Source organism: Moschus berezovskii, chromosome 1 (assembly GCF_049115385.1).
Source record: "Moschus berezovskii isolate FMDL1 chromosome 1, NW_MosBer_1.0, whole genome shotgun sequence".
NCBI classification, from domain to species: Eukaryota; Metazoa; Chordata; class Mammalia; order Artiodactyla; family Moschidae; genus Moschus; species Moschus berezovskii.
Window position 1 is genome coordinate 704338 of NC_142460.1, and position 57443 is coordinate 761780.

Sequence of the window (57443 nt, forward strand, 5' to 3'; positions counted from 1 at the left end):
TGTTATTTCCTTTATAATGGAGTCCTTTTCACAGCGAGGCTGTGTGTACAAGATCTGACGCGACACCGATGGCGTATCAGACTCTCCCCTAAGCGGCAGACCCGCATCTGGGAGGGGCTCCCTTGCTCGGGTCCTCCTGGTGCAGCCTCCTTGACTCTGCACCCAAAGGGGGTACTCTAGCCCTAGTGTCCCAGGTCCCTCCCCTGCTCTGCCCTGACGCTCTCACTGCCTTCAAAGGGACACAGTGATTTGCCTGCGCCCTGGGCTTGTTGTTTATCGATCCTCTCCCAGCCCTCCAGCACAGCAGAAGGTCCATGACACACAGGGCTTCACCTACTTGGTGTGCTCAGGTGGACCCAGCACCTGGGGTGCCTTATTCAATAAATATCCGTTGGAGAGTGAGTGAATGAATACAGGAGATACGTTTCCTCTTCACTGAAAGATTAGGCTCTGGGGAAAGAGTGAGGCCTTGGAGAGAGACTGATTTTTCTTGGGTGACCTGGTAAGTTTTCCCTGGTGGTCCCTCTGGAAGGGGAGTAGAGTCAGAACAAGGGCAGCCACGTTCTGAGTCAGGCTCACCCCCAGCCCAACCCCCTGGCTCCGGCTGCCAATCCCAAGACAGGGTCTCCAGGAGAGGCTCAATGTGCAGGATTCACGGATGCCTGTTACTCATTCCTTGTGCGTGTATGACTTTGACCTCCCATGTAGGTGGTATGGCTGGCAGAGCCCGTGTCACTCTCAGGCCATCTCAGACTTGCAGCAGTGACTCCAACACTTCTGGAAGACAAGACTAATATAAGATCGCAGAATCATAGGATAATTTATGGTTCTATTTTTTTTTATGACCACTTGTTGAAGAAGACAATAAACTGAATTGAGTGTTGGTCTGCTAAGGGCTTGTGTCATCTTATATAAATCGTTTAAGTCCTCTTGGGTTTCACTTTTCTTACGGGAAAATAAAGTGGATGGACCCCGAGGGAGCTGGACCCTGATCTAACCTGCCATCCTCTCGTGCTAGGGTTCTGGGCTGGAGGATGCCCCTGGTTTTACATGCCCAGCAGACTTTCTTGCTTTTGGGATAAAGTTATCCATCTCCGGGCCCCCTCCCTCATCCCCACTGCCCGTGGAGTGACTTGGCCTGACTTGTCCCATCCCCTCACCCCGTCTCCCCTATCCCAGAGCCACAATGGTTCTGCTCAGGGTCAGTGTCTGAGTTGGGAGAGCTGGGTGTCCTCTGTCAGTCCATCCCATCAGCTCTCTGAGCCCCTGGGGGTTGGCGCTGCATTGGCTGTGTCCTGCCCTCATGCTCTCTGGCTTCTGGCCACTGTGGTGGAGCCAACAGGACATAGGTCCTTGGGAGGAAGTCAGCAGAGTTATCCTGGATGGGTCATGATCCCAGGTCCACCTACAGCCCCAGTGGGCAGTATTCTCCACACAGTGGTCTTCTCCAGCCCCCCAAAACCAATCCCTCTCCTCATTCCTCTGGCAGAGGGGTTCACAAGCCCCAAAGAGAGGTCAGGACTGTCCATCTAATTTTTCTTCAATCTCCTTTATTGGGAGTGACAGGCTGGCTGGTTGATAGAGAAATTGCTACCAACAGTGACCCTCTTTCTTAACAGATCCTGAAACTGAGACCCAAGTTTGGCTCCCCTGGCAGGTCTCCGGGCACAGGTCACAAACCCATCAAAGGTGGTGTGGAGTGAAGGTAAGGCAGGGGACCTGAGGAGGGAAGGCAGGGGAGGGTGAGTAGGGGGGCATCTCGTTTCTCTGGTAACAGTCAAGTGGTAAAGATGGGGGTCAGTTGGCTTCTTCCAAGAGCTACACAACGTTCAAGAAGGAAAGAAGAAATGGAGGGCTGAGAGCGTCCTCCTGGGAATGGGACGGTGGAAAGGCTTTCCTGGCTAACCCCCCAGAGTGCCAGGGCAGTGAGGGTGGGGCTCAGGTCCAGCCCAGGTCCTGGGTTTGCAGCACCATTTAGATATCCATCATTTCCTGCTTCCTTACACCAAAGCCTTGACACTGGAGAGCAAAGAGTTAAACTCTAAACATGAGATTGGGATGCTTGGGCAGAAAGATGAGAATGACAATTTGGGGTCCTGAGCAAACGCCCTGACCCTTTCCCCCAGCAGAGGTGTTCCTTCTACCCCCATCTGAGACTGAGCATCTTTCCTCTCCATAAACACTTCCGCTGACCATTGCCCAGTCCCACCCCCGCCCCGCCCCAGCTCACAAGGGATGCAGCCACAGGATGAGATCATCTCTACATCTCAGCATCACTTCCAGGTGCATGAGGTTCTGATGCCTCATAGCCCAGTCAGAGGCACAGCCTGTGTCCAAGAGAGTTGCAGAGTGGCATCAGCGGGACTCTGGAAGGACAGCGTGTGGGGTGTTGGGCCAGAGAGGATGAGGTGCCATGCTCAGAGGACTGGCATCATAACACTCCCCAGGATTTGGGAGAGATGTGCTGATCAAGCACACGAGAGGCTGTGACCATCCTCAGTTCAATTCAGTTGCTCAGTTGTGTCCAACTCTTTGCAATCCCATGGACTGTAGCAGGCCAGCCTTCCCTGTCCATCACCAACTCCTGGAGTTCACTCAAACTCATGTCCATAGAGTTGGTGATGTCATCCAACCATCTCATCCGCTGTCATCCCCTTCTCCTCCTGTCTTCAGTCTTTCCCAGCACCAGGGTCTTTTCCAATAAGTCAGTTCTTCACATCAGGTGGCCAAAGTATTGGAGTTTCAACCTCAACATCAGTCCTTCCAATGAGAATTCAGGACTGATTTCCTTTAGAATTGACTGGTTGGATCTTCCTGCTGTCCAAGGAACTCTCAAAAGTCTTCTTCAGCACCACAATTGGAAAGTATCAATTCTTCAGTGCTCAGCTTTCTTTATAATCCAACTCTCACATCCATACATGACTACTGGAAAACCCATAGCTTTGACTAGACAGACCTTTGTCAGCAAAGTAATATCTCTCTTCCTTAATATGCCATTTAGGTTGGTCATAACTTTTCTTCCAAGGAGAAAGTGTCTTTTAATTTCATGGCTGCAATCACCATCTGCAGCGATTTTGGAGCCCAAGAAAATAAGATCTCTCACTGTTTCCATTGTTTCCCCATCTATTTGCCATGAAATGATGGGACTGGATTCCATGATCCTCATTTTTTGAAGGTTGAGTTTTAAGCCAACTTTTTTACTTTCATCAAGAAGCTCTTTAGTTCCTCTTCACTTTCTGCCATAAGGGTGGTGTTATCTGCATATCTGAGGTTTCTGATATTTCTCCCGGAAGTATTGGTTCCAGCTTGTGCTTCCTCCAGCCCGGCGTTTCCCATGATGTGCTCTGCGTATTAGTCAAACAAGCAGGGTGACAACATACAGCCTTGATGTAGTCCTTTCCGAATTTGGAACCAGTCTGTGACCATCCTGCTACTGGGTAACCAAGTCCTGGGTCAAAAGTGGCCAAGGACTCATGCAGCAGAAATACTGGAGTCCCAGCTTCCACCCCCCAAAGAGGACAACCTTGCTACTCAAGGTGGTCTTGGGTTAGCAGAATCCCACCCTGGGATCTCAGCAGACATGCTCCCTCCCTGGCTTCATGAAGTCAAATCTGCATTCTAGAAAGTTCCAGGCACTGCACAGGCACATTAGCTGTGGGAAGATCAGTGATGAAGCAGGTGCAGAAGTCCCAGGCTCAGGGAGGTTTCACTATTGGATGGACCTATGGTCTGAACCTTTCTCAACCACCCTGGGGTCCAACATCCCTCAACTCCACCCTCAACCATCCTCCCCAGGCTCTTGCTGATGCAGTACTGCAATCTTTTGAGTACACCTCTCACTCAGGTGTTCATAATTGCCCTGAGGGGACACCAGCATCCTTCACAAGACCCATGGCTCCTTGAGCCTTTGTAGTCTAGAGTTGATGTGGGATCAGAGTCTCTCAATAAGAATGAAGGCCAGGTCCCCTTGAAGAAGAGCCTCACAGTAAGGCCACAGATGCAAGTGCTGAGCCTTCCCCAGAGTGATCTGAGCCTTCCACAAGGGCTCGTTTGATAGAGATAAATTATGTCCCCTCAAAAGATGCTGCAGTCCTAACCCCTAGTACCCAAAAATGTGACAGTATTTGGAACTGATTTGCAGATAATCAAGTTGGGATGAATTCATTAGACGGAGTATTAAAAAGCAGAGGCATCACTTTGCCAGCATAGGTCTGTATAGTCAAAGCCATGGTTTTTCCAGTAGTCATGTACAGATATGAGAGATGGACCATAAAGAAGGCCAAAGGAGAAGAACTGACACTTTTGAGCTGTGGTGCTGGAGAAGACTCTTGAGAGCTCCTTGAACAGCAAGGAGATAAAATGAGTCAGTCCTACAGGAAATTAACCCTGAATATTCATTGGAAGGACTGATACTGAAGCTGAAGTTCTAGTACTTCGGCCATCTGATGGGAAGAGCTGACTCATCCGAAAAGACCCTGATGCTGTGAAAGATGGAGGGCAGGAGGAGAAGGGGACGACAGAGGATGAGATGGTTGGATGGCATCACTGACTCAATGGACATGAGTTTGAGCGAACTCGGGAGACAGCAAAGGACAAGGAAGCCTGACAGGCTGCAGTCCATGGGGTTGCAAGGAGTCAGACATGACTGAGTGACTGAACAACAGCATAATCCATTATGACTGTGTTCTTATAAAAAGAGAACATTTAGACACAGATGTAGGCAGAGGGAAGGTGATGCAAAACATAGTTAATACCATTTATGGCCAAGGAAATGCCTGAGGTTGACAGAAGCTGGGGGAAAACCAGGAACAACAATCACCCTCAAAAAGGAGCCAACCCCAGTGACACCTTCATCTCAGACTTCTAGCCTCTAGAACCAAGAGACAACAAGCTTCTGTTGTAAATTCAGTTTGTGGTACTTTATTACAGCAGTCTCAGCAACTAATACAACCAGAGTGACTATGTACTGAAGAAGGAAAAATAAGACTTTCTGAAGGTCATTAAATATTAGGTCTGAGCTCACAACAATCCTCAGAGCCCAAACATCACATGGTTCACCAAAGATGGAGCCAGTGGATTTCAGGTGCCGGTTGAGGTCTTGGCCCAAATCTGTCTCACTGTGGGTCCAGCAAGATGACACAGGCATCCTTGGGGATCTCCTCAGGCCCAGAATTGATACATTTAGTAGGTACCTTGCTTCTCTGATTTTTGGAGAGGGATATTATAGCAGAAGTCTCTCTCACCAAGACAGGGAATCAAAACCACTATCACAGTCCAGGAAATAATTATAGAAATCAATGCTATTATCAAGGAACTGAAAAGTTCAGGAGTGGTCACTGCACATGCTCTTTGAGCTCATGTGTTTCGCCAGTGCTCAAGCCAGGTGAGTTATGGAGAATGACTACAGAGCACACACTCTTTATAAAGGGCCAGCCAATGAATATTTGAGGCTTGAAAGTGAAAGTTGCTCAGTCGTGTACAACTTTTAGCGACCCCATGGTCTACACAGTCCATGGAATTCTCCAGGCCAGAATACTGTAGTGGGTTGCCTTTTCCTTCTCCAGGGGATCTTCCCAACCCAGGGATCAAACCCAGGTCTCCTTCATTGTAGGCAGAATTTTTACCAGATGAGCCACAAGGGAAGTTCTATTTGAGGCTTCAATTCAGTTCAGTCGCTCAGTCATGTCCGACTCTTTGAGACCCCATGAATCACAGCACGCCAGGCCTCCCTGTCCATCACCAACTCCCGGAGTTCACTCAAACTCATATCCATCGAGTCGGTGATGCCATCCAGCCATCTCATTCTCAGTCGTCCCCTTCTCCTCCCGCCCCCAATCCTTCCCAGCATCAGAGTCCTTTCCAATGAGTCAACTCTTCGCATGAGGTGGCCAAAGTATTGGAGTTTCAGCTTCAGCATCAGACCTTCCAATGAACACCCAGGACTGATCTCCTTTAGAATGGACTGGTGGGCCACATTTGGTCTCTGTCACAGGTTCTTTCTTTAAATTAATTTTTACTGGCGTATAGTTGCTCATATGTTCTTTGTTTTATTTTCATTACCCTTAAAACATATAGAAACCATTCTCAGTTTGCAAGTTGTATAAAAACAGGCCGTAGGCAGAGTTTGACCTACAGAGTGACGTTTATCAAGTGCCCTTTGTATAGCGTATCATAAACTTAACCAAGTGTGACAATTTGCTGTTGAGGTTCTAGACATGATGTTGTTCCTGGAGCAAATGCCCTGGTATTTGACATGCAGCTACTGACCTAGAAAATGTTTGATTTTCACCCATTTCTTCAGAAAAGATAATCAGAAGTACATTGCCTTTGCATGGTGGGAGCAGCAATATACTTCTACTGTGTGAGCTTGAATTGTGCCAAGTCCCCTACTCTCTGATATAACTAACACATTCAGAGGGAACTTGAACATTATGCTAAACATCCTGCTGGCCCATTACACTGAAGATTACATTAATGACATGATGCTATGTTAATTGGATTTGGAAAATGGGAAGTTAGAGGCCTTGTTAAAACACACTTGCAGCAGAGATAGGAACTGGAAAGGTTCAGGGACTATGAGTGAGGTGTTTAGGAGATCTGGGGCAATTCTCTTAAAAGCAAAAGATAAATTTCTGCACTTTGTACCACTCACTCCCTCAAAATACTCATGGGGTTTTCAGGTAATATACATGATATTGGAAATATTGTTCTGGCTTATTTTCCAGGTCACCAATAATTTTTCAGTTCTCAGTGGAGTTCAGAGTCATAGAGAGTTCTGCAGCAGTTGGTCCAGGCTGTAATTCAGGATGCCTTGCCACCAGGTCCAGAAGTTTCAACGGCTTGTGAAATATTCATGGCAGGCACAGATATTCTACTTAGATTAGATATTCTCTTAGATTTCTACTAAGAGAAATGGGCTTCCCTGGTGGCCCAGTGGTAAAGAATCTGCCTGCAATGCAGGAGACACAGGAGACTTGGGTTCAGTCCCTGCGTCAGTAAGATTCCCCTGGAGAAGGGCATCACAACCCACTCCAATATTCTTGCCTGGAGAATCCCATGTAGAGAGGCCTGGCGGGCTTCAGTTCATGGGGGTCACAAAGAGGCAGACACAATAGAAGTGACTGAACACAAACGCACGCACCAGGGAAATAACCACATCTAGCTGGAGTGACAGCAGGTGGTAACAGGACATGAAATGGGAAGGAAGTTAGGACAACCCACTTTGACTTCTTGACCAGCAAGCAAAGCAGGTACTGTAGCAGCTATGTTTCATGAAAATGACAGAAAATGATAGTAAATACTCAACACATTTCTGGAAAGTTTAGGGGTTTCTAAGCCTTATAACAATAAGAGAAATGATCTAAATGTATAGAAAAACGTAGGTAGAGAGCAAATTTGACTCTGCAAAATGTCTTGAACTTTGGGTATAAAACATTTTTAAATGTAAAATGTTTACAGTGTATATGATAGGCAAAGGTTTAGAAACTTAAGAGACAAAACTCTTACACAAAACAATGTTTAAATCCTGGAATCCTCCCACAGTTAAAGAAGCAAAGAATATTAACACAAAATTCTTAGAAGACAATAATGCAAATGCCCAAAAATTACAGGAAAAGTGAGAAATTATTAACAATCACAGAAATAATTTGAAGCAACAATAACAATATTCAAACCAATCAAATGGTCAGATTTTGTTTCTTTAATCAGAAAATTAAATGCTGGTGAATGACGTTCAGGTGGAATGAACACTTATATCCATAATAAGTGGAAATACAGCATCACCTCTATGGAAATCAACATGGTGCTTTGTACTGAGAATCTGAGAAAGCACACACTCTCTGACTCAATAAATCTACTCTGGGGATGCTCTGAAAAAAGAATTCTAAGCATACAAAAATCGATTTTTCCCCCAAGAAAAATCATTTTGCATGAAGATGTTCATCAAAGGAAAGCTTAGTAATCATTAAAAATTATAAACAACCCAAATTACCAGCAATAGAGAAATCACTAACATTTGTTGGTTACAGCTGCATGGTAAAATATCATGCAACCATCACTATGGGGTGTGATCAGTCGTGTCCGACTCTTTGTGAACCCATGGACTGTAGCACGCCAGGCTCCTGTTTCTTCTACTATCTCCTGGAGTTTGCTTAAATTCACATCCATTGAGTCGATAATGTCATTCAACCATCTCATCCTCTGTCACCCCCTTCTCCTTTTGCCCTCAATCTTTCCTAGCATCGGGGTCTTTTCTGATGAGTCAGCTCTTCCCAACAAGTGGCCAAAGTATTGGAGCTTCATCTTCAGCATCAGTCCTTCCAATGAATATTCAGGGTTGATTTTCTGAATTTGGAAATTAGTAATCATGGAACTTGTAATCATATACATAATTTTCATCCCGCAGTGTTAAATCAGAAAGAATGAGATCACAAAGCTTTACAACAGCTCAGAAGAAAAAAAGAGAAAAAAGAAGCTGAACCAGTGGGAGTCAGTGTGAAAGGATGAGTTCCATTGCTTTCCTTGGATTCTACCTTCCTGGTCATTGAACTGTTTCTGCAATGAGTATAATTAACTTTTATGATTGAAAAATACTATATTGAAAAATAAAGTGTAATGATTTTGCTCCCCCCCAAAAGGAGAGAAAGAAGGGAGTTTCCATGCCTCCCCCAATCATCAGTGAATCCGTGAGTCAGTCTAGGAGCAGGTATTTGACGCTGGGGATGCTACCCACAGTCCATGCACCACTGACCTGCTGGCCCCCACAATCCCTAAAGTTAAACACAACTCTGGGGTTGGCGTGAACTGCCTGTAATCGCTTAGATTTCAGCAGTCCTGCTACGCAAAGCTGCCCATGCCTGGCCCCGGAGTCCTAGACCCACCAGGCAAACCCCAGAGGCCTCTACACAATCCCCCTCCCCTCCCTGCCCCCTTCCCCCTGCCCGGGTCTTCCCCCACAGCCTCTGAGCCCAGCAATAGCCCTCGCCACCTTTCCTGTTCAGGGAGGTGGTCCCAAGACACAGCAATCTCTTTCAATGACCAAGGCTCCAAAAACCAACGATGTCCAACCATGGCCTCTAAGTCATGGAGCCCAGTACCTAATTCCTCCCAAGCCACCCTTCCCAGCCTCCCTGACTCTGCCAAGCAGCAGCTAAATCTTCCACACTCATCTCGGCACCAGCCGGGTCTGTGCCTCCCAGCAAGTGCATCCGGATTCATCTGCCTCTTCCTCAACTTGGTTCCAGGGAGCCTAGGCTAAGTGCAGGCACAGTAAATTCACCCCCTGATCTGCACCTTAGTCCCCACAGTGAACACTGGGCCAACCCCTCTGAGTGATGCTGATTCTGTTTGTTTCTCCTGCCAGCAGGCCCTGGCTGGAGTCTCGCCTCCTTGGGCCTCGGTTTTGCTCCTCTCCTGACCAAGAGCGCTGACTGGTCCAGCCCAATGACTCCTGCTCCTGTGGTCCACCCTGTTCCCTCCTGCATCCCATCCCGCAGACTTCCAGATGGAGCCCTTTGATATGATCCTTTGGTTTATTTCAATCCCTCTCTACCCAAGACAAAGGTGTGTGGTTCCTATTTCAGGCATGAGGACTTGCCATCTGGCTGGGACTGGTGAAGAACTGTCTTCTCTTCAGCAAACCTAGCAGCATATTAAAAAGCAGAGACACACTTTGCCAAAAAAAGATCCGTATAGTCAAACTATGTTTTTTCCAGTAGTCATGTATGGATGTGAGAACTGGACAATATAAAAGACTGAGCACCAAAGAATTGATACCTTCGAACTGTGGTGCTGGAGAAGACTCTTGAGAGTCCCTTGGAGAGCAAGGAGATCAAACCAGTCAATCCTAAAGGAAATCAGTCCTGAATATTCTTTGAAAGGACTGATGCTGAAGCTAAAGCTCCAATACTTTGGCCACCTGATGTGAAGAGCCAACTGATTGGAAAAGACCCTGATGCTGGGAAAGATTGAAGGCAGGAGGAGAAGGGGATGACAGAGGATGAGATGGTTGGATGGCATCACTGACTCAGTGGACATGAGTCTGAGCAGACTCCGGGAGATGGTGGAGGACAGGGAGGCCTGATGTGCTGCTGTCCATGGAGTTGCAAAGAGTCGCCGGACATGACTGAGTGACTGAACAGCAACAGCAGCAGCAAAGAAAAGGACACGGAGAACTACATGTGAATTACCCTTAAGAGGAGCTGCCCAAGGGCGGCAGTTACTGCCCCTGAAGCTGCTTCTGCAGCACAATTTCACAAGCTCAGGATCATCCCGTGGTTTCGTGATCAGTCACGATTGACCAGCGGGGAGAGGTTCATTTACTAGACCAAGGTTCTAGATTTGACCATCTCTAAAGCGGTTCTAGTGGTAAAGAACCCACCTGTCAATGCAGGATACATAAGAGGCGCAGGTTCGATCCCTGGATTGGGAAGATGCTCCTGAAGGAGGAAATGGCAACCCACTCCAGTATTCTTGCCTAGGAAATCCCACGGACAAAGGAGCCTGGCGGGCTACAGTCCATGAGTCCACAAAGAGTCAGACACGACCAGATGGTTAACACACATGGGAGACCACATGTCTAAATAATTCACAGGTTAAAATTAAGTTTCAAAAGAAATGTAAAAGTACATAGAGCTGAGTGAAAGTGAACACAATATATCAAAATTTACATGTGTGTGTTCAGTCACTCAGTTGTGTCCAACTCTTTGCGACCACATGGACTATATCCCACCAGGCTCTTCTGTTCATGGAATTTCCTAGGCAAGAAAACTGGAGTGGATTGTCATTTCCTTCTCCAGGAGATCTTCCTGATCCAGGGTTTGAACCCGTGTCTCTTATGTCTCCTGCATTGGCAGGCAGGTTCTTTACCACTAGTGCCACCTGCTAAAGCAGTGCTGAGAGGGAAATTCATTGCATAGACTTATTAATACACTAGAAATGAGAAAAGTTTTTAAATCAAAAAATTTTCTTTTTTTAACATATTACAAAAATTTTTTTGAGCTTGCAGCTTGTAGGATCTTATTTCCCCAACCAGGTATGCAACTTGTGCCCCCTGCAGTGTTGTACAGAGTCCTAACCACTGACCTGCCGGGGAATTTCCAAAAAACTAAGTTTCTATCTCAAAAAATTAGAAAAATATGAGAGCCAAATAAATCCAAAGCAATGAGAAGGAAGAAAACAAGAAAGACAAGAGAAGAAATCAAAGAAATTGAAAAATAGGAAAACAATAGGAAAAAAACAAGATCAGAAGCTAGTTCTTCGGAAAAATAAGTAAAATTGACAAATCTATAACAAAACTGACAAAAATTAAAAGCAGGAAGCCACAAGTAACATCAGAAATGAAACAAGGGTTATCACAACAGACTCTGCAGACATCTAAAGGATAATAAGGGAATTCTGTGAAGAATTTTACACTTATAAATTTGACAACATGGAAGAAATGGATTAATTCCTCAAAAACTATGAACAAACAAAATTCAGTGAAGATGGACTAGAAAATCTGTAAAGAAAGAAAGTGAAGTTGCTCAGTCGTGTCCGACTCTTTGCGACCCCATGGACTGTAGCCCACCAGGCTCCTCTGTCCATGGAATTTTCCAGGCAAGAGCACTGGAGAGGGTTGCCATTTCCTTCTCCAGGGGATCTTCCTGACCCAGGGGTCGAACCCAGGTCTCCCTCATTGCAGGCAGATTCTTTACCGTCTGAGCCACCTGGGAAGCCACTAGAAAATCTGAACATCCTTATAAACATCAAAGAATTGTAATTTATAATGTAAAATATCTGAAAAAGCTTCCACCCAGTTTTAAAAGAATAATTAACAACAATTTTACATAATCTCTTCCAGAAAATAGAAAAAGGATAAACATTTCCCGCTCATTTTATGAGGCCAGTATCACCCTGATACCAAAAGCAGACAATGACAACACATACACGAAAGGAAACTAGAAACCAACATCTCCTTTGGGTTTAGATGCAAAATTCCCAGACAAAATATTAGCAAACTTAATTCAACAATATAGAAAAGAGAATTATTTACTGTGGCCAAATAGGGTTTATTCCAGATATTTAGGGCTGGTTCAACATCAGGAAATAATCAATGTCAAGGTAAAGAAGAAAAACCATGTAATCATATCAACTAACATGGAAAAAAAATTGACAAAGTCCAACAGTCATTCATAACAAAACCTTTCAGCAAGTTCAAAATAGTGAGGTATTACCTCAGCTTGGAAAATGAAATCTACACCTCGAGCTGAAGTCAAACTTGAAAAGGACTGATGCTTTCCCCCTAAAGCAAGGCTATCTGCTCTCATCACTACTATTTAATATGTCCTAGATCTTCTAGCCACTGAAATAAGGGAAGAAAAAGAAATAAAAAGAACACAGATGAGAAGAGAAGAAATAAAACCATTTGTAGATGGCATGATTATATGTATAAAATCCCAAGGAAACTAAAAACAAACTCTTAGAAATAATAAAAAAAAGTTCAATGAAGTCATAGGATTCAGGATCAGCACGCAAAGATCAAAAGTATTTCTATATCTCTCAGTTGTTCAATCACTAAACAGTGTCCAACTCTTTGAAAACCCCATGGACTGCAGCACGCCAGGTTTCCCTGTCCTCCACCATCGCCTGGAGCTTGCTCAAACTCACGTCCATCGAGCCAGTGATGACATCCAACCACTTCATCCTGTGTCATCCCCTTCTGCTCCTGCCCTCAATCTTCCCTGCCTTCAAAGTCTTTTCCAATGAGTCGGCTTTTTGCATCAGGTGGCCAAATTATTGGAGCTTCAGCATCAGTCCTTCCAATGAAGATTAAGGGTTGATTTCTTTCAGGATTGACTGGTCTGATCTCCTTGCAGTCCAAGATACTCTCAAGAGTCTTCTCCAGCACCACTATTAGAAAGCGTCAGTTCTTCAGCTTTCAGCCTTCTTTGTGATCTAACTCTCAGTTAACATGCACAAACTAAAATCAATGTGATACTATTATAACCACTTAAAAAAAGGAACACTTAGGTACATGCTTAACAAAACACATTGAAGAACTGAATGCTAGAAATGACAACATCCTGATGAAATAAATCAAAGAAAATCTAATATGTTGAAAGACTCAACATAGTCAAGATGTCAGTTCTCTCCAAATTAACCTATAGGTTTATGCAATTCCTATCAAAATCCCAGAAAGGTATTACAGACATAGAGAAACTCACTTTAAAGTTTACATGGAAAGGCACAAGCCCTTGAATAGCTGAAACAATCTTGAAAAAGAACACAGTGAGATGAATCATTCTAGCTGATAATATGGCTTTCTCTCTAGTGGCTGTAATGGAAACAGAGGGATAGATGAATAGAACAGGACAGGGGACCCAGAAATAGACCCACACAAATATGCCCAGATGACTTTTGACAAGGGAGTTAAAGCAATTCAGCGAAGGAAAGACACCTTGTCAACAAACGATGCTGGGCAAATGGACACCCACGGGGAAAAAAGTGAGCTATGACTTAAATCCACATCTTACACAAAAAATTTACTCAAAATACCGCACAGAATCGAATGCAAAACGTAAACCTAGAAATCTTTTGGAAGAAAATAAGTGAAAATCTTTGGGACCAAGAACTAGGCAAGAAGCTGTTTAACTTCGTACCATGAACCAGACACATAAAAATTGTGATAAATGGGCGGTGTAACCCATTCCCCAAATTTAAAACTTTTGCTCTCTGGATGTTTGTGAGAGGAGAATGAAAAGACAAGCTACAGACCGAGGAGAAATACTTGCAAGCTACACGCCAAACAAAGGCCTTGTATCTAGAAGGTATAAAGAACTCGCAAGACTCAGCAGTGGGGAAACAATCCAATTAGAAAACAGGCAAACGGGAACAGACGTTCCACCAAGAGGATGCGCAGATGGCAAATGATCACCTGAAAAGGTGTTGAACATCAGCCCTCTGGGCAACGCAAGCTAACTCCACAGTGAAACACTGCCACACACCTATTGGAACGGCTCCAATAAAACTCAGGCACAACAGCAAATGCAGATGAGGATTCAGAAAACCAGAACTCCTGTGCACTTCTAGGCTTGTCAAATGCTGGAGTTGCTCTGAGAAAGAGGGCAGCGGTTTTCTAAAAATCTAGTTATGTGACAGGGATTCCCCCAGCAAGTGCCCTTCTGGGCATCTATCTGCAAGAAATGGAAACTGTCTGCTTCCTTTATGGGACATCTGGAAATGACTGTATTTTAGAAACGAAGAACAGATTAGTGGTTGCCAGAGATTAGAGAATTGGAGAAGGCAATGGCAACCCACACCAGTACTCTTGCCTGAAAAATCCTATGGATGGAGGAGCCTGGTGGGCTTCAGTCCATGAGGTCGTGAAGAGTTGGACACGACTAAGCGAATTCACTTTCATTTTTCACTTTTATGCATTGGAGAAGGAAATGGCAACCCACTCCAGTGTTCTTGCCTGGAGAATCCCAGGGACGGGGGAGCCTGGTGGGCTGCCATCTATGGGGTCACACAGAGTCGGACACGACTGAAGCAACTTAGCAGTAGAGATTAGAGAATAGGTCTGGGGTCGGGGGTGAGGGTGGTAGATTCGTGAGGGAATTATTAATAGATGGGGTTTTAAAAGGGCAGAGGGGGGATCCTCGCAGGCTTGTAACTGTTCAGTGTCTGCACTGTGGTGTTGGGTACACAGACCCACACGGGTTCTACAAGGTGAACAGAGCTGAGTACACACAGCACACAGACACGCAGATACACACCACAGACACAGACACGTCCTGCATACACACACCACCAAACACACATACTCACTTCACATATACACACATGCACATAAAAACACATAGACATACCACACATACAAACCACAAATACACACACACACACATACATACACACATAGACACACCACACACACATACACAAACCACAAATACACACACACACACATACACAAACCACAAATACACACACACACAAACACATACATACACACATAGACACACCGCACACACATACACAAACCACAAATACGTACACACATAAGCAGACACAACACATGCACACACACATATGTTGTGGCAATTTGAGCATGGGTTGGAAAAGAACTTCTAGACACAGAGGGAGTGAGTTTATTAAGAGCAAAGAGCAGAGATACTGAGGGCGCTGCAAGCACAGCAGGTCGAGCGCCTGCTAGACCAGGCAGAGCCAACCCCTTTTGTGGATTAGTAGCCAATTTTTATAGCCTCAAGACAAAGAAAATTCCTGCTAGAAGGGTGGCATTAGGTGACCAGTTAGGGTGTTATGGGGTGATTACCAGGGTGGACAGTTTTGCCTAATTTGAGGTCAGAAAGCTGGTTGTTAAGGATCTGAGGGTGTAGGCAGTGGTTACAATGGGGTTGTCAGTTCCAGAGACGACCTTGGTCATCTCTGTGGCTTTGGGATAGGGTTTCATATTATACATACCACATATACACAGAGACACACAAAACACATACCACGTACAAACACACACACAGGAGTATAAGTAGGACTGGACACATCCAAATACGGTCAATGCACTTTGCCACTGTCCACATCCTGCCTGAGACAGAGTCCTATAGGTTTGTAAAAGGTCATCATGAGGGAAAATGGGGCCACGTTCCCAAGGGTCCCCTCTCTGCCTTACTCCTCATGCCTGCACGTGATGCTGCAATGATCTCAATGAAGATTTCAGTTAGAAAATATTAGCCTGATAAGAATAGTTCTGGGAAGGACTGCCCTGGAGCTCCAGTGATTAAGATTCCGTTTTCCAATGCAAGGGGGTGCCAACTCCATCCCTGGCTGGAGAGCTAAGCTCCCACGTGCCTCTCGGACAAAAAAATCAAAACCCAAAACAGAAGCAACATTGTAACAAATTCAATAAAAACTTAAAATGGTCCGCATTTTAAAAAAGGGCTTCCCTGGTGGCTCAGCTGGTAAAGAATCTGCCTGCACTGCGGGAGACCTGGGTTCGATCTCTGGATTGGGAAGATCCCCTGGAGAAGGGAAAGGCTACCCACTCCAGTATTCTGGAGAATTCTATGGACTGTATAGCCCATAGGATTGCAGAGTCGGAAATGACTGAGCAACTTTCACCACATTAAAAAAAAAAACCCTTTAAAAAGAATATTTCAGAAATCATGGTTCTGCAGCTTCATTAAACAAAACTAAAAAATCATTGTCACAGTTATTTTTGTCAACAACCCTCTGTGTGGTTGGCCAGAGGAAAGTAAACGGAAATACCAGCGCTCCACCCAGCCCCACGCATATGACTACACCGGTAGATAAGGCCCCCCAGCACCCCCAACAAAGGCCCACGAGGGAACTCTTCCCTCAGCCTCAGGGAAGCTGGGGGCTGTGGGGTTTCCTCACAGTTTCATGGCCAAAGGCCTGACTCAAGCCCTGGTTGAAGTGGGTTGCAGACCCTGGAGTCCCCCCTGGGCTCTGCCATCTTCCAGCATCCCTCCTGGCTGGCTCTGACTGACAGGGGGCACCCCAGGGGTGGGGGCAGGAAGCAGCTCTGGCCTGGTCGCCTTCTCACAAGCCAGGAGGAAGGTGAGATGTGGCTCCATGGTCACAGACCCAGCAGGCTCCTCTCTGGGGTATGGGAGAGTCTGGAATTTTCTAGTGATCAGGAGGAGTGGAAGAGAGTGGCCGCACTTCCCAGAGCCCCACCTGGCGGCCAGGCCTGGGAAGCGCCCAGGTTTCCTTTACAGGAGGCGCTCTGAGGGCGGGTGTGATAAACCAGCAGTGTGTGGACCCCAGGACAGTGCCCTGCTCTGTCCCTGCCCTTTCCTGGTGTTGTCGTCTGGAGCTTCAGGAAATGAGCACTAAGTTCAGATACTGCATTGGGAACCAGTGACGTTACACATTATATATAATGTACCAGCCTGGGGGCCTCCCGCCTGGGCCACCCCCCGGGCCTATCGTGCAGAGGTGGGTCTGCAGCCACTCCCGAGGGAGGGGGGTCAGTAGAGGGCAACGCACATGGCGGGTGGGGAACACAGCAGACCCCAGCTCTTCCTGCAGTCCTCCTCCGCTGCTCTGACCCCAGCAAAGACGCCATGGCCAGTGGGCACTTCCAGTTTGCACCTAAGATAAAAAGGAAAGAGGAAAAATGGTGAAAAGCTCCTGATAGAAAAATAAAATCTCAAGTCCATTTCTCCAACTTTGAAAACACAACATCAGTGCTTAGTGGATGGATTTTAAAGAACACCACTGTTGTTTCTTTTCATTCTTAGAATAAACCCTCTATTTTGCCAGTTCTCACTGCTTGATAGTTTTTCTGTGAACTCGACCTGGAGTCATAATTTTTTATAGAATTATGATCATGCTACGGCACACCAGGATATGGCATAGACATGTATCAGGACTCAGTCCTCACACAACGAGTAGTTATCGTGTACCTTTAAGGGGAGAGATATGGATGGTTTTCTAAAGAGTCATAGTTTTTCATTATGAATGTAATTATTAGGTTGATTTTCACCTACTTGCATATATATATGTCCTGGTTTATCACACAGTGGCATTCAGGCAGAGTCCGTAGAGGTGGTACGTTTATTTCATGGTCATCACTCAGTCCTCCACTGGTGTCCTTGAGCAGCTTTGGGTCCTGGGTTGGACGCTGAGATGTGCAGATGAAGAAAACATAGGCTGAACTCAGGAGCTTCAGCCTAGATGAGAGGCAGGCTCAGAAACAAATGAGCTTGTTGCTGTATAAATATGCTTCCATCTATGTGTGCCTGCATGCACACACAGACACACACACACAGTGCTACAGGACCCCTGAAGAATAACCTCTCTACGGGTCCATGAGCTTTGGGGAAAATTCAGACCATTTAGGAACCCAGAAGAGGCACATGAACCAGAAGGCAGCGAGTCTCCAGAAGCTGCTCCCAGGCAGACAGACAGCCCCATGGTTCTAGGTGTGGGGCTGGGCCAGGCACAGAGGACCTTGTGTCCCACCTCACCGAGGCGCAGCGGGCCAGCCAGGCTTTCTCACCCACAATGAGGGGGAAACACAGCCAGATGAGTCAATTTGTATTAATTAAATGATTGGAAGCCAATGCTGCTTAAGATTTCGCAGCAGAAACTTGATCCTTCTTGGTCATCACCGGCACATCTGTTTGCTGGAGGCTGGGCAGTTGGAAAATGCATCTGCCATTAAGTCAGAGCTTGGCTGCTACACACGTGCCCCAGTCCCACTGTCGTGCTTTGGCGACATTCTTGCTGAGGAGCCTTTGGACCCTGAGACCAGTACAGCTGCACCTACATCTTGAGCTTCTTCCACCAGCAGTGGCTCCTGGGCTGGGCTGTGGGACAGGGTGACAGCTTGGGGAAAGCACAGCTAGACCTTCCTGGAAGCTTCTTGCACAATCCAGGTGGTCTCTCCAGAAGAGGAGAGGAAATCAGCTCCAGCAGTTTTCTCGGTTCCTGGCAGAAGCCCTCCTATTTAGGAAAGGGAGGCAACTGACAGTTTCTGTGGCCAACTAGAGTATTCACGCTGTTGACCACTTTTGTAATACTGTTTGCAAGCTTTCTATAATATTGTTAGGTTGTCTGCAATTCTCAAGTGTGCTCTCAAGTCACTCAGTTGTGTCTGACTCTGCAACCCCATGGATGGTAGCCCGCCAGGCTCCTCTGTCCATGGGATTCTCCAGGCAAGAACACTGGAGAGGGTTGTCATTTCCTCCTCTAGGGGATCTTCCCGACCCAGGGATGGAGCCTGTGTCTCTTGCACCACCTGCACTGGAGGTGGATTCTTTACCACTCGTGCCGCCATAGCCATGTTAAATACTGAGGTGATAAAAGAGAGGGAGAAAGAAAGAGAGACAGAGGGAGGGGCCGTCTCTGGGGCACCGTCCTGGACATTTGGGGTCAGGTGGCTCCCTCATCCACTCAGGACCCGAATGTCCCACAGCTGCTTCTTCAGATCTGAGTCACCGGGGAAGACATCCCACCCCATCTATGAAGTATTCCTCGGGCTGTGGTCGGGCTGCAGGTTAGGAGAGCTCCAGCCTTCTCTCCCGGCTCCTGCGCTGGCTGGCTGTCAGACATGAGGTGAGTGCTAAGCTCTTTCCATGGGGAAAAAGAACAAGATGGCAAACAGCTCCACCCATAAACCTCAAGCCAGCAAATATCTCCACTGGGACTAAACATTTCTAGGTGACAGAGAAGTTGGTTATGATTTTGAATCACTATTACGTCTCAGCTGAAGCTGAAAACCCAATACTTTGGCCACCTGATACGAAGAACTGACTCATTGGAAAAGACCCTGATCCTGGGAAAGATTGAAGGCAGGAGGAGAAGGGGACAACAGAGGATGAGATGGTTGGATGACATCACTGACTCGACAGACATGAGTTTGGGCGAGCTCTGAGATTTGGCGATGGATAGGTGTGCTGCAGTCCATGGGGTCACAAAGAGTCAGACACGACTGAGCGACTGAACTGAACTGAACTGAACTGAATTATGTCTCAAATGGGCTCAAACTGGTGGTGCAAAGTCCCTTTGGACTCAGATGCCAAAGCATGCTTTACTTCCTGCTAGTGTAATGTTCATTACCGGCCCCCTGAGTGGTCCTGGGAAAATGTTGTCTGTTTCACAGCTTGGTTTCCTCACCTGCAGAATGGGACTGTGAGCACCCCTGCGTCATAGGGTTGGTGTAACCATGAAAGAAGTCAGCACATGAAACAGGCTTAGACCTGTCCTTAGACAGGCCAGGACCCAGGACATGCCAAGGAGCTGCCTGCCCTTAGGGTTACCCAAGACCTTTTGAAAGATGTAAGCCAGCAAATCTTTCCCAACAAAATAGCAGAAAGAAACCACAACAGGCTTGAAGTACATTTCTGGTGACCCCAAAGTCAGGTTTTCACAAGCGAGATGATCACATATGAAATCTTTCATCTTTTCACAACTTGGATCTTCAATACTTGAGTTACCACTACTCTTTTTTATTATTTTTTTTATTGGAGTACTACTTCATTTCTAGCAGGGTGATTTTAATGACACTGAGTTTCCCAGGTGGCACTCGTGGTAGCAGAGGATGAGAGAGTTGGATGGCATCACCAACTCAATGGACACGAACCTGAGCAAACTCCAGGAGACAGTGAAGGACAGGGAAGCCTGACATGCTGCCGTCTGTGGGGTCGCAAAGAGCCAGATATGGCTTAGCAACTGAACAGCAACAACAAATTTTAATGGAGATTCATGGGTTTAGACCAAGAAATGATCAAGTGCCATGATGCCATTATCGACTGAAATATGAAGAACTTCAATGACTTCTTTCTTTTTTCCTATAGAACGTTGTTTTTTATTGAAGTACAGTGGATGGACAATATTATGCTAGTTTCAGGGGTACAACATAGTGACTCAGCGTCCAAACACATTATTAAGTCACACAGTCACGGGCAGGTCTAGTTACCGTCTGTCCCCACACCAACGTATTACTGTATTTTTGACTATATATATGTGCAGTGTGTTACATCCCTGTGGCTTATTTATTTTGTAACTGAAGTTTGTCCCCCTTAACCTCCTTCCCCCGTTCCACCCAACCCTCAAGCCCATCCCCTCCGCCAGCCTCCCACGTGTTGTTCTGTGCCTGAGAGTCTTTTTCTGTTTGTTCATTTGCTTTGCTTTCTAGATTTCACATGTAAGTGAAATATTTCCATTATTGTTTTGTATTTGTCTTTGTCTAATTTATTTCATTTAGCATGATATTCTTAAGATCCATCCACCTTGTCACAAATGGCAAGATTCCGGGGTTTTTTATGGCTGAAAAATGTTCCACTGAATATGTTTGCCCCATCTTCTTTATCCATCTGTCTGCTGACGGACACTTCTGTACCTTGGCTGTTATAAACAAGGTCGCTGTGAACACTGGGTTGCATGCATCTTTTCTAAATACTGTTTTTGTTTTTTCTTTTCAGACATATATCCAGAAGTGGAAATGCTAGATCAAATAGTAGCTCTATTTTTAGTTTTTTGAGGAAACTCCAGACTGTTTTTCATAGTGGCCGCACCAACATACATTCCTACCAATAGTGCACAAGGATTCCACATTCTCCCTGACATTTGCTATTTGTGTTCTTTTTGATAATAGCCCTTCTGACAAGAGTGAGGTGATAACTCATTGTAGTTTTGATTTGCATTTTCCTGGTGATTATTGATGTTGAACATCTTTTCATGTGTTTGTCAACCATCGGTACGTCTTCTTTGGAAAAAATGTCTATTTAGATCCTCTGCCCATTTTTAAAATTGGATTGTTTACATTTTTTTGCTATTGAGTTGTATGAGTTCTTTGTATATTTTGCATATTAAACCTCTACTGATTATATCATTTGCAAAAACCTTCTCCCATTCAGTAGGCAGCCTTTTCATTTTATTGATGCTTTCCTTAGCTGTGCAAAACGCTTTTTAGTAAGATTTATTTTTGCTTTTCTGAGGAGACAGGTTAAAAAAAAATACTAATACTAATTTCAAAGAATTCCCTGCCCATGTTTTCTTCTACAAATTTTGTAGTTTCAGGTTACATTTATGTCTTTAAGCCCATTGAGCTTGTTTTTGTGTATGGTGTAAAAGTAGGCCACTTTCATTCTTTTGCATTAGCTGAAGAAATTGTCCACTCCCCCATTGTATATTCTTGCCTCCTTTTTGTAGATTAATTGCCCATATAAATGAGGGTTTACTTCAGGGCTATCTATTCTGTTCCATTGATGTATATGTTTTCATGCCAGCACCATACTGTTTTGAGGACTGAAACTTTGTATTTGATATCAGGAGAGTGATACCTCCAGTTTTGTTGATCTTTCTCAAGATGCTTTTGTGAGCTACCATTGCTTTCAAAGAGAGCTGGGCAGAAACATTCAAAATGAAAATGGTCTTGTCACTTTCTGACATGTAGAGAGACCTGTGCAGGAACTCTGCTACAGTGAAGGGCATCCTAGTAGCTTGCCCTGAGCTCCCCCCCATGTCTTCCTCCACCCACCTCTAGCACATGGCCCAGGAGGCTTCCGGAGCCGGCCCTTCCCCAGGTTCCTGGGCCCAGCCCTTCCCCAGGCACCCGGAGCCGGCCCTTCCCCAGACACCAGGGCCCCTCTCTCATCTCCTTGGAACTCACCCATATTTCCCCCTGTTGCCTCAGGGCAAAGCAACAGATTCATATTCTAACAAAGTCACTTGTGATAAAGCACCACTGGACAGTGATTACTTACCAAGGAATCTTGCTCTGTTATGCTTGTGTTATGGGGACTTCAGAGGATGGGTGGGTACCAGGAGGGGCCTCTAACCTGCAGCTGTGCAGGAGATTTAACAGGCCCATATGGAGAGGTAGAGAAGCCCTAGTGTCTTAATGACATGAGACTGTCTAGTTGGCCTTCGGTAACATTGTGTGGGAGTTAGGTGGTCCTGACTTATTCCTTTCTTTTCTTACTCTGCTTCTGACTACTCTGATGTAATAGGAGATGATTCTGATCTCCAAATATATCTGTTCCAACAGATCAAAGGAATTAAGCCTCTTGAATCAAGCTTACATGAGCAATCAAGATTCATTCAATAAACTCCGAGTGATGAACTTTCTAAGAAAGTCTATGTCCTTCGGAAGCAAGAGACAATGATACATCAAGGACCAAAGACTACAAAATTATAATCACCTATAAGCTCCCCCGTGTAAAGGAGATCCTAGTACAAAATATCGGTTTGGTTCTGACCTGGATAAAATGTGTGGACAGCTGTGTCTACACTGACTGCATACCTATAGGTCCTGGCTACATGTCTTTGCTGAGGGGCTTTGCAAGGGAGGAAACCAGATGGAAAAGTGGGAAAAGGTAGCGCTTTGGAGGTGTTCCTGCTTCTGTTCCTAGGAAGATCAGAAAGGAGGTTCAGGATCATTTTATTCTGATGCCCCTCTGGCTTGTCAGAGATGATAGAAGAAAATTGTTCTCGATGTGGAGGAATGAAAAAATGCTCCTTCATTTGGCTCTGCTGTTAGAATCCATGGAAGGATGGGAATGTCTCCATCTTGCAGGAACTCATGGTGGTAACTTGCCTCTAACTTGTCAAGTTTTCAGGTCCCTCTAAAAATGAAAACGTACATATTACCATTTTCATCATGTCAAGTCATCTCTCCAATATTAAGATAAAGCATGAGGTGAATGCTTGCCCAGTCGTGTCTGACTCTTTATGACCCCATGGACTGTGACCTGCCAGGGTCCATGGGATTTCCCAGGCAAAAATACCACAGTGGGTTACCATTTCCTCCTCCAGGGGATCTTCCCCACCCATGGGTTGAACACACATTTCCTTGTGTCTCCTGCATTGCAGAGGATTCTTTACTGCTTGAGCCACTGGGGAAGCCCAAGATCAAGTGAGTACCAGCATTTTGCCCTGAGGAGGGCATCAGCGGTTCACAATTACTGGGGATAAAGTTGGTCTCTGTTCCATGGGGACCCCAGGTAAGTGTGAAATAGCTTCCCTGCCCTGTGCACCTCCAACCAGCCACATCCCGCCTTCTCCATCTCCAACCTGAGACTTGTCCAGTTTCCAGCTTTTAGCATCAGTGTCCTGCTCTGAGTTGTAACAATGATTCGAGCTCCCAGTAGGGAGAGAAAACTACTGGATGAAAAATGATGCAGTAACCTTTAGCATCAGAGAAAAAAAATGGGCTGATTCCCCTCGAGGTGTGTGAGCTACTGGAAGGCCCTCCCGTAGTTGTTAAAAAGAAACAACTAAAATAGCAGGCCTGCTGGAAACCTCTCGTGGAGGGAAGCCTCTTCTGGGTTGTCCCCTGAGATGTTTCAGGGAATGTGACTCACAGAGGCCTTCAGGGGCCGGGGCAGCCCTGGTTGATATGCTCCCCAGGCTTCAGGGGAACCATCCACCTGCCCAGAAGAGCCTGCTCCTCCAGCTTTGGGAGGAAGGGGCGCCCTTTCTAACCATTCCACTTCCCCCAGCGTGCCCTGGAACCTCCTGCATCTGAACCGCCAGACGCCTGAAAAGAACCTCTGGAACAGGTCCTGGGACCCTCAGTGTTAGAAAGCAGCTGAGGGAGGCACTCTGCACCCCAGGTTGGAACTCGCCACCATGCTGTGCAGCGGGTGTGGGGCTGGGCTCTCGGAGGTGGTCAGACTCAGACTCTGCCCCTCATTACCTGGATGGGGGCTTACGAGGGTCCCATCACCTCTAATATGAGGATGGTCCCAGGACCCAACAGCCAGGGCAGTGCTGGGGGACACAGGCTAAGATATGACGGTACCTCCCTTCAGAAGCTCCCATAGTGATTTTGGAACCCTGCACCTGAACTGCACTCTGCCCAGCTCAGGACTGAGCCAGGCTTCTTCAACCTGCCGCTGCGACAAGCCTCGTCACACAGACCCTCTGACCCTGGGAGCATCCTCATGGGGTTGCACCTCTGAGCCTCCCTGGGTGAGCGGGAAGAGTCCTCCACCCCACCCTTGTCCACATGGCTCTCAGCCCACATGACCCTCCCCCTCCCTCCCACAGGCCCCTCCTCCCCCATCCCCCACATGGCTCTCAACCCCTTGGTTCACAGGCTGTCTGCAGCCACTACAGTGAGGAGGCTGCGCTTTCAAATGTCTGTTTTCTGAGGGAGTGATGGGTTTAGGCTGAGTTTTGTGCTGAAGAGCACTGCATGGCCCTCAGCCCTGGGCCAGGTGGCCAGCTAACAGCCAAAGTGCCCCAGCAGGTTCCCCCGCAGCCTGTCTGCTGCCTGCCCTGCAGTGGGCTGAGAGCACACAGCTACACAACAGCAGGGCTGGAATTCTAACCAGGCCCAGGCCCAGGCTTCAGCCCTGCCCTCCTGATTTAAGGCAAATATTCAAGGAAGAAGGAGTGGAAATTGACATCAAGGCACTTGAGCAGTTTGGTGCCCATCTTAGCCAGCTGCTTTAAATGAAAAGAGAGTGAAAGTCACTTAGTCATGTCTGACTGTTTGAGATCTCATGGACTGTATAGTCAGGATTCTCCAGGTCAGAATCCTGGAGTGGGTAGCCTTTCCCTTCTCCAGGGGATCTTCCCAACCCAGGAATTGAACCGGGGTCTCCTGCATTGCAGGAGGATTCTTTACCAACTGAGGTCTCAGGGAGCATTTTAAAAGGTCTTGATCCCCCAGGACAGAAAGTAGATTACTGGCCGCCAGAGGATGGGATCCTGGCAACACAAAGTGACTGCTTCATGGAGTCTCATTTCCAGGAAATGAAAATGTTCTGGGTACAGGTCAGGTAGCAGCAACACAACATCCTGAATGGGCTGAATGCTGCCAGATTTGCACCTTAGGATGATCAGCTTCACATTGTGTATATTTTGCCTCAGTAAATGACAACAAAAGACCCCCAGCAAAACCAAAAAACCAAAGTTCTTTAAAAGTGGTCCAAGGCCTGACATGGGGCTCAGCCTGGCGATTGAGTAGGTAAACATTTGCTGCACGCCCATAGGGTGGAAGGCCAGGCTGTTGAAGTTCCTGCTCCTGGGGAGGGTGTCACCCCGTGTTCGCTAAGCCATTTTAGTAGGACCTGGAGTCAGCTGGGAACTTTCTGACCCTGGATGCTCTGTTCTTCCTCCCGCCATCTCCAGGGCTCTTCCTGCCCACCCTGGTCCTGCCAAGCCAAGCTTACTGACCTGTCTCCCTCCTCCCACGCCCACCGCAGGGAGGTCCCCAAGGCACAGAGCCACCCAGGTCCCTCCTGATTCCAGACGCTCCGTCCCATCCTGGTTCCCCCAAAGTCAAACCCCCCAGTGGGCACTGAGGGCTTCCAGTCCAGACCACTCCCACCTGTCTCCATGCCCGCACGTGCCCACTTGACTGGTCTCCACCCCCAGGGCTGGTCCTCAGTCGCCCCTCCTCTTTCCCCAGTTGGCAGAAGTACATGGTCCTCCACATTCCAGCCACACTCACCCTGTGTGTGTCCAGCCCACCAGGCCCACCCTGCCATGGCCTTGCTTGTGGGGTTAGCCATGCCTAGTTCACACCCAGGAGCACAAAGTCACTGCTTGACAAGTTGACAAATTAGTAACTAATTAGTCACTTCCTGGCTCCGGACAGCAGGACTGGGGGCCCACAGAAAGGATGCTAGAGCTAGAATGATAGGCACCAACATGAGATGCAGGGGCCGTGGGGGCTGCACCCACCTCCATCTGCTCGTGAATCCAGTCCAGGAAGGAAGTGATGCGTGTGTAGACTCCGGGCTTGTTCACCTCGGCACAGCCGATGCCAAAGCTGGTGGCTCCCACCAGCTTCCACACCCTCCGCTCCTGACACACCAGGGGCCCCCCGCTGTCTCCCTGGATGGCAAGGAAAGAGCAAAGGGCAAGGGCACGGAACAGACATTGCCACCATGTGTCCCCTGCCCTGGTGACAGGACCCTGTTTCACTGTATCACAAAATACAGCACGTGGATAATGCTGCATCCACCACCTCCCCCACTGCCTTCTGGAACTGATTTGCGCTCCTGAGGGTGGGGTCCTTGTCCTTCAGGGATGGTCCCCCTCCAGCTGTGTCCCTGCCAGGGCTCAGTGTCCTGAACCCACAAAGTCAAGGCAGCATGGGGAGCAGAGGGGTGCTTTCAGAGGGAGGATCTGCCTGGCCAGGGGCTTCAGCTGAACCAGGCAGTGTTGGAGTCTCGTCCACTGTGGCTGTGCAGGCTAGATTCACTGGTTTCCCCTGCCCTCTGCCCTTTTGGACCCCCTGGAAACTCTGAGACCCTCCTCGCCACCTCCGCCCAGCACCCAGGCAGAGGGGAGTGTTGAGTAAACACGGCCCGGCCAGACAGGAAAGGGAGTGATATCTTGAGCAAACTTCTTCCCACACCCTGTAAATTTGCTTTTTAGTCGGTCATAGGGACGTGCTGACGGTAGTCTGTCCTCAGGGCTGGGTCGCCTTGCCCACAGTGTGGCCCCCAGATGTCATTGGGTGCCCCTACCTGGCAGCTGTCCACACCGCCTTTCAGGTAGCCAGCGCAGAGCATGGACGGTGAGATGATGCCACCGTACACATCCCTGTGGTTGCAGACCTTGTTGGAGATGAGAGGCACGGCTGCATGGTTGAGGACCGGGGAGGCATCACCTGGGTCAGAGCAAGGGGGTGGGGGGTCTGTGCGGTGAGGAGACCCCACCGGGAGCTCTGATGACTGCCTGGGGGTGGGGTCGCCTGAAGGTAGACAGCCTTAGAGCTCTGTCCCCTAGTGAGTGGCCTGGGGGAGACCCTGCTTCATCCCAGGGCCACTCATTTCCCTAAGGTCACCAGTGCAGGAGGATGGGGCAACCACAGTCAGCAGGCACCCCTCCCCCAGGGCCCACCCTAGACCAAGCACTCGATCTACACTGGCCCATTTAGTTCCCTGAACCCAGGGGACAGAGGAAACTGAGGCTCATGAAGGTCCCACACACAGCCTTGGGGTAGAACCTGGGGGTGGTCAGCAGAAACGTGTCCTCCAGGACCCAACCCTTGGAACCTGGGACCCTGCCACCTTCCATGGCAGAAGGGCCTTTGCGGATGTGATAAGACCTTGAGATGGGGACACCTAGGGGGGTGGACCTTAAATGTAATCCCAAGGGTCCTTCAAAGGGCTAGAGAAGGAAATGTGATGATGGAAGCAGCAGAGGTCAGAGAGGAGAGAGAGGCTGGGGGACACTGTGCTGCTGGCTGCAAAGGGGGAGGAGGAGCAGGAGTAAGAGAATGGGGGCCACAGAGGCTGGAAAGCGGGGCACAGATCTTCCCCCAGAGCCTCAGGGAGGATGGCAGCCCCCACCCAGACACATTGATTTACAACTTCCGACGGCCCTAACTGTGAGGTGGTCCACGAGTGTTGCTTTAAGCCTCTGAGTTTGCCGTCATGTGTTGCAGCAGCAGCCAGAAAGTAACAACGTATCTGCGGTGGTTCAGCCTCAGCCCCCTCACCCAGAGGGATGGAGCCCCTGCAACCCCACCTGTTTGTGGCCCGTGACCTTCACGTCTGCTGGGCTCACCGCAGGGCACACCCCGCCTCTCACTCCTCTCTGTCTCAGCATCCGGCTGAGGGTTTGTGCTACCCCAACCATGACATGTCAGGGGGACACCACACTGGGACACCAGAGGGGAGCGGGCACCCGGGCCTCTTGGTTCTGGGCACACTGGATGCAGAATCTTGATCTCAGACCACTGACCTCCATCCTCTGTGGCCCCCCAGCCTGATGTCCAGCACAATTTTCCATCAGGAAAGTTCTCTTCGGAGTTGGGCAGACAGACCGGTTGGGTCATCTCTGTTTGGAGAGGAAACAAGAGAGCTTAGGCCATGGAAGCTGCCGATTGAGAAAGCCACCATTCAGTGTCTACCTCTCGGGACTGGGGGTGGGGGTGTCTGCCAGAGAAAGGCCAGGTCCCTGGTCATTTGCTCAGACTGGGGACCTCTCCCCCACCAAAGCCCTAAAACAACCCTAGACCATGGCAACACGAGTGAGTCTAGACCACAGGTCAACTCAACCCAAGACCAAGGCAGCATGGGTGAGTCTAGACCAGAGGTCAACATATTTTCTGTAAACAGGGAAATAGTATATATTTTAGGCTCTGTAGGCCATGTGGTCTCCATTTCAACCCTTACCTCTGCCACTGTAGCCTGAAAGCAGCCACAGGCAGTGGTGAACAGGGTGGGCCATGTGCCAATAAAACTTTATTTAAAAGGAGGCAAAAGGTCCAATTCAATCCATGGGCCCTAGTCTGCCCACTGCTGGTCTAGACTGTGGGCACACTGCTTTATGGAACATCGCTCTGTGAGTCTTCCCATCCCTCCTGACACATCTGGAGGCAATGAGCCTGCCTGTCCATGTGGGCTGTATCACACAAGCCCTCCACCAGAAGCTGTCACAGGGCCTTCATGTGACTACATTCTGAGATATGAACTAAGCTTTCCAGGTAGGACAAAAATGGAAAGGTGGACAAGGGCACTCATTTTCAGTTTTATCAAAGTGCAAGTGTTGGCACCTCATTTTTTTATAACCAAGAATCATTAATCATAATTAGCAAAGGAACACCACCATTACAATTTCGCTTTGTTTTTCTAGAAATATTTGTCTCAGAGTGTGACGCATAGAGAATTCCGTGTGCTGTGTGATAAACACGCTGATGACTCTCCCAGCTCCAACCTGCCGTTGGTCCTGAGCCAGGTTTCTGCACCAACAAGGGCTGTGTTTGTTATACTCTACCTGATCTCCAAGCTGCTCTAGTCCTTGGGAAGGAGAAGGGGGCTTTTACTGATTTAGGTGGAGGCTCATGTGCTTTGTCATAATGGCAAGAAGCTGGAGAATTCTGTCCTGTGTGACTTTTCTGGTGTTTTTGAAACCTCCAATCAATAGGACTTGACATGTCCATGGGTAAACAGAGCTGCTAGACTCAGAAGCTGGTTGTGAGAGAATATTTCTGAGTATTTCCAGGAGTTGGTGATGCCCAGTATCTTCCAGCTTATAAAGAAAGGGCCACAGAGAAGATCCCACCCCAGCCAGCTGGCCAGCCTCGGAGGCCTTCTCTTCCTCGGCCAAGGTCAAAGTACCAGGCAGGTGGGTGGCACTGGCAGAGCACCTCATCAGAATAAGCACCAAACAAGGAAAAGCTCTTTGTCCCCAGGGGCCTGAGGTCTCCCCTTCTATCACCCATAGGACCAGGTGGCCTGGTCTGGGGAAACCCCTTTAATCTCCAAGAGGCACTAACTGAAAGAAAGTAGCTCAATGAGGTAGGTCTCAGTGAGACCTCAGCGGCCCCAGGCAAACCAAGTTGGCCAAACTAGAACCACAAAGACTCTGAAGTCAAATAGTCATCAGAATCACAACCCACAAAAGTAGACCAGGACCTGCACAGTAAACTTGAACAGGATGACCGTCTGTTAAAACTGAAGATGTCTGTCTCCTAACACGATGGCCCAAATGTCCAGGATGTGATTGAAAATTTCTCATCATACCAAGAACCAGGAAAATCAAAACTTAAATGCAAAGAGACAATCAGCTGAGAACAATCAACACTGAAATGAATCAGACATTGGAATTACCTACTGGAAATTATAAGGCAGCCTTCATCAACACACTTCAACAAGCAATTCAAATTCTCCTGAAACAAACGATAGCAGGAAAATGACAGATCCCCAGACGTACCATTGAAAGTGACAGGCCCGGCCAGCTTCATGAGGGCGATGTCATTGCCCAGTCTCTTTGGCTTGTACTTGCTGTGGTAGATGATTTTTTCCACCAGATGGGAGGGGGCTGGACTGTCTAGCAGGGAAACAAGGCCCACCTGGATGGTCCAGGACTTGGGGAGGTAGAGACTGAAATGAGAGAGCCCCAAGCACTTTCACCCACAGATCACACGTCTCCCGAGAGCCAGTGCTAAGGAGATGGCAGGAGATGCCCCCAAAAGCCCTGCAGAAGTGCAGATCCACCCACGCGTCCCCTAGACAGGCCTTGATCTCTGCATCTCTGGGCATTTGAGAAATGAGCTCACCTTTTCATAATGGCCCATTCTCTATCAGAAATCGAAATAGAGGCAGGTGGAAATAACACGGACACTTGCTACTGTGTTTGGAAGTATTTTCTGTGGTTTTCTTCCATGCCAAACCCCCTAACAGATATTGCTCTGGGGAGCCCCCCGCCCACCCTGCACCGTCCCTCTCTCTCTCAGTCACAACATGGTCCATGGGAATGAGCTACAGGGAGGTCTAGGGGATTTGCATTGCTGGGTTTCCTATACATGAGAGTTTCCTTCCCCTCTTTATATTTTTTTCTATAAGAACTGAAGGTCCTTAAAATGATCCTGGGGTTAACAATCCCACCCAGCTGATGTAGCTGGATCCACAGTGAGGAGGGTCTGTGGACATTACCTTGAAACGATATGGTCTGTTTTCATGCTTTCTTGACCCACCTTGCTACTGACCACCCAAATCAGCCTTGTCCCCATGTGGCCTGTACTGGACAGGGGTCTGTGGGAGATGAGGATGCCCCCCACCAGGAGGTCAGGAGAACTCACTCATAAACACAGTGGGCAGCGGTGACAACCCACAGAGGGGTGATGACGGATCCTCCACACAAGTGATAGCCCTGGAACTGCAGGCTGGCCTGCCAGGGCCACTGCGCCAGCAAGGATGTGTTTCCACCCACGATGCGGGGACTAGAGCCGGTCCTCAGACCGCAGGCTGCAGAGGGAGAGGGAATGGTGGGGCAGGTGCCTCGGGGGAGAGGAGGGGGCAGGTCACCTGAGAGAGGGGATGGGCAGGGTGTGGTGGGATGCAGTGGGCAGAGCCCATTAGAGCAAAGAGCTGGGAGCTAGCATCGACCTCCCCATGACACTCATGTCCCCACGATGGTGACAGCGCTCCAGGAGCTGGGGAGCCTCACAAATGCAGGGGCTGACTTCTTCAGCTCCAGCCCCTGCAACAAGAGCCCCCTGCCAGAAACAGGGGGATCCTGCCCAGGCTAGGGCTGAGGGGGTGGACAGAGCAGGCTGTGCCCACTTTTCTGGTGGGGGGAGGGGAAACGTGAGTCAGGCTCTTGCAGCCACCATGGAATGACAGAACTCTGTGCACTGTGGTCCTGTCTGCTGCTGAGAAGTCTCTCCAGGCTGCCTCCCCTGACCTGGCAGGTGGGGTCACAGAGCTCCCACGTGGCACCCAGGAGGAAGGGCCTGATGGCAGATGGTCCAAGGAGAGGGGACAGGAGCCTGTGAGCCAAGGCTTCCATCTGTTTCTCTCTGCAGTCCTGCCACTCTCACCTGAGCACTTCAAAGTAACCACGTGGCCTGAGGTACATCCCTCCCTAAAATGGAAAAAGAGTGTGCTTAATGAAACACCCCAGGCCTCAAAGAGTCAGGTACCACTGAAGCGTCTTAGCACTCACACACCCGAGGCCTGGGAACCAAACACGTTTTTTTTTTTAACTTAAATCTTGGGCTAAAAATAAATAAATAAATAAACTCTATTCCCCTGCTCTTGAATACAGATTTCAACTTTTAGTCTATTAAAAAAAAAGCCAAGTCATTAGCAACTGGTGACCACAGTGAATTATGGTGTATGTGTGACCACTGTTGAGTCTTTCTAGGCTTTGTATAACTAACGATAAGAGACATATAAAGAGCTATATTAGATAAACATATACTGGTATCATATGCTTGTCCATTTTACCCCAATGTCCTTCACTGCCTCCTGCGGGACGCAGAATGTCCATCAGATGGCATGACAGGGTCCCCTGGCACCAAGTCCTTGCAACCCAGGACACACCCACGACAGACAGGAAAACCCACTCTGCGAGCCCTCTGTAAATTCCTGCCTCTTGAGCCCAGTCCTGTCATTCAATCATGCAAGAAAAAGCTAATGTCACCAGCCCAGGGTTTTCGGACCCGAGAGATGAACTGTCCCTGCAAACTGCATGTGGGTCCAGGGGGGCGATTGTCAACTGCACGACGGCAGGCTGAAGACTATTGTTTCCAGGAGCAGAGGGTATACTCCTCTTGGGATTTGGTCCAAGAAGTCAGTAAGAGTGTGGAATGTGGGTTCAGAAAGCCTGTGGTACCTCCTTGCATCAAGTAGGTGACCCGTCTAAGCTTCAGGCATCTGTCATTTATGGATACCTCATTTCACCTTCCTTAGAAGATCTCCTGGAGAAAGAAATGGCTACCCTCCCCAGTATTCTAGCCTGGGAAATTCCATGGACAGAGGAAACTGGCTGGCTGCAGTCCATGGGGTCGCAAGGAGTCAGACACGACTGACTGACTGACTGACAAGTTATTTGGGGAAACATGTAATACAAATGGTGAACACTAAAGTACTTTGTAAATAAAGGTAAGTTTGTTTCTTAATTCCTTCCTTTCTAATATTTTTCCCTCCTTCCTTCTCTCCCTTCTTTTCCCCAAACACGTCTGCAGCGCCCACTGTGTGCCCAGCCAATGCCACACTTACCCGCGTCAGGTGACCACTTCATCATCCTTCCTCCATTTCTCTGCTGGGCTGTATCTGCCTGGTTTGGGGTGAAGTTCCTGTACTCCAGCCTGGTGCGTCCACCCTATCTAACCAAATTGGCAAAGCCCTCAACTTGCACTTGGACAACACAACCTCATGCTCAAACTCAGTGCATGACTAGACAGAGTGGACCCAGCACCACCTGGTCACTAACCTCACGTACACCGAGTGGTGTAAAGCGGTCACTTTGTCATCTGGCAAGAGGTGATTGATGGACACGAAGTCCTCTCGAAACTGCTCTTCGACCGAGTCCACTCGGAGGGTGTCTGAACTCACGTAGCTGCAAGCACATTGTGTTGAAATGCAGACCAGACCTGATGAATTCACTCTGTGCCCCAAATCAACCTGGGCTCAAGTCACAGTGTCAGAGGTATGACACTGTGTGTGTGGGAGGGACGGTCCTGGTGTGCTCCCAAACCGTCAGTGGCTTCCTTCTGTCAACCTAGCAAGGTATTTCAGACCTGGAAGAGGCTGGGACAGCCCGCTCCCTGAAGCCCAACACCCACCCCCGGCTCCAGGCACGCGGGAGAGAGGACTACTTTCTGATGTAGCTAGGTGGACCCCCACCTTGATGCTGCCTAAAGCAAGTCCCAGAGGGGACAGAATATGGAACTCAGTGGGGTGTTTTCAGGTGGGCACCAAAATGGGGATGCTGAGAAACCCAGGTAGGAATGGAAGATTTTCCCAGGCTGCCCAGAGCTGGTGGGGCTCCTGTTACAGAGAGATGAGCAGGAGACAGAGCGCTTTGTGGAGCTCCAGGACAGGCTAATGTTTGCAAGACCAATGGAGGATGATGAAGAGGACATAATTTTTTTCAGATCAGGTGTTGGAAGAGTTATGACATAGCAGGACGTGGAACAAGCAAAAGACAAAGTCGCCGACTTGCTTCACTCTTGAACTCACCAACTTATCACACAGGATTTCATCAGGTCACTGTAAATGCAGAGGGGTGGGGTAGGTGGCAGGCATGGGATACAAAGTCCAGCCGGGTTTGGTTTGGAGGAAAATGTAATCAAGGCCATGGCACTGACCCTCCCAGCCTCCCCAGGTATTGCTCAACCCGCTGATACGGCAGGCGCCAGGTCAAAGAGCCAGTTGTCACCGAGATGGAGGTCCCAGTATAGGTGAGCTGGGCTACAGGCGGGGCAGTAGGGATGATGCAAAGGGAATCCAAAGGCTGCTACTGGAATCCCACAAATCGTCCACGTCTCAGTGGTAACAATAGCCATGACCACAGTCTTACAGGGTATCCCTGTGGTCCAGGCTGGCTTTGAAGCACTAACAGCGCTTGAACCTCACAGCGACCCTCTAAAGCGGATACTATTATTAGCCTTAATTCTGAGGACCGGCCACATGACAGGGCGGCACGTGCACTGGGATCTGCACCCAGGTAATCTGAGTTGTCAGTCCATCTTTTCTTCTTACCACAGACCTCTGACACGGGATGCTGTAGCGCACAGGGCTCAAAGGAGGGCTTTCAACAGAGAAGTAGAATAAACAAGAATGGAGCAAGAGATAGGGAAGCGAAGAGCAAGTTTAGAGGGAAGAAAGATGGACACCGTGGAGGGTGTAGCCCGGAAACGCTTCCCCTGGACTTACCCTGAGACGGAGCAAGGAATGACCATCCTGGCAAATGGGGAGGGGTGAGTAAAGGAACGAGCGCTGCAGGGAAGGGGTGGAGCCGGGGAGGGGAGTCCCTGGGCCCTTCTGCTTGATGGAGAGGAGGTCAAGGATTCCAGAAGGGGAAGTATTCCAGGAGGGAGAGGCAGGGGAGGCAGAAAGGAAGAGGAAGGGACGGCCCCTAGTGAGGCCAAGAAACCACCTACCAGGGAGCAGACATGTCCAAGGGAAGCTTTCAGCCGTGAGCCATGGTGGGGGGGCTTGTGTGTGTGTCTGTGTAATTGATGAGAGTGTCTGTGTATATGAGATACGGTGTTGTGTGATGTGGTATGTGTATGGTGTGTAGTGTCTGAGTATGAATTGCATGGTGTGTTTGCAGTGTGTGTGTGTGGTTTGTGTAGTGTGTGAGTAAGAATTGCCTGGTGTGTTTGCAGTGTGTGTGTGTGTGTGTGTGTGTGTGTGTGAGCTTCCTCCAAGTCTGTGAGGAGTCAAGCCTACATCATTCCTGAAGCCAACTGTGGGAGTGATTTGCTGTTGTCATTGGCCTAGAAGTGCAGCTGATTCCTGAATTCAGGTCATTGCTGGAGAAGAGGAGGCAAGTCTCAAGGATACAGGCTGGAGGGCAGGTTTCACTGGCTTTGGAGAAAGGAGCTAAAAGTATGATATTTCACATTTTGCAAGTCAGGGTCCCTGAATTCAGAGCACTGAGGTTTTGATGCCCATTTCCTTGGGTACAAACAGGGATGCTCACGTTCTGTGGGAAGTGTGAGCACTCAGAGCCTGCAGGCTTTGAACTCTGAGAATCCGGAGCAAAGGGGAGCAAGAGAGATGTCCTGGGCAGCTGCTTGGGGGTCTGAAGGAAGAAGCCAGGAGAGGGGAGGGGCTGCATCAGGGCCAAAATATGTCGCCCCAGTGCACAAAGTCACGTGGGCAGCACAGAGTGCTGAAATGCAGAGCTTTTACTGCAAGAGTTCTTTTCCTATTTAGTGCTAAACAACTGTTTTAAACGATTAGACTTTCATTAAATTACGGACTTCTCAAACTTGACTCTCTGGGGTTCCTTGGGAAGTGGGACCAAGCAGGGTGGTGGCTGGAAGTTCCCCTGCATCTGTGGTCAGAGGCACCGGGGGTTCGGTCTTCAGCTCTGACGCTCTTTATTGAATGCTTGCATCTGGGGTCCTGGCCTGAGATGCCCCCAAACGCCATGTCCCTTAGTGTGTCGGGACCTTGGTTTGCACTTGAACCTGTGATGTCAGACATTGTGAGGTTGCCATGAGGATGTCGAGGCGCCCTGTGGGTGCCCAGACAAACAGCATCTGTCTGCCCTCACCGTGACCACTGCTTGTGTCCTGCCTGCCGCTGGACACTCCGAATTACCTTGGAAACCCCAGCTGGGCGCAGGCGACAGTCGCATGGTGACTCTTCCAGTCCTCGGCGCACAGGGTCCTCCAGGTGGCAGCCGTGAACACCTGGAGCACAGCGTTCTGGCCGCTCACACGGACTGCCCGGCACACAGGAAGACAGGTCGTTAGTGCCCCGAAGGGCCCTGAGACCTGGCAGAGTTTCTCTGAAGCCAGCCCAGACCCTCCTGTGCTGAGTCTGACCTTCCCCTGACCAGCATCCCACCCACACAGGGCAGCCACAGTTCTTATCATCTGGACCCGAGTCTCTTCCAATTGCTTATGGAGTCTCCCCAACCTAATTTAAGGTCCATATAAGGCCCTCCCTTAACACCCAGCTCAGAGTCTCCTGGGGTGAGTGCCAGTTGGGCCCCAGGCCTTGAGAATGGCATTGCCTTGGACCCATTTCACAGATGAGAAAGGTCAAGGCTGAGTCTTACTGATGTCCTCCTGCTTCTACAGTGAAAAATTATGACTTTACCACATCGGTACTCATCCTCCCCGTCTCTGCAGTCTGACACCCCATCGCATCGAGCCGTCAGCTCAATACACTTAAAAGACGACCGGCACTTGTACTTCCCGGAGCAGTCAAAGTGGACTAAGGAAAAGAGAGGGGGTGTCAAGGAAGGGTTGCTTCAGTGCGCCCCACAGACAACCATGCACCTGCCACGCAGCATTGAACTTGCTCCAGAGTCATCAAAGCTGCATTGCAACTGCAGCCCTACCAGCCACCTGTTTCCCTCAGCCCAGTTTCTATTCTGGATTCCAGAGGGTGGGGCAGCTGCACCCCACCGTGTCTCCCTAAGTGGCCTCAAGCCACAACTCAAGATGAGTTTAGACTCTGGAGACTCAAGGTCAACAGAGAAAGTGCATGGCTGTGGCTGACTGGCTGAGCCAGTTGAGCAAGAAGCCCTGAGTGAGGACCCTGGCCTCCAGTCTACCTCCAGTCATCTCTGACCCTGGGTGAGAAATGAGGGAACTGTAGACCCCAATGGTGAGCACGTGGAAAGTTAAACTGATCTGAGAGTTCCTTATTGAGGAGTAAATGAGAAGTTGTTCCCCTATCAGAGACCATTCAAATGATTCACTTTCTCAAAAGCTGCTTGCACCTTATTTGAAACCTGGCTTGGCCTGGCATGAATGGCCTCCTTGTCTCCTCTGCCGGCTCCCACCCCCTCCTGCCTGTGGGTTCAGTTTCATCAGCTGCCTTTGGACACATCTAACAGGGCAGGCTCCTTGGTGACAACGCCTCCAGCATGGCCAAAGGCTCTGACTGGGGCCCTCCAGAGTCCTGCAGGCAAATAAAGCTCAAATCAGCAAACCCAGAGAGTGTTTGCCCCAGTAATTAAGGCTGTGCAGTGGCCCTGGTAGGAAAGGGGACCTTGTGAGAGACTAAATGCTTAACAAGTATTTGAGAAGCTACTAAATAATGGATGGTACTCACTGCCCAAACCAATGGCCAGCGCTAATATCAATGCAATTATCCCAATGACGATGATGGGAAAGAACTTCAGTGGCAGCAGAGACAGGATCTGGGCAGCCACTGCATCGGCATCTAGAAACCAAAAAGTGGGGAGGGAAGAGAAAAAGGCCATGGAACCACAAATATGAATGAAAGAAAACAAAATTTAGCTATTCCTCCCCCTGTCTTCAATGCAGAGAGTGTTCCAGCCAAAGAAAGCTGACTCAGAGAAGTGACCGCCTACCAGGGGCATGTTCTCTAAAATTTGAGCCCTACGCTCCCAGACACCAACCCAGTTCTATTCATCCTCCATTTGGGGATGATGTGATGAGTTTAACTGTGTGCCCCTGACACGCTAACATGTTTATGTTCAAACCCTCATAACTCAGAATATCATCTTATTTAGAAATAGAGTCTTTACAGAGATGATCAAATGAAAACAAGGTCATCAATATGGGCTTTAATCTAAAATGATTGGCATCCTTATAAACGGGAAATTCAGACACAGACCAATACATGAAGAGGGAAGATAATGTGAAAAGACACGGGCAGAACGCCATGTGTAGATGAAAGTAGAGACCGGGGTGACTCATCTATAAGCCAAGGAAGGCATGATTATCAGCATAATCTAAGCGGCAAGGAAGGATTTCCCTGCACGTGTTAGAGGGAGCAATGCCCTGTCATCACCTTGGTTTCAGACTTCTAACCTCCAGATGAGGAGGTGATAGATTTCTGCTGTTTTAAGCCATGGAGTCTGTGGTGTTGATGGCCCTAGGAAACGAATACAGAGGGGAGGTAGGACCCCACTTCCAAGGATGTTTTCCTACAGAAGAGGGCAATGTGTAAAACCCAAACAGGGTGCTCTCAGGAGAGAAAGAGCTGGGACTTTTGAGAGGGTCACCAGATGGCATGCAGGTCATTCTCCACCAGTCCTGGGTGCAGACACTGATGGCCTTCATTCCAGACCATCTCTTGGAGAGTCTCCCTGCCTGCGCTTGGAAGTGAAGAAAGTGAAAGTGTTTGTTGCTCAGTCCTGTCCAACTGTCTGTGACCTCGTGGACTGTAGCCCGCCAGGCTCCTCTGTCCATGGGATTCTCCAGGCAAGAATATTGAAGTGGGTAGCCATTCCCTTCTCCAGGGGATCTTCCCAACCCAGGGATCAAACTCGCGTCTCCTGCATTGCAGATTCTTTATCGTCTGAGCCGCCCAGGAAGGCCCCACTGGCAATAAAGACTGTGGTTGTAAAATGATCAATAGCATTCCAAGTTGTCCAAAACAGAAGAGAATGCGGAAATAAACATGAGGAGGGGTGATTAAACCACAGGAAAGGAGAAAAGAAAAGGGCACAGGGCAGGTAGGGGGAGAGAAGAATGAGGGGACAAGAGAAGCACATTAGGCTTAGTGCCAAGGGTGCAGAGCGGGGTGGAGGGACCATTGGCATGATCTTTGTTTAGCCTTGGATGAAGGAGCAGATGGCTTGTTCCAGGCTGCACTCTCAGCACCCAGAACAGCAGTGGCCACACTGCAGTCCTCAATAAATGTTAGTAGATTGAAGGGAGGGAGGGAGGAAGGGATGGACAGATGGATGGTTTTAGGATAATTAAGGTGGTTTTATCTCCAGGTCAGAGACCAGTTCCTTCCAGGATGGCCAATTCACTGTCAGCAAAGCAGCCTCCTCCCTTCTACCTTCCTGCCCCAGGAAGCCTGCCCCAAACCAGTCAGTCTCCCCACTGAGATGCCCACTCTCCAGTCTCACTTACAAGTCAGTGGGATGGCCGCTCATCCTTCTAACTGTTCTGTAGCTAAGAGTGAGATTTAGGAAGCAAGCCCTAACTGTAGATTCAAGTGCAAGTTGCTCAGTAGTGTCCTACTCTTTGCGACTCCATGGACTGTGTAGTCCATGGAATTCTCCAGGCCAGAATACTGGAGTGGGTAGACTTTTGCTTCTCCAGCGATCTTCCCAACCGAGGGAACAAGCCCACGTTGGCCACATTGCAGGTGGATTCTTTACCAGCTGAGCCACAAGGGAAGCCCAAGAATACTGGAGTGGGTAGCCTATCCCTTCCCCAGGGGATCTTCCCAACCTAGGAATCAAACCAGGGTCTCCTGCATTGCAGGTAGATTCTTTACCAACTAAGCAATCAGGGAAGCCCTAATGAAAATGAAAGTTGCTCAGTTCTGTCCGACTCTTTGTGATCCCATGGACTAGTTCTCGAGGCCAGATTACTGGAGTGGGTAGCTTTTTCCCTTCTCCAGCAGATCTTCCCAACCCAGGAATCGAACCAGGGTCTCCTGCATTGCAGGCAGATTCTTTATCGACTGAGCTATCAGGGAAGTCCCTGTAGATCCAAAGATTCTCCTTCAGTTAGAACCTTTGTATCAGCTCACATTTGCCCCTTTATAGCTCCTCAGCCACATGCCCTGTGGCCCTGTTCTGGCCCCATCCCTTCCTCCTTGCTCTGTCTTTGAGGGCAAGCTTGGAATAAAAAGCAAAAGGCATAGTATCTCTCCAAAGAAGGAATGCAAAAGATAAACAAAAGATAATCAAGCACAAAAGACCCTTCAATCACTTCAGAGATAGAAAAAGAAAAAAGCATATTAGACATAATTGTGTATCAACTTTGCAGTGTATTATTATTAGTATTATTCCTACTGAAGTCCAAGGGAAAAGAAATAGATCTCCACTTAACAGTCAACAGGAGTATAATTTGTGTAAACTTTATGAAAGTCAAACTGGAAATATGTATTGGTAAAGAATCCGCCTGCAATGCACGAAACCCTGCTGGAGAAGGGATAGGCTACCCACTCCAGTATTCTTGGGCTTCCCTGGTGGCTCAGCTGGTAAAGAACCCACCTGCAATGCGGCCAACCTGGGTTCGATCCCTGGATTGGGAAGATCCCTGGAGAAGGGAAAGGCTACCCACTCCAGTATTCTGGCCTGGAGAATTCCATGGACTGTGTAGTCCACGGGGTCACAAAGACTCAGACACGACTGAGTGACTTTCACTTCACATTAAAAAGCTTAAAAATGGATAGAATATTTGACCTATTAATTTCACTTCTAGGAATTTATTCTAAAAAGTCATCAGAGATGTACACAAATCTCTACAAACAAGTACACTTAAAAGAATGACCTTGATAATATTGATACATGGACACATGAAAATAGCCTAAGTGCCCCCAAAAAGGAGCTGGTGAAATAGCAAATGGTATAGAAATGCTTAAAATGATAAAGAAGAGGACTCGGCAAACTTTTTTGTGAAGGACCCAATATAAATGTTTTCAACTTTATGGGCCATATTGGTCCCTCTCACCGTTACTCAAGACTATAGCTATACGTGACAGAAGCCAGACAAAATGTGAATAAATGGATGTCTGTGTTCTAATAAAACTTAATTTATAAAAACAGACGATGGGCCAGATTTGTCCCAGGAGCCATTGTTTGACAACCCTCAGTTCGGTTGCTCAGTCGTGTCCGCCTATTAATTACTTAATGCCATGAAAAGATGAACATGATATTTTTAAGTTTCAAAAAAGCTTCAAAAGTGTACAAATAGCATAGGCAGTTCAGTTCAGTTCAGTTCAGTCGGTCAGTCGTGTCCGACTCTCCGCAACCCCATGAATCACAGCACACCAGGCCTCCCTGTCCATCACCAACCCCCGGAGTACACTCAAACTCATGTCCACAAAGTCGGTGATGCCATCCAGCCATCTCATTCTCCGTCATCCCCTTCTCCTCCCGCCCCCAACCTTTCCCAGCATCAGAGTCTTTTCCAGTGAGTCAACCCGTCTCATGAGGTGGCCAAAGTATTGCAGTTTCAGCTTTAGCATCAGTCCCTCCAATGAACATCTAGGCAGACCTCATTTTATCACTCTTTGCCAGCCAATATTGCAGTTTTCATAAATTGAAGGTTTGCAGCAACACTGTGTAGTCAGATAATGGCTAACATTATTTAGAAATAAGTTAACTGTTTAATTTAGCTAAAACTCAAAAGTTTTAACTAGGTATTATGTACATCGTTTTTATACATAATGCTGTCACACACTGAATAGACTACACTACAAAATAAGTTTGACTTTTACATGTATGAGGAAATCAAAAAATTAATATGACTCAATTACAATATTCACTTAACTGGTGAATTAAGTGGTCTGGAACCAAACCCAAAATATCTCTGGGTTCTCCCTTTATATGTCACTTTCAAAGGGAAATACAGATATGTTGATAGGATAGGAAAAAGGCAAGAAAACCTATAAAGTGCTCTAGCATTATCTCTGAGTAAGAGTATAAAATTGTGGGTCATTTCAAAAAACCTTTTTGATTAACTATATTTTCTAAATTTCTATCATGAGCAATGCAGTGACTCATTTAAAAAGAAAAGTTTTGAAAAGTTTTTACTCTTTCCTGAAACTAGGAATTACTCATGGAGAAATTTTCAAAACTTAGCAGAAAAGAATATGGATACTGCTATTGGTATTCATATGATATGTATTATAAAGTGTTAGCAACAATTATATGTCAAATGATGCCAAATGGCCATGCACTTGATGCCAAGTTGTAATCCTATTTTAAAAATGGGGCAGCATTTTATAAGACCAAGAAAACACATGGAACAATATATGTCTCTCTCTGCACATAGATGAACGCGTATTTATAGACAAGGGGACAGAGAAAATAAAGAAGATATAAAACCCAGCTAAGTGTTGGTGGTCAGGTAATAGCAGGGCACTTTTTTCTTTCATTTGCACCGACGCTAATTTTTTAAAAGAATTTGTAAATTGTGTATCTTTTCCCTTACTTCACACCTGTTCTCCCACCTCACATACATTTACATCAATTGTCCAAGTGGTTTAAAAGGAATCATATGACACCCCCCAACACCGTGCTTTCTGGAACCTCAGCAGAGCCCCCACGTGTCCCTCTACTCAGCTCCCACTTCAGTCTTCCTGACCACATCCCGGACCAGGAGCCGCAGCTTCCTGTGACAAGTTCTGATAGGTTCTTGCCAAAAGGATTCTAACCAGGTATTAAGGAACCCACCATTTCTCCAAGCATTTATGACCTGCTTACAAAACAACTTCCCTTCCTTTAGTTGCTAGAAGCAACTCCGTCACCTGCTGTTGAATTTTAATCTAGGCATCCAATATCTTCAGGGGATCCAGCTTATTTTAAGTTTTCTGGAAGTGCTGGTGACCACTGATTGTTAGGACTCCCTGGAGAGCTCAGAGATTTCCTGGCCAGGATCTGACCCCTAACTCCCCAGGAGAAATTGGAGCCTCAATTTCTGAAAACTTCCATCCAGAAAAATACCACTTGTCTCCAGGGAGTTGTTCAGAGAGGCCTGAACAAAGTGATGTCCTTTTTAATGCCCCTTCCCTCTGGGATTCTGCAAAAACGAGGAAGCGGCCTGTGGATGTGAGGATGGGGAGATATTTCTACAAGAGACCCTCAGCCACATGGATCATCCGTATCTGGGGGGTGAGGTGAGGGCAGACATCACACCTGGTCCCACTTACCTGGTGCAACAGGGCTTATTTTCAAATCGTCAAGGCCAAAAAGCGATCTGAAGGAGAAGGGGGCTTCAGCGGCAGGCGGGTCGTTCTCCCCCATAGTGACTATTTCAGGACCTCGGAGGCTGGGCTCCACCTCTACCTCCACCTCCTTCTCGGGAAAGAACAGAAAGTGCTTGCTTCTCTATTTAGAGTATTCGTATCAAAAGAATCTTTGTCGAGAGAAATCTTTGAAATCTGACAATCCACATAAAATGCACTTGGTCCCGGTAAACCAAAACTATTTGTCCGGGGAGAATGCATCTTTTTTTTTTCTGAGCCCCAGCAGATAACAGAGAAATGTCAAGAGAAAGAGAAAAACTATGAACGTAATTCTTCCAAACATGATTTTCTCAGTTTGCTCAACCAATTTTCAGCTCAATTGAATAGCACGTCATTAGACATATGCTGGTTTACGTTTTGAAGTCAGTGTGCCATTATTTTTCAGAAGATAAATTACTTTCAAACACTTTCCTCCTCTCTTTCGTCCCCCATAAACTTGAACTTTTGCCTGCACAGGTGATAACACGTACCGTAATCATAAGTTCTGATACTTACATTATGTCCATATCCCTAAAATGCAGACAGTGCCAGGGAAGAGATGGTCATCCCCAGAATTTGGAGCTTCCTATAAACACAACCCTTTCCTGGCTCGCACAGGCTTGACCTAATTAAGGATGGGAGTATCCTTGGCCTCTGGGTGCCCAGTCCCCCCCTTCCCTCGCAAAGGGAGGAGTGACTGGGCACTGACCGAGGGCTTACACCAAAGCTGCACTGGGGCTCTGTTCTCTCCAAGAGAATTCCACTTGTCGCGATGCTGGACAGGTGAGAAGCCTTTGGAAGTCATTTTCAGTAGCTCAAAGAGGGATGGAGGGGGCAAGGAAGGGGCCTAATGTTCCCAACTAAATTCCAGCTTACTCTCCCAGGACTCAGGCATGAGTTCCCCAGGAAGCTGCTTCTGCAAAGAGCTAAAACCTAGAACATTCCAATAGTCATACAAACACGGATATATAGATCACACATTGTTATTTTCTGTTTACTTATAACATTTGAAATTCAAAAGAAAACTATTAAACCTCTTAAACTCTATCTTCATGCCATTTCTTGAAGTTATGAGAAAATCTAAGCAAGAGTTAAAAACATTAAAAATGTTTATTTCGTTTCCATTGCAAGAGTAGCTTCAAAGTGTATCTTAGGAAACTAATCAATTCACACTCAACATTTTTTACTTTGATGCTTGCTGATACATGCTGCTTGCCATCAGCTTATGGCAAATTCCACAGCCCAACTTTAGAACAAGCATAAGAATCGACAGCAAAATGCTTTCTGAAACAGGGAACCTAGGTAAGGGAGTCCCTTCCCAACAGGCTATGGTTGGGATGTTTCCACTGAGAAATGTTGAGAAGTCAACTTTTAGAATCATCTTCTCTCCACCCACCCACTTCACTCACCATTTCTGGAGACGCCATCTTTCAAAGCAGAAATAGCTTCCTTTTTCATTATAAAGGCAAGCGTGATGGTAAGCAGGCCGCCAACAGCTTAGTCCAACCGAGAAATATTTTCACCGAATCACTCAGCCTTGTCGACTCAATCATCGCAGCAAATGGCAAGATCGCAGGCCTCTGTGTAACCCTAGCTGGCAGGCACTATCAGGTAGCCACTGGGGGTTGACTACACAGACCAGGAGAGGAAAGTGTGGCTCACCCTTAATTAGTAAGTGAGCAACCTTTTCAGGCACTTTTCATCCGAGAGGCTTTGGGTCACAGGCACCCCTTTTATTTAAAAGAACTGAGAGGTCCTGCCTGATGCTGAGCAAGCTAACCCAGGGGGCAGGGAGACACTTTGGTGGGTGTTCTAGCCCCCTGCATGCCTGAGCCTAGGTTTAGACTTGCAGCCGCTCTGCAGACAAAAGACAAGGGACCCACGGTCAGCACTGTGCAGACACTTTCTGGCTCCATTCTGCAGGGGCCTCTGCCTCCCAAGAGGCTCCTGCACACAATACAGCTCAACTATGTGTAACCAGGAGAGCACAGAGCCCTGCTGCTGTGGGCTGGGGACTAGGAGCTCCTTTGGAAGGCTGGGGAGAATGTGAGCTAAATGGAAATCAGGCATTCATTGATTTAGCAAACATCCACGGGCCATCTGCCATGGGCCAGCCATCTAGATGCAGAGCAGATGGCAAAGGGGTCAAAGGACTCACCTGTGGTTTCAGGTGAAGACAAATACTGGGAAGAGTTGAGGCTGGGAGAGGCTTAGAGAATTGTGGGACAGGGAGGTGGAGGAAGGCCTCCGGGAAGAAGTGACGTTTTAGCAGAGCCCTTGATGTCGTGATGAAGTGGGTTTTGTGAGCTTGATACCAAACAGTATTCTTGACCTCCTTAATCAATAGAAATAGATAAGAGGCCAGATGAGAAATTCAGACAAGGCTTTATTGGAGCTCCTGCAGCCCCAGGAAAGAGCGAAAACAAGGAAGAGTTTTCCTTGATTGCTCCTCGAGGAGGCTTGAGCTGGTTCCTTACACAGGTTGAAGGTGGGAGTGGGTCCAATGGTCGGGCCGGAGGGATGGCTTAGGTGGTTTGCCCACCCCTTGGGTCATGTTGAAAGTAGGGGGCATGGGCAGTACCCTGCTTTTGCTCCCAGCTCTTCAGAAGTGGCAGTTGGGTGGCTTTGTTTTGGTCTTGTATTTTTTGTATCTTGTCCAGCATTTGTTCTGCACGCATGCAGTTATTTTTAGTCCCTTATACTTTCTTTGTATTTTGTTGCTTGAGGAGATGTTTGTCCAGGAGCAAGCACTGCAGTAATGGTCTCAGATCCCAGCAAAGAGGGGAGGTGGCTCTAAGCATGGGAACATCAATGCCAAAGGCCCAGTGGAGGGAGTGAGCTAGTGGTGCCGGAGAAACTCAGGGAAGCCTCTGTGCCTGGAGAGGCTAATAGACAGGTAAGGGCTGAGGCCCCTGGAAGGACTCTGTTTTGGCATGTGTGCGGGACAGGCTGGGGGAGCTGAGCAGGGTCAGGTGGGGATCTACTCATGTGTGTAGGGTCAGGGGTGGGTGTAGAGAGCCAGGAGGAGGCCACTGAAAACCTGGGCCCCTGCAGCCATGACTGGGTGCTGATGGTGCAGGTGGAGATCAGGGCTGGATTTGGGGGTGATCTTTTTTTTCATTTATGCATTTATTTGTGGCTGTATGGGTCTTTCTCTAGCTGTGGCGAGCAGCGGTTACTCTTCGTTGCGGGTGTGGGATTCTTGTTGCAGTGGCTTGGGCGTCAGGAGCGGTGGCACGTGGGCTCAAAAGGCGCAGTTCTCAGGCTTTAAAGCACAGGCTCGTAGTTGTGGCTGACTTTCATTCTTTCTTAACGATCATCTCCAGTCCCTGAAGGAATGAAATGAAAAGTGAAAGTGTTAGTCAGTCGTGCCTGACTCTGTGCAGCCCCATGGACTGTAGCCACTAGTCTCCTCTGCCCATGGAATTCTCCAGGCAAGAATACTGGAGTGAGTTGCATTCCCTTCACCAGGGGATCTTCCCAACCCTGCAACCAAACCTGGGTCTCCTGCATTGCAGGCAGATTCTTCACCATCTGAGCCACCAGGGAAGCCTCCTTGAAGGAATATTTGCTCTTAAAGACAATGATGGGAAACTTAGAACTTCATCCTTTCTTGGGCACTGCTCCCAAGTGCAGTTCAATCCTTGGAGGACAGAGTCCAGAATGTACTTTTGGGTGTCCAGCACGATGATGAGTGTATGATGGGGCTCCATGTATATGAGCTGGTTATAAACTGAGGTGCATGAACAATACTGAGCAGACATGCAGGAAACGAAAGCAATCACAAGGTCATATTAACACGTGCTCACATGTTGGCTCGCGTGTCAGATGAGGTCAAAGATCGAGACAATTCCCCAAGGGGGTTTTAGGAAAAGAGCCCACGGAGGCAGCTGGACTCCTACCACCATGAAGCAGCCTTTCAGAAAGGCAACTTACAACTCGATTCCATCAAGCCCAAGATAAATGCTAAGAAAATAGAAATCAGCACACCTAGGGCTGGCATCTGGTATTCACCAAGCCGATGTCTTCAGAGGTCTTGGTTTGGAGGTGTGAGAAGGGCCATCCTCCCCCGAGGGCTCCCCTCAGGCTCCGTGAAGCTGTGGGAACCACCTGCAGACAGCTGGAGTTAAGGTGTGGTCTGCTTCCACCTGGATTCCTTTGGTGAGTGAAGGGAGGGGTCAGTCACAGCAGAGACTGTCAGTTAGGAAGTGACAGTCTTCTCGCTGTTGGCCTTTGAAGATAACTTTTCATTCTAAGAAAAATGAGTTAACCTCGATAAGGTATTTCCTGGTATACGGAAGTAAGTTATTTTTAAAAAAATAAAAAAGATAAATATATATTTTAGTGTTATAATCATCATTGCTCCAAAAGTGGTTCACTCTTAAAAGTGAAGTCGCTCAGTCATGTCTGACTCTTTGCGACCCCGTGGACTATAGCCCACGAGGCTCCTCTGTCCATGGGGTTCTCCAGGCAAGAATACTGGAGTGGGTTGCCATTTAAGAGAAAAATATGTTTGAGTAGAAGCTATATTTCAGAGTCCAAAGCTGCCTTTTTCCCTTTGGGTAGCAAGCTTTGTCTCTTTTCAGATGTTCAAATGTAAGATTTGCAATTCATTTGATTTTGAAATGATTTCATCTTTTGATGTCCTCAGGGAAGAAGATAATACTTTAAAAGATGATTCTTACATTTCACACTTAAAGGTGAAATATGAAAGCCTTTTCCCCTGAGGTGGAAAACAATATAAGTAGATTCACTATAGAGATATATGTCATACGTATTCATTTATTTGATGTTCGAGCCAGGGCAATAAAACCAGAAGAAGGATGAGGAGGCAGAGGGAAGGAGGAGGAAGAGAGAATAAGGAAAAAAGAGAAAAGATGAAAGAAGAGAAAAGAAAGGAATAATGGAAGGAAGGAAAGAGAGAAGGGAAGAAGTAAGCAAGGGATGGAGAATTTTTAACAGAAAATAGGTACTGGTTAATAAAAACAAATAAAGCTATTATTGATTGATAGAAAAAAATATTTTGCACATAGAATATCTTTAAAATTCTAAAGATAAACTATTAGAATTAACAAATTAGTTAAGCAAGACTGGTGAATATAATTTAAATATAAAATAATGTGAAACCAATAGTATTTTGATCTCTGAGCAACAGAATCAGAACAGGAAATTTCAAAAAGATATAATTTACAGTGCAGCAATAATAATCAAATATCTAAGAATGATAGAATCAATATTGCAAAATGTGACAATTAATAGAGGGAAACCTCACTAAAGTGGAATTGGGAGGCCGGAAGGGGAGCTCTCGCAGACTTACAGGTAGAAATGCCAATTACAGGACGGACTGTCAGTAATAGATCGCAAAAGAAGAATCAGCAAGAGGAAAGAATGACCAGTAATGAGGCCCCAGCAGGAAAAGATGCACACTGCATCATCTTCAAGGAACTGACCAGCTCGGTAACGCAGCCAATGGAAACCATCATCACCTTGCACTCTCACTTTTCTCCAATGAACTTCGTTCAAAATAAGCCCTCCCAGCCTCCTCTTTTTTTAGCTACAATATTCCTCTCCTTTATTTACTGGACTTGTCCATGATTTTTACTTTGATTTGCTTGTCCCAAATTGCAATTCTTTGTTATTCTCAAAAGAACCCATTTTTGCTGGTAAAATAACTGACTTGTATTTTTTTAAGATCAACAATCTGGGCATGGAAATTATGTAACAATTGGAAGTGCCTGGAACTTGGGCAGCTCACATAAGATGGTCAAATTCCTTGAAAAACAATATGAGAAAACAGAAGACTAGTCCTATACCACTTAAATAAATTAAATCTACTGTTTAAAGTGAAAGTGAAAGCGTTAGTCACTCAGTCGTGTTCCACTCTTTGCAAACCCATAGACTGCAGCCTGCCAAGCTCCTCTGTCCATGGGGATTCTCCAGGCAAGAATACTGGAGTAGGTTGCCATACCCCTCTCCAGGGGAACTTCCCCATCCAGGGATCAAACTCAGGTCTCCTGCATTGCAGGCAGATACTTTATCATCTAAGCCACTTCACCCAAAAGAAAATTCTAGGCTCTGATGACTTCGCTGATAAATATTTTCAAATATTTAAGAAAGAAACTATATCAAGCTTACAAAAACTCAAGAACTTGGAAAGAGATAGCACCTACCAACTCATTTATGAGAGCAGAATAACGCTAACACTTAGGGTGACCAACTGACCCCTCATCTTCCTGGGACCAAAGGGTTTTCCAAGGATGGGAACTTTCTATGCTAAGATCAAGAAATTCACAGGTTAATCAGAATGAGTTGATCACTCTACTGGCAAAACCTGACAAGGAAATTACAAGAAAACAATTGGCCAAGCTAATTTACAATTACTGATGCAAAAATGTTAACCAAAGCATTAACAGATTGATTCTAGCAATCCAGGTGGTGCTATGTTAGAGAACCTGCATGCCGATATAGGAGACATAAGAGAAACAGGTTTGATCCCTGGGTCAGGAGGATCCCCTGGAGGAGGAAATGGCAAGTCACTCCAGTATTCTTGCTGGAAGAATCCCATGGAAAGAGGAGCCCAGCAGGCTAGTCCATGGGGCCGCAAGCAGTCGGACACAACTGAGCATGCACACACCAATATATAAAAAGGGTAACATATTATGGCTAAGGAGGTTTTATCTTTTTTATTTTTTAAAATAAGATCAATTTAACATTCAAGAGTCCATTGGTATCAAACTCTCTGAAGCCAGATTTTCTTCATATACTTCAACCAAAACAACAAATATTGATGCTGATTTGAATGCAGAAGCAGAATTGAGAATTCAGGTGTCTTCTAATGTTAAGTTAGATATTAAAGAGATTTGCAAAAATGTAAAACATGCCAATCTTATCAGTAATTTTTTGTTTTGTAAAATATAGTTTTCTGTCACCAAAATATGATATTTACATTAACATATAATGGTTTATTATTGCTATTTTAAAGTGGATTAATAAAATTATTTTAATTTGTCAGTTTTTTAAAAAGTCAATTGGTATAATTATCAAATAAAGAAAGAAAACAATATGATCACCTAAATAGATGCTGAAAAAACATAAGATAAAATTTAATATCTATTAATGACATTTTAACACACTTCAGTAAACCAGGAGTGAAAAGGAATTTCTTTTATTTGATAATGCTACTGCTACTGCTAAGATAATGACTGCCTACCAAAAAGCCACTTTTATGGAGGTCTTTGCCCGACAATATGGCAAGAAGAGGAAATAAAGTTCATAAATATTGGTCACAAAAGAGTCCGAAATGCAGTACTTGGATGCAATCTTAAAAATGACAGGATGATTTCTGTTCGTTTCCAAGCAAACCATTCAATATTACAGTAATCCAGGCCTATGCCCCAACCAGTAATGCTGAAGAAGCCGAAGTTAATCGGTTCTATGAAGACCTACAAGACCTTTTAGAACTAACACCCAAAAAAGATGTCCTTTTCATTATAGGGGACTGGAATGCAAAAGTAGGAAGTCAAGAAACACCTGGAGTAACTGGCAAATTTGGCCTTGGAGCACGGAATGAAGCAGGGCAAAGGCTAATAGAGTTTTGTCAAGAGAATGCACTGGTCATAGCAAACACCCTCTTCCAACAACACAAGAGAAGACTCTACACATGGACATCACCAGATCGTCAACACCGAAATCAGATTGATTATATTCTTTGCATCCAAAGATGGAGAAGCTGTATACAGTTAGCGAAAACAAGACCAGGAGCTGACTGTGGCTCAGATCATGAACTTCTTATTGCCAAATTCAGACTGAAATTGAAGAAAGTAGGGAAAACCACTAGACCATTCAGATATGACCTAAATCAAATCCCTTATGATTATACAGTGGAAGTGAGAAATAGATTTAAGGGACTAGATCTGATTGATAGAGTGCCTGATGAACTCTGGACGGAGGTTCATGACATTGTACAGGAGACAGGGACCAAGACCATCCCCATGGAAAAGAAATGCCAAAAAGCAAAATGGTTGTCTGAGGAGGCCTTACAAATAGCTGTAAAAAGAAGAGAGGCGAAAAGCAAAGGAGAAAAGGAAAGATATAAGCATCTGAATGCAGAGTTCCAAAGAATAGCAAGGAGAGATAAGAAAGCCTTCCTCAGTGATCAATGCAAAGAAATAGAGGAAAACAATAGAATAGGAAAAACAAGAGACCTCTTCAAGAAAATTAGAGATATCAAGGGAACATTTCATGCAAAGATGGGCTCGATAAAGGACAGAAATGGTATGGACCTAACAGAAGCAGAAGATATTAAGAAGAGGTGGCAGGAATACACAGAAGAATTGTACAAAAAAGATCTTCACGACCAAGATAGTCACAATGGTGTGATCACTCACCTAGAGCCAGACATCTTGGAATGTGAAGTCAAGCGGGCCTTAGAAAGCATCACTACTAACAAAGCTAGTGGAGGTGATGGAATTCCAGTTGAGCTATTTCAAGTCTTGAAAGATGATGCTGTGAAAGTGCTGCACTCAGTATGCCAGCAGATTTGGAAAACTCAGCAGTGGCCACAGGACTGGAAAAGGTCAGTCTTCATTCCAATCCCAAAGAAAGGCAATGCCAAAGAATGCTCAAACTATCGGACAATTGCACTCATCTCACACACTAGTAAAGTCATGCTCAAAATTCTCCAAGCCAGGCTTCAGCAGTATGTAAACCGTGAACTCCCAGATGTTCAAGCAGGTTTTAGAAAAGGCAGAGGCACCAGAGATCAAATTGCCAACATCCGCTGGATCATGGAGAAAGCAAGAGAGTTTCAGAAAAACATCTATTTCTGCTCCATTGACTATGCCAAAGCCTTTGACTGTGTCGATCACAATAAACTGTGGAACATTCTGAAAGAGATGGGAATACCAGACCACCTGACCTGCCTCTTGAGAAACCTGTATGCAGGTCAGGAAGCAACTGTTAGAACTGGACATGGAACAACAGACTGGTTCCAAATAGGAAAAGGTGTACGTCAAGGTTGTATATTGTCACCTTGCTTATTTAACTTATATGCAGAGTACATCATGAGGAACGCTGGGCTGGAAGAAGCACAAGCTGGAATCAAGATTGCTGGGAGAAATATCAATAACCTCAGATATGCAGATGACACTACCCTTATGGCAGAAAGTGAAGAGGAACTCAAAAGCCTCTTGATGAAAGTGAAAGAGGAGAGTGAAAAGGTTGGCTTGAAGCTCAACATTCAGAAAACAAAGATCATGGCATCTGGTCCCATCACTTCATGGGAAATAGATGGAAAAACAGTGGAAACAGTGTCAGACTTTATTTTTTGGGGCTCCAAAATCACTGCAGATGCTGATTGCAGCCATGAAATTAAAAGACGCTTGCTCCTTGGAAGGAAAGTTAGGACCAACCTTGATAGTATATTAAAAAGCAGAGACATTACTTTGCCAACCAAGGTCCGTCTAGTCAAGGCAATGGTTTTTCCCGTGGTCATGTATGGATGTGAGAGTTGGACTGTGAAGAAGGCTGATCGCCGAAGAATTGATGCTTTTGAGCTGTGGTGTTGGAGAAGACTCTTGAAAGTCCCTTATACTGCAAGGAGATCCAACCAGTCCATTCTAAAGGAGATCAATCCTGGATGTTCATTGGAGGGACTGATGCTAAAGCTGAAACTGCAATACTTTGGCCACCTCATGTGACGAGTTGACTCACTGGAAAAGACTCTGATGCTGGGAAAGGTTGGGGGCGGGAGGAGAAGGGGACGACGGAGAATGAGATGGCTGGATGGCATCACCGACTCTGTGGACATGAGTTTGAGTGTACTCCGGGAGTTGGTGATGGACAGGGAGGCCTGGCGTGCTGTGATTCATGGGGTTGCGGAGAGTCGGACACGACTGAGCGACTGAAATGAACTGAACTGAACTGAACTGAACTTGCCCGACAATATGGCAAGAAGAGGAAATAAAGTTCATAAATATTAAATAAATGAAGTTTATAAATATTAAAAAGTGAGGGGGAAACTGTCCTTATTTGAGGATTATATAATTGTGTACATATAATATTCAAGAGACTCTACAAAATATTAGAATTAATAACTGGCCTCTGTCAGATCACTGGATATGATGTCAGTACATAAAAATCAATCATGTTTTTATACACAGGCAACAAACAAATGTAAGTAGAAATTATTTTTAAACAATAGTACCAAAAACAGACCACATGGAGGAATAAACTTAATGACAGAAGCACAAAGCCCTGAAAACTACAAAACATTACTAAGAGAAATTAAATAGAAAGATATACCATATTTATGGAATGAAAGACTCAGTATTGTTGAAATTGATCTACAGAGTCAGCAAAATCTCAAACAAAATCCCAGCAGGATTTGTTCTTTATTTTTTTATGTGTGGAAATTGGCATACTGCTTTTTATTGTCCTTTGGATTCCTTTTCTTTCCTTTTTTAAAATAAATTTTATTGAGTTTTAGTTTGCTGCTGCTGCTGCTGCTGCTGCTGCTGCTAAGTCACTTCAGTCGTGTCCGACTCTGTGTGACCCCATAGACGGAAGCCTACCTGGCTCCCCCTTCCCTGGGATTCTCCAGGCAAGAACACTGGAGTGGGTTGCCATTTCCTTTTACACACTATAAAATGCATTCATCCTAAGTGTTAGTTCAGATCTATGTGCCTGTATAGTTACCACCAAATCAGGAAATAAAACATTTCCATTACCCTGCAAAAATACACTAGTTTTGGTCAACCACTTAATCTGCTTTCCGTTTCTATAGATTAGTTGTATCATTTTTAGGATTTCATTTAAACAAAATCATATAGCATGATTGTCTCTGGCTTTTTTTAGCCAATATAATTTTCTTCTAAATTCATCCATGATATTGCATGAATCTACAGTGTGTTCCTTATTATAGATAAATGCTGTCCCATTGATTGAATATACCATAATTTGTGTATCCATTCACCAGTTGATGGACATGTGAATTTTTCCCAGTTTGGGTCTCCTGTGAATAAAGCCATCATGGAGGTTCATGTAAAGTTTTAGTGTGGACATACGTTTTTATTTCTCCCTGGAAGATTTCTAGGAATGACTTGGTCATATAGCAAATATATGTTTAACTGTAAGAAACTCAAATGTCAAAATTTTGGACAATTTTGCATTCCCACCAAAACCATATGAGAGTTCCAATTATTCCACAGCCTTGCCAAAACTTGGTACTGTCTGTCTTTTCTTTTTTTTTTTTTATTGGAGGCTAATTATTTTACAATATTATATTGGTTGGTTTTGCCATACATTGACATGAATCCACCCCGGGTGTACATGAGGTCCCCCTCATGAACCTCCCTCCCACCTCCCTCCTCCCTTTATCCTCCCTCTGGGTCATCCCTGCACACCAGCCCCGAGCATCCTGTAACATGCATCAAATTTAGCTCTTCAAGTAGGTGTATTTGGGCTTCCCTGGTGGCTCAGACTGTAAAGAATCTGCCTGCAATGTGGGAGACCTGAGTTCAGTCCCTGGGTTGGGAACATCCCTTGGAGGAGGGCATGGCAACCCACTCCAGTATTCTTGCCTGGAAAATCACCATGGACAGAGGAGCCTGGCGGACTACAGTCTATAGGGATGCAAAGAGTCAGACATGACTGAGCGACTAAACACAGCACAGTGTGTTCAGCATCACATTGTGGTTTTACTTTACATTTCCCTGATGACTAATGATATTGAATAGCTTTCACATCCTCAATAGCCATTTCTATATCTTCTTTCGTTACGTGTTCATTTAGATCTTTTGCCTATTTTTAAACTGGATTGTCTGTTTTCTTATTATTGAGAAAATTATATATATATACAAAGAGTGGGACACGACTGAATGACTAACAACTGAGCAACATAGTAGATACATATACACTTATATTATGTTATATTGTATTATATTCTGGATTTAAGTCCTTTGTCAGGTGTGTATATGATGATATCCTATCCCTGTCTGTGGATGGCCTTTTTATTTTCCTTATGATGTCTTTTAAAGAGTAAATGTTTTCAATTTTGAAGCCAAATTTATCAATTTTCTGCTTGTATGATTCGTGCTTTTTATGTACTAAGAAAACTTGGCAGTCGCCAACATAGGAAAGATTTCTTTTTTCTTTTGAAAGTTCCACAGCTTTAGCTTTTACATTTAGGTCCATCATACATTTTGAGTTAATTTGGGGACACGATGTGAAGAAAGTGTTGAGATTCATACTTTCTCCATACTGATATGCAGTTAACAGCACTATTTGTTGAAAGCATTATCCTTTCCCCTATAAATGACATTGGCTTCCCTGGAAGCTTAGACTGTAAAAGAAAATGGCCTGCCAATGCGGAAGACCCAGGTTCAATCCTTAGGTCAGGAAGATCCCCTGGAGAAGGGCATGGCAACCCACTCCAGTATTCTTGCCTGGAGAATCCCATGGACAGAGGAGCCTGGCGGGCTACAGTCCATGGGGTCACAAAGCATTGGACACAGCTGAGTGACTAGCACTTTTGAATTACATTGGCCCCTTTGATGAGAACCAGTTTGGCAACATGTGAGAGTCTTTCTGCCCCTTCCGATGGCTCACTACAGCAACCTGACTTTTAAATTTATATGAAAAATCAAAGGGTATAGAGGAGCAAGACAATCTTGAAGGAGGAGACAAAATCAGAGGGCCCAGTACTACAGTAACTAAAATAGTGTAATGTGGACACAAAATTGAGCAAATCAAATAATAAAGCATAATAGAGTCAGAAACAGGCTGATACATATTCAGTCAACTGACTTACAGTAAACGTTCTACTGCAACTCACTGGGCAAAGGGTAGTCCTTTCAATGAACAAAAACGTGGGGAAATAAATGAACTTTCACCTCTACCTCCCACCATATACAAAATTAATTCAAATGGATAGTAGAGCTTAATATGAATTGTAAACTTGGTAAAGTGCCAAGAAGAAAACATAGGAGACTGTCTACATCCGTTTGTATTAACAGTGATTTCTTCAACAGGATGTAGAAAATCCTAACAATAAGAGAAAAGACTGCTAAAGTAATTAAATGTTGTTCCACCCAAAGACATTACTAAGAAATTTTTAAAAAGCAAACCACAGCTTGGAAGAAGTTATTGCATGTGCTCAGTTGCTTCAGTCGTGTCCAACTCTTTGAGACTCCTCTCTCCATGGGGATTCTCCAGGCAAGAATACTAGAGTGAGTTGCCATGCTCTCAGCCAAGGGATCTTCCCAACCCAGAGACCGAATGTAAGTCTCCTGTGTCTCCCACATTGCAGGAGGAGCCTTTACCCACTGAGCTGGAAGCCCAGAAAAAGTTATTCAGTTCAGTTCAGTTGCTCAGTCGTGTCTGACTCTTTGTGACCCCATGGACTGCAGCACGCCAGGCTTCCCTGTCCTTCACCATCTCCTGAAGTTTGCTCAAACTCATATCCATTCAGTCAGTGATACCATCCAACCATCTCATCCTCTGTTGTCCCCTTCTCCTCCCGCCTTTAGTCTTTCCTAGCATCAGGGTCTTTTCTAATGAGTTGGTTCTTCACATCAGGTGGCCAAAGTATTGGAGCTTCAGCTTCAGCATCAGTCCTTCCAATGAATATTCAGGACTGATTTCCTTTAGGATTGACTGGTTTGATCTCCTTGCAGTCCAAGGGACTCTCAAGAGACTTCTCTAACACCACAGTTCAAAAGCATCAATTTTTTAGCGCTCAGCCTTCTTTATGGTCCAACTCTCACATCCATACATGACTACTGGAAAAACGATAGCTTTGACTAGACACCCCTTTGTCAGCAAAGTAATATCTCTGCTTTTCAATATGCTGTCTAGGTTAGTCATAGCTTTTCCTCCAAAGAGCAAGCATCTTTTAATTTCTTGGCTGCAGTCACCATCTGCAGTGAATTTGGAGCCCAAGAAAATAAAGTCTGTCACTTTCCATTGTTTCCCCATCTATTTACCATGAAGTGATGGGACCAGATGTCATGATCTTTGTTTTTGAATGTTGAGTTTCAAGTCAGCGTTTTCAGTCTCCTCTTTCACCTTCATCAAGAAGCTTTTTAGTTCCTCTTCACTTTCTGCCATAAGGGTGGTGTCATCTGTATATCTGAGGTTATTGATATTTCTCCCGGCAATCTTGATTCCAGCTTGTGCTTCATCCAGCCCAACATTTCACATAATGTACTAAATGGCAACCCACTCCAGTGTTCTTGCCTGGAGAATCCCAGGGACGGGGGAGCCTGGTGGGCTTCTGTCATGGGGTCACACAGAGTCGGACACAACTGAAGTGACTTAGCAGCAGCAGCAGCATACAAGTTAAATAAGCAGGGTGATAATAAACAGCCTTGATGT

At 46.5% G+C, this 57443-nt stretch overlaps 1 protein-coding gene across 1 annotated transcript; it reads right to left on the reverse strand.

Moving 5' to 3' along the window:
- Positions 1-23069: 23069 nt before the first annotated feature.
- Positions 23070-43104, reverse strand: TMPRSS3 (transmembrane serine protease 3). Its single transcript, XM_055420672.2, has 12 exons — positions 42996-43104; positions 37461-37571; positions 36498-36614; positions 35994-36117; positions 33151-33276; positions 31754-31797; positions 31013-31178; positions 30145-30314; positions 28171-28266; positions 26949-27091; positions 26158-26310; positions 23070-23087 (listed from the first exon to the last, which is right to left on the reverse strand). Exons 1-12 carry the CDS (start codon positions 43087-43089, stop codon positions 23070-23072), a joined length of 1362 nt encoding a protein of 453 aa, XP_055276647.2. The 5' UTR covers positions 43090-43104.
- Between the last annotated feature and the right edge of the window lie 14339 nt (positions 43105-57443).

Bases quoted from the DNA above. Each gene is read 5' to 3' on its own strand.
- TMPRSS3 (XM_055420672.2), bottom strand. From the start codon at position 43,089: ATGGGGGAGAACGACCCGCCTGCCGCTGAAGCCCCCTTCTCCTTCAGA. The intron at 36,118-36,497 runs GTAAAGTCATAA...TGTGCCGGGCAG, and splicing joins GGAGGATGAGTACCGATGTG to TCCGTGTGAGCGGCCAGAAC. The intron at 30,315-31,012 runs GTGAGTTCTCCT...CTCTCATTTCAG, and splicing joins GCTGCCCACTGTGTTTATGA to TCTCTACCTCCCCAAGTCCT.